Here is a 72,089-nt window from a genome sequence, read left to right on the forward strand (position 1 = left end):
TTCCGAGGGAGAAAGGTCAAGAAGATCAGGGGTTTTATAATGAGAGAACAAGACTAGTAAGAAGAATCATTAGCAGTATTAAATACTGCTCCTTCAGTGGTGTCCATGGATGGGCTTGGCAGGATATGGGCAAAATGTTTCCATTTAATAATATGTTATCAATGGGATAAATGGACAAGAAGGTTCTGCAGCATAGTCTTCATATGATTGCAGTGTAACTCATCTGAAAACACAAGTGAATTAATTGTAGAATGACTGCTTAATAATAAGAGCTGTTTTCATTGGATTGCATGGTAAGTCACGTTTGCTAACTCATGAATGATGAGCCCTTGGGAAAGTTATTAATTTGTTGTTGAACACTGTCATTCTAGTCTCTGATGGGCTAAGGCAATAGAATATAGATGTTGAATGGTTAAAAACATGAGGTGGCAGGAATTGTCTGGTTCAGGATGGATCTGACAGAGACAATTACTACTTTCCTTTGCTACCATCCAGTCATTCTACTTCTATTGTGACATCCGTGAGTGCAACATATCCCTCCAGAAAGGATGGCTTGCACACTACCAAGTTAATAATACCAAGTTAATAATATCCTTAAACAAGGATTTAGTTTTTTTAGCACTGAACAAAAAGCAGCACTGCAGTCTTTTGTGAATATCCTAGCTCTGTCTCAGGTCCTTGCTATGTGTTCAGGTCCCTGTATTTTATGTATAAAAATAAATGAACAAATATGCAGCACATTAAGCAACTTGTTGACTTAGTGTTTTATAAACTGAAGCATATATTAAACTAGATATTCTTTTTCCTCACTGTAGCCAATGGCAATATTCATGGTAGTGTAAGCGAGTGCAAGAATAGGTCAGAAAGCTGGTTTTGCTTGAATTAAATAAGGGTACAATAGACTATTCTTTCAAGAAGTTGGATCCTATTTAAAACATTTGTGTAGTGTTTTGGTTTTTTGGGGTTTTTTTTGTTTTGTTTTGTTTTTTTATGAGAGAGCAACATGCAATCATTGTTTGCATGAAAAGTGCACTAAAACTTGACTAAAATGTTTTATTGAGTCACTGAGGGACTGTACTAATGCCTTCATCTGTTAGGTTATATGCAAAACGAAGGACTGTATTATTCAAACTCAGTGCTAGGATCTCTAACAGGGACTGTTCACTGCAATTAGGAAGCAGCAACAGTTGTTTGAAATACAGAGACTCCATGTTAGTCTAGACTAAAGGCTTTCTAGCAAAGATAATGGAAAGCTTCCTTCAGAAACTAGATGGAGTCAGTAGCACTTTGTGGTTTTTCAGTTTCTCAGCAGATGGCCAGAAGGTCTCCAATAGCTAAGTATGAAAGAAGAGCTCTAATTCTGCCATTTCAAAGGACTTCACTTGCCATTTCAAAGTTATGACTCTGACAAGGTTACAGCACAGCCTGAGAGCACCACGGAATCCACTGTGAGAGCTCCACACCCACCAGGTGCTTAAAACTATGCAAACAGAAAAGCGAAAGTTTATTAGACAGTCACAAATTTAAAAATCATAGATCATGTGAAGAACATCTGAAGATCACTTGAAAATCACTTGAGGTCTAGAAGTAACTAATATGGATGTGTTAATTTACTCTCTGATTTCTGAACACTCAGATTTCTTTAGATACCTTCTCAGAAACTAAGTGAAAGCTGAGATTCTCATTCACTGTCTTGGTTCTACCTTGATTTTAAGGAAAAATGTTGAACATGTAACACTGATCATTTTGTCACTAATCATCAGAATGGATTTAAAGGCATGAAGCAGGCATTTGGATGGAATTTAGGTGCCTAAATCCAAAGCTGCAGTTTTGAGGATTTTTGCTCTATTAAGATATTTATGTGAGGTTTGCAAAAGCATTAGCCCTATGAGATACCAAGGTTTTAAGTGACTTGCCAAAATTATATGTGGAGAATCAGTGGCTGAAGAAGACCTGGATATTCAGTTGTATTTTATATGAAGAAGACAATGAACAAAATACAGAAACAGCCTTGGGCCATATCATGGACCAGAACATGTTAACAGGCAGAACCTTGACTGTGATTTTCTTTCTTCTTTCACTTATTCATCCACTCCATTTCACTCCATTTCTTTCTTGCAAACTTCAGAAAAATGGACAGTATCACCATCCTCTCCTCACATAACCTGTTACTACATTATAGTCTAACCTATTACCACATTAGTTAGTGGCTTTGAATTCTTTCGGGAGGTGGGAGGTGGCAGCTGGCAGGTTTGAAACCCCCAGCTAACAAAGGACTTGTAGATCCTACATACATTTTTTATTTCTCTACTATCTACTCCAATTAAAAAAGAGTATGGCCATTGGTTCCGATCAGAAGTTCACATTTTCTTCAAAGCATCTGGCTATAGCTGGCTAATATCTACCATTATTACAAAATCTACTTTATGTCTGGCTGGTTTGACTCATCTTCAATTAGCATCCCATTGTGAAGTGTGCATCATCCTAACTTCAAAGAGGCTGTTTTCATGAAACATTGAAAGTGATCATTTATTACAACACCCTTCATAATTGTCAAATGTTGTATTTATCATTTGATGCCAAATAACTGCATAATGCTGAAAAGAGGCAAATAGCTATGCAATGATATGTTAAAAGACCTGAAGTAGAAGAAATTGTTGTTAATTCAGAAAAATTACAAGCTATGATATGTTTTACTATTTCATTTTAACAGTAACTTAGCTTGAATATTTTCTCATTGATTACTGAAGTCATATTTAATTTACTGTACACTGGCAAACCTTGTTCAAATCTTAAGAGCTAATTTAGGAAATAATATTAAATGACAAAAATTCTCTAATAAAACATTTCATTTTGTTTTATAAGTTTAGAAGTATTTCTACGATTTCTATTATTACTGTGCTTTGACATCGCCAGTAATTTGGATGATCACACTTGTAAAAAATTTTGAAGTTTATATTTTCTTAAATAATGTTTATTATGTTTTGTAAATATTCCTTTTTCAAATGTTTTTTGAAATTTAATAATGGCATATTTACAATTGGGAACACATAATGGTGGGTCATTAAAAATCTATGCCCCTTTTTCTCTGAATTAGTTTCAGGAGTAATTTAGATTAATAAAGCAAAAATAATATTTATTTGATTATTATAGAATAAACTGTCACTCAGCTACTGTAGCCCTTGCCATATACACAGCTTGATATATTTCACAGGTGAAAATATTTATCCCTCATTTACAGAGAGGGAAATTGAGGCATGGGCTGATGACTCAGACTTGTGGAAACCAACACCATAAATGAAGGAATAAAAGCCTGTGTTCTTGTTCCATTACTGGCACCCTGTCCAATTCATCATCCTGACAGAAGCAAAATCATCTAATGGGATTCCAGCTGATGCTGTGGACAGCAGCTTATACCTGTGAGGCAGCACTGGGTCTGACCTCAGTATAAATACCTAAGAACTTTCATGGACAGGCTTGGATCTGGAGCTAAACATAGAGACTTACATCTAACTTCCAGTTTCAGTGATAAGAAATACTAGAAACAGGCTCACAGCTGTGCCTCTTGGAAATGATCTCTCATTGATCTTCATTTCCATTGTTATATTTAAGGCTTAGAGCTTCACACACATTTGTATGAATTTGTATGAATATTCACGTTTGTATGAATGAGCCATGCAAAATTCATCCTATAAAGGTGTTATTCTGGGGGACCTTTTCTGATGCAGTAGGCAGGAACAAGGGCAACATTACTTCTTGCTGAGAAGATAAAGAAAAATGGCTGATCCTTTGAAATACATTTTGCAAGAGAAGACATGATTAGTGGGACAGATTTTGAATAAATTCTATGTGTCTGTAGGAGAAATACTCTTCTAATGGATAATACACATACCCAGGGAAAACCTTCTAAGTATATGTAGCCAAAGGAGTTACAGGGAGGCAGAGGAAGGAGGAAATAAATTGTAAAAGGAGGAATAAAGTAAGATTATTTTGGAGATGAGAAATAGACCTACACAGTACTTTTCTTAGTATTTTCCAGGATATGTCCTGTGTTTTTCATTTTATTGGCTTAAAGGGAAATGAATTTAGCTTTTATTTCCAGGATGGAAATCATGGCACAGAAGAGGAATGCCCAGAGTACGTAGTGCAAAAGAAAATGTCAGGGACCTAAGGCATAATACTCATATCAGATTGCATTCATTTTTCCAAAGTGATGCTGGAATTCATTTATCCAGTTCAGCAAAACCCAAATCTTTGTCTTTCAGAGATGTAGTACAAGGCTTTTTTCAGAGACATGGTGAATGATATGAGGATGCGTGATGGAAGAAGGTCACCTTCATTGGCTTGATTTGTTCAGTATCCTCTGCATAATCAGTGGAGATGTCCATCGCTCTTGACACCAAGAAGTTGAAAATGGATTTATGACTGATGTAATTAAAAAAGATAACATTAAAGAGAATTTGTTTATAGGATTACCTAGCAGATAAAGGTTGTGATTAATAGTTAAAGGTAGACCAAAGGAAACACTGCAAAGCCCTGAGGTCTCTGTATGGCTGGTGCTTACTGGAAATGGGGCATTACTCTGTGTCTCTGCTGTTGTTGTGCCTAGAGCATTCTGCCAGAATGCTAGTCCCCTTCAGTGATGCCACATATATATATGTTCTGGGAGCACTCAGATGCTTCAGATTTGAAAGATCAAAAATGTTACTGCTATTATTACTTTTATCGTTAATAGCCAATCCTAGAAGGATTCAACACAGTTTGGAAAAAAATGAGTGTAGAGTAAATCTGGTGATGTTCTGAGTGCCCAGCTTTGGACTCTTCACAGTGGGTTCCTATTCAGTGATCTCTGACCGCGGGTACAGGAAATCCTGAAGTAAATGGAACTGTAACAAGCTGAAACATTCTATTTGTAGATCTAGAGGAAAAATAAGAGAAAAAGAAAATTAAACACCCATGCACTGTACAAGTGATGGATGTACTTTTTTAAAAGAAAAAACAACCCAAACCCCAGCTTTTGAGTGAGTATCTCAGAGTGACTCAGATTAAAAGGACTAGGCATCTCACATCCGTGGTTCATGAGTATTAATGGCCACTGATGGTGCCGGCTGATATGCAGACATTCTTGTCCCCTGAAAAATGATCCAGAGTTAGGTGGTTCTTGGCCATACCATAAAAGTTAAAATTACAGTCTAATTCCTTTCTCCATGTGCATGTAAGTAGCCAGTGTCTCTTCCTATCTGTGTTACCCAAACCTCACTCTCACTTACTTTCCAGATGTTTGGTGCATTGCTTCTTCAGCTAGTGCTCTGAAAAGAAGTCAGGCTTTTTTAGAATGCCTAGCGTGGCAGGCCTCTCAGGATTACCAGAACATAAGCACTGAATAATAATAATGATCATGTGAAGTCTGAAATAGTCCTGAAGCTTTTTGATCTCTTACTAAATGAGGATACAGCTGTATATGAAATTGTCAGTTCTTTTTAGCATGGGCCAGGCTATACATAGCAAGTGAATTTTAGTTAACTGCCGTTTTTAGAAGTAAACCTATGACTGATTTCTGTTCACATTTTTGTTGTTGAGAGGTGTGTTTTTCAAGTACCTATGCAGATCACTGGAGAACATTTGATGTAAGCAGTAAAAAAGTTCAGAATAACATTTCTTCGAAGATAGATATGTAGTTCCTGGTTTCTGCTGAAGTAGCTTTGTGATAATAAAGCAGTTGTGCTAGCTGACAGACAACAGAAATTTAGTGACTTCAACAATGCTATCCTTTATAATTCTTTTTCTCCCTTAGCTGTACAGCACGGGTTAGGTAGCTGAATACCCAGACCAGCTGACTGACTGACTTCCCAGACTCTCTTTCTGTGCTGTTGAAAAATAAACAAAGTAGCTAGATTTATGCTAAGTGAATTAATAAAATGTCCTCATAGTTGAAATTTTTTGAGTTTTCTTGCCACAATGTAATTGCAGCAAAATTGGAGTCAGTAGAATGACACTAAGAGAAGTTGGATAACAGTTCCCATTCTAGATGCCTTCCTTTGGCCATCAGTAAAGGGATGAAGAATTCTTTACATTGGAGAAAAAGAAGTCTTTGTCTCAGAGATGATCTGTATTTAAGACATTGCAGCATAAGGGAAAAAGTTGAAAAAAAGGTCTCATACAGCCTTCCCAGCAGCCTAAAGGCACTGAGAGTGGTGTGAAGGCTGTAAAGGCCCATCAGAGATGAATAAATGCCTCCCCCACCTACTGTAGTCTGGCGATTCTTTCCAAAAGTTCCCCAGAAGGGAACACTGAGTTCTCTGCTGACTCCCTGCAGAGCATCCCTGGCATTATGCTGGTTTTGAGCTGTCACATTTGGCATAGAAATTGTGTCAGTTGGTGGAAGGAGATCAAGAAGAGACCAAGCATATTTTTTAGGCTCTTCAAATATATACCAGTCCCTTGAGTTTGTCTGACACACAGCCTTGGGCAGCACAAAGATAATGTGTGTTTCTGCTACCATTCTACTGTTCTGTTCCTTTGGTAAACATATCAGAATGAAGAATTTGGCTCAAAAGTTTTATGAGCATCAGATGTGTGTGGCCAGTTGCAGGGGAAAAAAAATGACATCAGTAAAGGTAGAAACTGGGAATTCTGGGCAAAATTCTGTAATACAAGAGCCAGACTCAGGTTGTGATGGCAGATGCAGCTGGGATTTGTGTGGTACCCTACACAACTCAGCATTGCACACAGGTTTGAGTTGAATTGGCCTTTATCCCACCTACCTGCGGTGTATAAACAATACTTGATTTTACCCCTCTATTAGCAACTTGGCAATTGTATATCCTTTCATTGAGAAAAGAGATAAAAGTCTTTGCTTGCAGCCCTGATCTCCATAGAAGAAGTATGCTTTTCTTAAGTCATTCAATAAATGTGGTAATTTTTCACTTGGAAACAGGTTTTTTGTAGCTTCAGGAATTTGGGAATCTGTGAAATTCCATTTATGAGCAGGATTAGATGGTAATGATTTAACTGATGGCTGAGCATGCGGGCAAACTATGCATACAAGATCTTTTCAATAATTATATCTTTGCAATAATTATATCTTTTCATGGAGCAACAGGATTTTGTAATTTAGGTCTCAGACAGTAATTACAAATGAGATGCTACTTTAGGCACAGTCTGCAGCACACCCATGGTACTTATTTCAGAATTCAAAACAAACAAAAAACCACCATTGGTGCGCTTAAGGCAGAAAGAGGAATTAAAGTCACTTAAGGTAATGTGGCATCATGCATAGGTACATGAATTGCTGTAAGAATAACATATATATTATTATAATAATCTCTGTGTGGGTTCACTGTCATGGAGCAAAACAGTGCTTTTGGTGGAATTTTTTTTTAAGTTCTGTGTTGAACCTTCTGGGTCAAAAAGCTCATGTTTCATTTGCAGACTGTGTTGCATAAAAATCACTGTATGTCAGTGTTTGGGGGCTTGGAAGAGTCAGAGTGAATTGTTTCCTGATAAAAATTGAGGCTTGTTAACATACTGTGAAAGCCCTTCCTATAATAGTATGTTAGGAGAGTCTGGATAAGAGATATAATGCAGCTTAGGAACAAGTTAATGTCATATTCTACCTCTGCTACCCATGCTCCTGCCATATTCAAAGCAGATTGCATTCTCTGGAGTAACGAAGGATGTCTGGTAATCAGTTGTCTATTAGACTGCTGCCTTGTTTGTTGAGGCAGCAGGAAGGCTATGGTATATCAGGCTGGGAATTCTCCAAAGAGAAAGGAGGGTCTCTTGGCTGAAGGCAGTAACTTGGGTGCTATGTGCTTGCTTTTCCCAAAGAGTTCCTATACAATGCTAAGCAAGTTGCAGATTTCATCATTCATCGCACTCCGTATTCTGTCTGTGTCCAGAGTACCTTCCTTAGAGGGAGGATACTGAACTCTTAGCATAGTACCTGTGCTTGTGCAGAACTATTTTGAGGAAATAACCTGCTCCAAGGTTGCAAACCTGTTGCAAACCGACACCCTTAGTTTTTGAATTGGCACGTGAATGAATATGTTAATATTATTTTCTCTATGCTCCTGCGCTCTCTGTATAAAATGGAGATGATATACTAAGGTACTTTCATCTTTCCCTTACAGCAGCTCATTTTATACCTATTGCTTTGAGTACAGGACAAGTAAAGTGAAATCTGTGTTCTGAAGAACCATGTAGGAGAATGCTCTCAGAATGCGCTATAGAAATTTGTTATGAACTTAAAAGGCAGGTTATTTCTGTGCTGTTGGGGCTGATCATAGAGTCAGCTCATGTGGGATTGTCTTTAAATTTCCTTCCTTCTATTGGCTTACTCTACATGGGAAAGAATTGAGGGGAAGCTAATCCAACATACCAGCTGCTAAGGAGATAGGAAGATTTTCTTCCACTCCTATATCTTGCTTGATTGTCTGCTGCTCTGAATGATGTAGAAAGAAACTACTAAGATGCATTTTTCTTTATAGTAATATGTTTCTATCTGTAAAACAAAGGACCAAATGACAGAAGATGTGAGCAGAAGTCTAATACTATATTTATGTTCCTACAGGAAACCTATTTAGGAGAGAAGGGCAGTGGTGGCTGAAAGCTGGTTTGATGTTTCACATATTATACAGGAGCTATAGTTTTGTCCAGAGCAAAATAGACTCAGCCTTCCTGACTTGAGATTTCCCTAGTTCTGTTTTCCACAGCTTACTATGTACCCAAATATTTCTCTGATGTACCTATGGGGTGTACTCTTTGTATGGCATATGAGCATGCGTATTGTACATATTTTGTTTCCATGTATGTTTTCAAGAAGTTATTCAGAAGGATATACCTAAAAGGATGTGTAATGGGATCTTGACAGCAGAAGAGAAAATCAGCTAATTCTTTTACTTCTGTAAGTAGCTAGCAATCATTAGCACTAAATGCACGATATTTTGCATTCCTCCCACATTGGAGAACTGCTGACTTGTCTTACCCCCTGATATGTGCTTTTTACTCAAGCATCCCAAACAAATAATGATTTAGAGATTTCAGTTTTCTTGCTTTGCCTCATGTTATTAACCTTTTTGAAACAGATCTTAGAAGGTGCAGGATGTGGCCAAGGGGAAAGGAAATTTAAATATAGAGTAGTAAATCCAAATCTCCTTTCTTTAGAGGTCCTTTCTTTTAAAGACAGTAAACTAGAGGTTTGCTGTGCCTTTGGTTTAAATAAGACTTCCAGAAGGTATTTCTCAATTAATTATTGTTATTTGGGCAGTTGGATAGCATAAGTATTACGGCAGTTCATCTGAATCCTGTGGTAACACCTTTTCTAAACACAGCTCTCTTGCCTGTCCATTTGCTCTCTGAGAGCAAACGTTACTGTGTTCCTGAACATTACTTTTGTCAGAATGCTCTGACATTTCAGGCTATGTTATGGCCTGAAACATTTTATTAATAATGTACTTTTTCAAACTTCACATGTATTGACAAATGTTTGATGTCTTTAGGAACAGACATGAGTAGCTATTGATTTTGTGATTTGCTGTCACCTTGGATTTTGCAACATTCATCAAAAGTGGTTCAGGCCTGGCTATTACTATTGACTCATTAAACTTCAATCTGGCAAATTATTCTGCCATGTTCTGACATTCTGTAGCAGCCCTTATGTCCCTACACTTTTGGTTTGTTACCTGAAGACAAAATACACACCTTTGTAATGAAAATGTTATTGCTGTGAAGTAATAGCAGACGAAACGTGAGTAAAGGTTGAAAGAGCTCATTGCCAGCCTTGTCTGTTGGACCTGGTCTCACTGGGAAAACTGCAGGAGAAATCAACACGTTTGGGAAAGTTTTCTTATATGTGAAGAATGAGGATGATTGAAGCCATCTGTCTAGTAAAAATTACTGAGGGAAAGATGATGAGAGCAAACTTTTGAGGAAAGAATAGGAGGAGAAGAAAAGGCAGATACCGGAAGTGGAAAAAAGTAAAAACAGTAGACAATTAAAATGAAAATCTATTGGGCATGTATCTAGATGCAACTTAGACGTTATTTCTACTTGCAATGGAATTTCCAAGGCAAAGCATCTTAGATCTTGTCTGAAAAGCTCCAGACATTTTGAAGGTTTTGCTGAAATGTGCTGTTCTGCCTTAGCAGGGCGATAGCAGAAAGGGGAGTGGGAGAGAACGGCACTCTCGTGCTCAGACAGATTGGAGGAAATGTAAAAGCAATTCAGCAGAGCCCCACGTCCAAATCTAAAGATGCTCCTGATGAAAGGAAGGAATTTCTTTTTTGAGTGAGGTCAACCTATTATTTGGCAGTGTTTGGAACAATGAATTTTAATTTAAAGTGGATTTAAATTAAGAGTAGGAGGAAATAGCTTTCTGTCCTTTCTCACAGAGAGGAGATTCAGCTCCAGTGTTATACTGAGAATTCCTACTTCCATTTCAATCCACTTTAACTTTTCAAGTAGTTCAAGAAGTATAGAAAGGGAAGAAGCCTTGGGACATTTACAAACCACTGGATAAAGATGCAAGAAATGAATTAATTTGGGAAAATATGACAGAAAACCTTAGCTCCTGCTACCAATAGCAAGAAAACCATTCATAGTAGTAAAATGTTTGTTCCCAATTACCGTTGCTGGAACTGTGTGCTACTGAACAGAGTATAATCATCATCCCAGGAATCCCGTAGGTTTCTGCTACCTTTGATGCATAGAACCAATTTAGGGAGTCTTCTGGCATTTATGATGGCCTAAACTTATTTTATTTATTAACAAAAAATGTACCTATGTTTCTAATTGGTGCAGCCATAAGACTTACACAATGTTTGCAGTTCCTGTAGCTCCCAAATTCCTTTTTCATTAGATTTAAAAGATATATTTATTTGTAATATATTAGTAATGAAGTTTAAAATTAAGCAGAATATCTTTTAAAAGTTATTTGAACTTCACAATTATGTATGTTGTTGCATGGCCTGCCTATAGAAGCTGGTGAGATTCCTCAAGGGTAACTGAGGAGAGTGGACCAGGACCAGACTTAGCAAAGCCTTTTTGAATTCTTGATGTCCTTTTCCTGAAACATGTGGTATATAATAAACCGGAAAGTTTTGAATGGAAAGTAAAATCCCATCACGTTTGGAGAACTGAGGTTTTAAAGTGAGGAAATACCAGTAGTATGATCAAAAGGTTGTTTTCTGGAAGAAGGAAGAGGTATTTCTACTAGAACAGAAAATATTTGGAATTGAGTTTCAGTAAGATATAAGAACTGATTGATGAGTTTGGAATTGTTTTTTAAGCTAAGTTACATGATTATTTATCAAATGTTATTTAGTGATTTATTTTTGGATTTTATGTAGTGAACTATCACCTTTTTAAAAAAAAAAAGGTGAAAGTCATTCAAAAGGTGCAAAAATTACATTTTTAAAAGATGTTTTTTAAAAATATATTTCTTTTTTTGGAGTCCTAGTGTAGCTATACTCTATTAATAATCTATTGTTTTAAGAATGTTTTTGTGTCAGTTACCAGGATATAAATGATATGGTTATAGTAACATTCCAGAAACAGAATTCTGCCTGCTAAACTGAAAATTACGAAACTTTATAAAGCATCGGTATAGAATTTTGTTGTTATTATTAAGAATGGTTTCCCCAACAAAGATATTTTTATTGACAGTTTTTCCTTTGGGTAAGGATCTAACACTAGCTGGCTTATTGACATTTCTCACACTTCTAAATGATTCTTTAATATTAAAGCTGCTTCAGTTAGGCTCTTTGGACCAGACTGTCTGTTCAGGCACATCTTACGGTATGGAACATTTACAGATTTTCCTACTTGTGCATGTATTGGAACATAAATTCACTGAATGTTATTTGCAAGTTATTAAGTGGTTTAAGGCCATGTCCTTTTGGATAGTGTGGTGGACCAGACTGAAGTGTGTGGTTAATTAATTTGGAAAGGATAAATGCGTAAGTATAGCCAGCAAATTATTTGATGCTGTTTAAATGGCAACATTAGAATACCCATCAGGGTGATAAAAACAGTGGCTTGAAATAGACTGTTCTTGTCGTTACTAAGGGACAATTTCACTCTCAATTCTGAGTGTTGAAACTTCCTATTTGCACAAGCCATGCAGGGGAAGGATTCAGCCTCGATCATTCTACTGATTTCTGTTTCAAGGCAGAGAGGTGTTTTTTTATTTTGCTTAGAATTTACACCACAAGTCTTACAAAAATTTACATGTTGCTTATATTAGAAATCTCTGTTAGGGCCCCCCATGACAAATTTCAATGACAATATTTTGTCAGACATGAATGGAATTAGTTTGCGGTACAAAACACTACATGATTTCCTTCCCTGGAAAGGTTACTTTTGTTTTGGAGTCACAAAGTTTGCCAACTTGATCACGTCTTTAGATGCAGAGGTTCGGCCCTGTTCTGCATCTCTGCTACTTTCTGAGTTACTGATTTCTTACTGTAACAGCCCGTGTCTTCGGCTCTTCAGGGATATCACTCTGCACTCGCATTCCTGTTCCGTCACTTCAGGTGCGTTTTAGAATTTGTTGCATGTTCTCACTAGGCATCGCCCCTGTGGAAAGTCATAGTCAGCTACTAGTAAAGCTTGTTATTAGCAAGGTATCTTCCTTAATTTTCATCTCACTGGGTATTAGCTGTGCAGGATCACTAGGCTTCTCAGGTTTAATGTTATGTGGGATGTCTTATTTGCTATTGATTAGGCTTTTTCAGTGAGGATTCTCAACCTTTGGCTTCTCACTTTCAGTGTGTTAACAGGCTGTTACAATCCGTCTTTCAGCTGTCCCAGTCTTAATGGAGTTTTGTTTCAAGTCTGTAGGCTACATATAAAGGCTGGAAAAGTGTCTTGAAAGGAGAGATGTGTGGGCCTGTTTTGATAGAGGAAAAGGCTTTTGCTTGCTTTTTAACAAAGAAATAGCAACACGCAAAACAGTATTTTTGAAAGACATTAAAAACAATTTTGAAGTTCATACACCTCCTCTGCTGTAGTGTAGTTTAGTTTATAGTGGCTTATGGGACAGAGAGGGATAATTAGCACTACATTCATTGCCAGGGACAAAATGCCTATACATGTGTCCTTTGTTAATTTTCCATCTCTCTTGTTATCCTAGCACACCAGTTGTCTGGAGCACCATTTCCTTTGCAGGTTCCTGTATGTAATGCAGAAAAACAGGAGTCTACGTAGGGCCTAAAGGTGTTACTATTATTAAGGATAATACCGAATCCAAAACTACAGGTGTGTTCTCATTTCTTTTCCGTGTGTCTGTGATATCAAATAGTCCCAAGAAGGGGACAGAACTGTATTAAATTCTTTCTGAGTTGCATGAAATTATTGTTTTGTGCCACACTTTGTATGTCAGCAGCACGGTATGTGCAAGTAGGCTAGATCTTCCAAATGACAAGAGACTGAGCTTATTCCTAAAGAGACAGAGAAACTCTTACTTAATTAGATGTCATGCACATCTAGAACCCTTGCTGACGGATATGTAATTTCAGCTGATTTGAAAAAAGACAAGAAAAAAAGACAAGAATATTGCCTTTTTAGCTACAGTTTGTATGATCATACCAGATACATCTGTGTTCTCTTTTCCATTCGTTTCTGGGCTCTGCCAGGGGACCGCTGGAAATTTCCCTGAGCTACATGTCAGGTGTTGACAGGAGGATTGCTAATTTTGCTAGCCTGCCATGCTAAATACTAATTTTAGTAATTTAACAAACTGTCATTTGGTAGAAGCTTCTTGATTGAAGCAAGTAGCTTCTTGATTTTCTTCTTAATATTAAGTATATATGAGGTTCATGTTTGATATCTCTAAAAATCTTTCTGTAATGATGATTGTGGCCATGGGATGAAACAATAGGAGTTGCAGTACCCAAACCCCCAAATTATGTTTGAGTGCTGTAGGTTAACTGTCCTGTTAACAGCTTTGTCTCTCTGATTTCATTTATTTTATGAAAACACAACATCTATGGAGAAGAATTGAGTTAAAACATTTCCGATGTGTTTGCTGTCTTTCTGAATAATGAATTGAACTTTAATATATTAAATACAAAATAGTAATAAATTACAATTGCACAATTTCTTACAGAGTTTTTATTAAGATCAAAACTTATTTGTTCAGACTAGATTTATATAAATAAATCACAGTACATTTTTACCTGTGTTTAGAAGATTGTAATATATATTATAAAATTAAGAAATTCTTTGTCCCTCAAACCATCACTGCGAAATGAATCATGCATTATTTCTACTAAACAAACAAAATGCCCACCTAATTGAGAGAGCCTTGTACAGGTGTGGCTCCACTCTCCAAAATTAGACATGAAACATAGAGATACAAGGACTATTTATTGAACAAGAAATAATAAAGCATATTACAAAGTTCATGTGTTATTAAAAACAAAAGTATACCAAAACAACACACCTCTCTTCACGCACCTTTGCAATGGGTATTAAAAATGACAGCTGGCCAGCATGCAACTGAGTAAAACATTCCAGTTTTACAATGTCTACATTTGAGCAAAAGAAGGAGGAACTAAAAAAGCCAGACAAAACAAACAAACAAACGAACAGCCCAGATGCTTACAAGTCCTCATGTCATCTTCCCCTCTGTGCCATGTGTGCTGTGTTCGGTCAGCAGCTGAGGTATGTCCTGATGATACCTTTCCTGAATAGGGTCCACCACGGCCATCTGGATTAGTGCACTTTACGGACCTTCAAGGAGATGGAGGTCCTTTCAGAGAACTGCAGGACCCTGGAGAACTTCCAGCTGTAGTTCCTTGCCCAACCCACTATATTAGAAATTAACTGTAAACGCAGCTCTTGAAACTACTCAGCCCTGAATGTGCAGTGCCTTTGCAAGATAATTCACACCCTGCACAGCTTGGTTCACATGTTGTAAGGCTGTCACTTCAGGACAGAATTATGGTTGCAAGCAAGGCCTTGCACTAATTACAGCAAGACTCAAGGTGACACCGTTACGAAGTCTGTCCTGCTGCCATTTTTCCCAGCACAGAGGGCTTCTATTAAATTCTACAGTATTGTGGGTTACTTTCTCTACATGCTTTTTTCCTTGCAGATAAGAAAGCCATTGTTTTCTCACTTGATACTGAGATGTAACCATTTGACAATGCACTGTTTTAAAGGGAAAAAAGCATTTAATTGATGACATTTTAGATTGTGTCACCTAGTCTATATTTTTTTACTTCTTTCTGTTCAAACAAAATGCATTAACAGTAATTTCAGATAGATTTCTAACTGGGTCAAGCAGATTTTCCAACTGAATTTCCAGTCCTCTTTCTCCCTTCCCGTTTATTGTTTGCTACTTTTAAACTAAAAGAGTTTGCAGGTTTTGGGTTTTTTTTAATGGCAAATAGGTCTCCTCAGTGCTCTAATGTTGCCAAGTGATAAACATGTAAATATATCTCTTGTACCTCTGACGTTGGGTGCTCATGTTAATATAGCTATATATCATGTTTGGTGTTTAAAAACACACAAATAAAACCAAATGAAACAAAAAAACCAAAGAACAAAAACAACCAACACCCCCCCCCCCCCAACTATTCCCTCAAGCCAAGAAGGGTGGACTAAAATAACCTCTTATTTTTCATTCTTTTGTGTTGCTCTTTGCTGTTGTCTCACTTTGGATGGAACCAGCAGTTCCCCTACTGGTAGTTAAATTGGACCTCTATATAACAAGTTTCTCATATGTACCATTTTGCTGTTTTATGGATCCGCTGGCATAGAAAGCTGAAGTGTGCATTGACTGGTAGGAACAGTTTGAGCACTAGGTCTTTTACACTACATGTTTGCTTTCTGTTCTGATAGTCCCTGCTTCCCCAGATTGAGATGCATGTGTGTTTGTCCACTGCCAGGATTATTTACAGGGAAAAATGAAACAAAAGAGAACAGAAATGTTTTCAATGTCTTGTGATTTCAGTGAAAACAGATAAAGAAATATTTAAGCACTCAGCTGCAGAAGGGTTGTGCTGTGAGTATTTTGGTATGGGAATATCACACAGCTGCCCATTATACTCTGCCTCAGTGTCAGTAGCTTGGAAGGCTTTCCCATTGACACTCACTGCTTTTTCATAAAACAACATCTGAAATGGAAAACTAAAAGTAACAGTTTGATAGCACATTGTTAATGAGTGAAGTGGGATTAAAATCTTGCTAAGATGCATTTCTACGGGATTTCCTTTTCTATTTTAGAATTATGATACTTGTCATACAGCATAATTATGCATTCACAAGAAATAAGAAAACAAATGAGAGTTGCAGATTGAAATTATTCTCGTGAGCTTTCTACTAATTTACCTCTGAGAAGCATAGTTCAAAAAATAAAGACTGAACAGTATTGGGATCATAGTTTTCTCTGGCTTTCCAGGTGATTTTGTAGCAGTAGATACTCTGTTCCTTCCAATGTGCTGTGGTATTATTGTACTACAGTCCAAAGACAGCAGCAGTGTACTGGCCCGCCAGAACAACAACATGAAAATATTTCAGGTCTAGGGAATAGCGTTGGTTAAGTGGAGTATAAAGGTGAAGAGTGAAGTATCCAATTATAGAAAATACTATCATTCCATATATGCACTGCTATGATAAGGCAGATATTTGTAAAGAGCACATAGTAATGCCACAGCCTGACAGTTTGCAAGTCAGGAAGAATTAGGAGAATTTAATAAAAAAGTTGGTTTTCTTCCTCATCCATCCCTAAGCCTTTGAGGTGTGCTGGATTCCACTTTAAATGTTCACTGAACAGAGATTTCTTTTTTTTTTTTTTTAATAGAACTGTGTTCAAAATCATTCTCTTGATGCCAGACCCTTGAGCGTTAAATAAACTGAGTATGGTAATAAAATAAAAACCACTGGCAATTATAATGATGCTACTTTTTGGTTGATGCTCCTTTGAGTTGTTAGAGACAAATCTTAGAAAGACTTCTGCCCTCTTCCATGGACCTAAAATGAGCCTGCTGCATAGGTGTTTTCCTGTTTACAGAAGATACTGTTGCTAACGTTGCAGTGGGAAAGCATGCAGCTGCCTGCTCTGCATTCCAGGCAGGATGCATGTATAATGATTTGTCCAGGAAATCAAAGGAACAGGTCCTCCTTCTTTGCTCGTGTACATCTCCCCATGTTGGCTTCTGGGAGATGGGCCTGAGTAAAGAGTGCAGGATTTTGCCTGAAGTGAGGATCATGCATGAACAGATATGAACATTGTATTGCATCACTGGCCTGCTGATATAAAGCTTCAGTTGAAAGTGTAGTGAAATAGTTTTGCCAGGGCAAATTCATGCCTGTATTTTTCATTCTTCTGGAAATGCCCAGTTACCCATCTGAAATTTTGCTTGGGCAGGTTTTGAAGAGTTGTTTAGATTGCCAGGGGTATCCTTGTATGTGGTAGCTGCTATTCTCCATAGCATGGCATGAGATTTTTGAAAACCACTGTACGTACAGGACTTCTGCTTTATAGCTGCAGCACACATTTACAACAGATCCAAGATTTCCTGCAAGTGCCAAGCTGTGCTTTTCCCATTAGCAATTCTGATTTTCTGGAAGATCCTCAACTGATAAGTTATAAACTAATTTTTCAGATTTTGGATCAAAATTTCAAATATTTTCTTCAATCTGTGCATGCATATTTCTGTCAGCAAAATTGCAAACCCAAAATGCTTGGTGACCATTCAACACATACAAGATATGAAGCAATGTGTGTGCACATAAACTTATCTGAACTATATATAAACTCAAGGGCTCCCTATTTGTAAGTATATAGCAGGCAACTAGATTGTATAAAATACCCATACTTTGCATTTGCATTTTTAAAATAAAAATCCCCATGTAAAAACTTGAATCAAATTCTCTCTAGAAAAGTTTGAAGGAAGAGAGAACTCCATGCATGGCTAAATAGGTGGCAAAAATTTATCCCAGGGGCCTTTGTTCCACCAGGGCATAGATTTCATCATGTGAAAGAGTTTAGTGCTTTGGTTTTTATTTTTTTAATGGTCAAAATTTGTCAGCATTTACAATATACCATCATGTAAGATAGCCCTGTTAATGCTACTACAAATAATAAAGCCTTCATAGGCACTATGTATTTGGAACAGCATTTTTAAATGACATTGCGGGGGGATGTGCACATGCACGCACATGTGTGTGCTTGTGTGTATGATAAACCATAGCCACCTGTGATATGCTTCCAACTATTTGCAGTGTCATGGACACAACTAAGAAACATTGACCAGAAAATAATCTACAAAGGCTGAGGGCTAACAGCCTCCATGTTATACAGATGGTTATCTTCTTTCTAAAAGAACATACTGTCATTACAAATACCATATGTATCTTGTTCTCACCCAACAGAACTTTTTTTCAGTTTTTCAGATTTGAAGGATTTCTGCAAAGAACCATATTAATTTCTTTTCGTGTAAGGTGAAAGGAGGCACCAACTGAGACGGAGGATGCAAATTGTCATCAAAAAATAAATGTCTGATGACAATCATTATTGAAAAAAAAGATTTAGAAAGCTATCCATTCACAATACTGCACCTTCTTCGCAAATACAAGAACCATATTTGTGGCTGCTTCCCGTATTTGTTGGTTTTCATTGCTATCATGTTGCTTGTAAAACCTGGGTTATTCTAATGAACAGAAATTATGACTTGAATTTGGGTAATGCTTATGACCACACAAATAATCTATTAGTAGCAATAGTGTCAGCTGGAGAATTAATGCTACAAGTGGATAACATTACGCTACTTGAAACCAGTAGCTCTTCACACAGTAGAAGACTGAGAGTCCTATTCAGCAAATATTCAGGGTCCTATGGCTGTGGCCACTGAGGTTCCAGAAGCTCTCGCTGAGTCTAATCCTGATTCAGGAACCAAAATGATATGCTGTGTATATATTTCTCTGCACAGCCTGGATGTGCTGGACACCCTCCCCCACTTGATTCCTGGGAAGGAAAAAAATATGTCTCTGTTTAGCTCAGTGACGTGAAAAGCAATCCACAGTAATGAAATCTAAAGAAGTTAGCCAGGCATGTATGAAAAGAACAGGATGCCTGTAAAAAGGGAAGAGCTGTCAAAACCTAATTGTGGGCTCTGACTGCAATAAAATTTATGAAAGAGGGAAGACAGATTGGACATAAGGATGTAGACAACTTTGGCTAAGAGACACTTCTCGTATTCTGGGAAAGAGTAACCATTACACTACTCCTCACGTGCTTTGTCAAGCCATTCCTATCAATGCTTGGCTACAGCTGAGAGCTTGGTGATGTGTTTTCTGAACCCAGCTCCCAAATGCCCAGGTAGGTATTTCAAGTGTGGCACTTCGGCCAGTACCTAGCTTGTCATTGAGGGCACAAAGATATAGGCAGAGCTCCCCCACTTTGCTCAATCTTCTTTCACAGTAGACTTGCATGTTGGCAGCACCCATGCTCTGAAAAGGCGTGGTGCATTCCCACTGCCTGAGAGCACTCAAAGGTCTCCCTGCTGTAACTGTGCTGCTGTGGTCCCCAGGCACCAGTAAATGTAATTGCTTATGGAGACAGGGCAAGACTGTGGTATTTTTGCCATTTTGTAGCATCTTCCTATTGCCTGACAATTATTTATGGAACTGCCTAGGGTTAGTGCTTACAACCAAGTAGGTAAAGTCCTCAGTTGCATTCTAGTAACAAGGCTGCATAAAGTATATGCAGAGAAGCTGCAAACTGCCTGCCTCTGTACATTAGGTGCTTTCGGCATTGCTCGTGGCTTGATATGAATAGGATGGTTTTTCCTGTCTTTCAGCATTGGGGGTAACATTGTGGCTGTTCATAAACATAGTAGTTTCTTTTGACTGGGGTTACTGCCTGACTTTAGCCAGTGATAACAACAATAAAAATAAGTCATGGTAACTCTTAGGAAGCAATTAGATGAATTTTTGTGTCTCATGAATCAGGATTAGCATTCCCTGTATCAGGGAGAGGATTAGACAGAGGGATTAAAAGGACATCTTTACCCCACTGGACTCTGTGGAATAGCCCCTGAGGATATGGCTAAGAAAGAGTTCAACAGGAATGCCAGATTTCTGCTGAATAGGTTAAAAGGGTGAGGAAGCCTCTTCGGCAGCCATCCAAGCGCAGAAGACCTGCATAACATTTCTGCTGAATAGGGCCCTAAAGACAAAAAACAAAACAAAACAAAACAAAAAAACCATAGGAACCTTGAAAAGCTTTTCTGATTGTGTGGCTTCTTATCAACGCCTCAGATCTCCAGAGACACTTAAGCATTTTTTTTTCAGTGCAGTTAGGCATCCCTTGAGATGTGCTAGTGGCATGGATGATATATTCTTACAAGAGAAGTCAGATTAGGTTGTTATATATAAAAAAAATAGGTCTTGGTTGCTCTGTAAACAAGGTCCATTTCTTTATATCAATTATCAGTGAAAGTTACCCAAGATCTTATTTAAAAAACAAACCCAAACCCTTAATCCAGTGTATAATGTTTGGTGTTTTCAGGTCTATGTTAAAGACATTAATTACTTTCTGTCCCCCTAAAATTGAAAGGAGCAGACTTAACTTAAGTGCTGTGTTTGACTTAACATCGGTGTTTCCAAGCCCTTTTCTAGGATTCAGTGCATGCATGTGGATCTTGGTTTTGTTCATAAAATTTTATCCAACTTCTAATGCCATATGGAAGAATTTTCACAATTATAGTAATGGGTAAGCAAGAAAGAAAAGTCTTACCTCTGCAAGAGGATGCCAATGAGCAATGGGTTTCCGAGGGTATGAGAGCATTTCGTTCCAGTGGTCGCGACCTAGACTTTCTGCATCGTTGCCTACTTGACATACTCCAATGATCTCATTGTGACCTACACTGTGAAAATGTTCCATAATATTTTTTTCTTAAAATTTTACCTTTAGAACCATACCATTTACATATTTCATTAGAAACATTAATCACAGATTTTTAGAATTAATTCTTGCCTGAAAAATGTAATGAACTATAAAATACATAGGTCTGCTCTTTGCATTTCCCACTAATCAGAATAATTTCATGTTTTCCCCGTTATAGCATACACTATGTGTCTGTGTGCATTTGTTTCTTATTTTTGCATGAAGAATGCAAAAAGTTCTTTGCTTGTGTTCTGTAATTAGTTGCAAATACAAGTAAACTCTAGCCCACAATTTTAGAAATGGAGGCGTGTGTTTAAGGGGTTAGCGTAACTGTGCACAAACAGAACATCAGTGTGTGGACTGTCTGATTATATGTTCAGTTATTTCAGTTCTGGTAAGCACGTATGCAGCTTAGGTATGTCAGTTATGGATGCAAATCTGTATTTTAAAATTTAGAAAGGAAATTCTGCCTGGCAATAAAAGAAATTTTAGTCTTCTACAAAAGTCAACATGACATTAATTTCCCATTTATTGGGAAAAAATGATAACTTTGTTTCTGGATGCAAATCTACTGTGCAAGACTTTGTAAGCCAATAGATTATGTTATTTTACAGCTACAGGTATCTCACCGGTCATAATCCATAACAGCTATTGACAAGTTAATTTGGTCAATGTTTTCTGGAGGGACATCAAAGACTATGGCTTCATTGTAAACAGGATTAAGGGTATTCCTCTTGATGGAAGTTTTTCTTTTCTTTAGTCGCCTTCCTTCACACATTAAAGAAACCTTCACGTAGGGATCTGTGTGAATCATAAGAATAATGTTAGTGTTCTTTTGCTGTTTTTAAGCAAACATAAATGGAAAGTGAAGGGGGCAGCCTTCTTGTATGCCCATACCTGCTTGCAGAACTAGTCACCTCAACCTGACTGGAATTTGTGCTTCTTTATTACCATGGAATGCCTGGGAGGCAGTGGAGCTTTGAAAGGTTTACCTGGTTGACTGCTTATAATGAACAATTTAGGATCAAGAAGCTTCTTGTTGTGTATCGACTTCTCAAAGGGTATGAAAATATCCACTGAACTGTGTTATACATGACTGTTTTATACAACAGCCTGTGTATCAGCCTATTTATAACAGTCCAATTACTTGTAGGATTTGTAGGACAGATAGAAGACGACAATATTTTACACAGTGGGATTTACTGATGTATGGTTAAATATAATTCAAAGTGTAACAATTAATGGCTTATATTTCTCAAGAGAATTATAATTATTTTTAAACTCCTGAATGTAGTAAAAAAAGCTATTTCTTTCTAGCTCCTTTCTGGGAGCTCTACAACTCCCTGCTAGTATTTAGAAGTCATCTATGAACTCTTATTTACATTAGTTTCTTGTTTTCATCATCAAATTTTGAAAGGGTTGCTGAAAGGAGTCTGGGATGGTGACTGTTTTGTCCATATGCCAACAACAGCAGAGTTGGCTCAGTGGCTCTTGGAGACTGTCTGAGAGGGTCAGTCTGCCTCTGTGCCATAGCCATAACTAATAGTCTGCTGTGCAATCGAATTCCCAGTGTTACGAACGCATTTTGGCCAACTTGTGCTATTCTGAATCACAGTGGCTTTAGAAACAATAATCTTGCTGTCTTTTTAAGAGCAGATTATTTTAAACCGTTGGTTGCAGCAGAACAAACTAAAATATGTTATTTACTTCTCAGAAACTCCTGTACTCAAGTAACTCAAGAGCTTGCAGTATAAGAACCCTCTTCTGAAAAATCATTCTGGGAATTGACAGTGCTGAGTTCTGTGGCTTGGGAGGAAAATGGGACAGAAATCCACGTTGAGCATTAAATCATTCCTACCTGATGCTCCTGTGATATCCATTGCCTTTAGATTTCTTGCCTTTATTATTGTAATAGTTAGTCTACCAGCTGTTGGAAGGTAGCAAAGTGAAAACATCAGGTCACCAAGATCCACATTATCCTGTTCCAAGGAAAGAGAGACAATGTGAAGCAGAACAATTTTCCCTAGCCATAACAGGAGCTAAAGGTAAAATATACCTTTGGGGATTTGAAGCTATGCAAGCAAAAGCTGAATTCTCATTGTGAAACATACCTGAAAAAATAGACGCATATCCGCATACAATGTTGAAGTCGCTATGTTTGTTGCTAGACCACCAAAGTTCTCAAGTGTAAATGTGGTTATAGTTTCTAGCACTCAGTCCTTGGAGATGAAACACATTTAAGTGATGAGGCAGTAGAATATCTTTGTTCTATTTTATGTTTTGTAATGATTTGTGTGTATCGTTGACAAGTTGCAACAGATTTCTAGGCCTTTCCTTCTGGTCTGCAGAAGGATACCCACAGAGAGGTTCACAGAAAGAACATTGGTTGGGCCGGGCAAAGTTTTATGCAACTCTCAAGGTGTAGTAGGGGTGAAGTCACTATGGTAATGGAGCAGTCTCCACCAGAAGTAGAGTAAGGACATTACTTCCTGCGCCTTGCGTAGACAAGTGAGCTCCTTCAAGTAAGCTTATCCACCTGCTTCATTGATAGAATGATTTGCAACCCTTTCCTATGTCAATGGCATCAGGGTTTCAGAAAGGTAGTAGAAAATGAGCAAACCCTCTTTGCAGTTACAAAGCATGTGGTTTTTTTTAAAAGGAAATCCAGATCTTATATAAAAAATATAGTGAATAAAGGATTCTATTAAATGATTTCCGGGATTTGATTAGTATTTTTTTGACTGAGCAGTGAAATGGTACTTTTATAGACCTATCTCCTGTAACTTAATATTTCACTCTTGACTGAAAAAAGTTATCCTGTTCAGCAAATTCAGAGCTACATTCTAGGTTTTATAGGGAAGGGAAATACAGCTGTTGTGGAATATGTGTAGTTTGCCCACCTAGCTTTGTGCAATAGCTTCTCTCCTTTCTCAGGTTGGCTCCTTCTGTGTCAGTCACCAAAATATGAAGGGTGGTGGATGACATAGAAGGTGAGTGAAAATACCTTGAACCAGCTCCTTACAGTTTAGTGTTTGTCTCTGAGCTAGCTGCTGTATAGGCCAATGCCCAGAGCCTATGCAGTCACTTTATGCAGCTTCATGAGTTAGCAGGGGACACATGCAGGACAGAACAAACTGCTGTTGCAGAGTTGTAGAAAAATGTTATGTTGGAAGGGATTTCTAGAGGTCACTTGATCCAACCCCTTGCTCAAGAAAGGCATCTTCACTTTACTTCTTCTCAGCTCATGCAAAGGAAAAAGAAATCATGTATATTAATTCAGAAATAGGTCCTTTCCTTGTGCTGTTATTGGAGAGAGCTGCTGTCAAAGAAGGAAAAAGCTGGTATTATGGGCCCTTTGTCATTAATAACTCGCTTTTAATCCTGACTTGACTTCTTCAACTATCATCTTTTCCATTCTAAAGATCAGTGTTTCATGGTAGCTGTAAAGCTAATAAAAGTTGTGACATGGTCAAGATAGCTGATATGACTCACCCTGTTTAGTGCCTCTTGATGGATCATACCTGGAAGCAGACCTGCTGCAACAAACTGTCTCACTGACTCACTTTGACTGTGGGAGGATCAAAGTGCTGTTTGAGAAGGTGATGCTGTAAGAAGTCCTACAGGCTAAAGTGATGTCAGCACATCCAGGAGAAATTTCTCTTGGTTAACACCTGCACTTAACATTACAGGAGGAATAATTGATCTCTGAAATTTTCCCAGTGGTCAGCTGGAGCTTGATACCTATAACCCGGGGAACAGGAAGCAAAGATTTCACTTATACTTCCCATTGTGAGGAAGAAAATCTTCCAGAATTTAAGTGTTTGACTTCCTCAGCTCCGAGGTGCTGAGATTTGTAACTGTGGAATTCTCTCTCGTGCTGCTAACCCTGCAACTCTGGGGGGAGCAGAATTTCATAAGCCATTTAAAGAAATTATTGAGTGAAGCCAGATTTTGGCAATCTGGGGAATTTTCACTCTGGCAAACTTTGATTGAGAGGTTATTTTTCATTAATTGGTCACAAACTTTTAGAAGATAGCATCATTGAATCACTCAGTTTTTCTCTGACCATAAAGAAGCCCATCAGGCATCTGTTGTTTTAACTGTGTATCTCAGTATTCTTAGATATTGTCAACTATGTCAAAGTCATTCTGTGTTCAACTCCAGTGCTCCGCTTGATGATTAGGTAATTCATTATGTGAATACTGTAAATGCTTTACTGTTACTGCCAAATACAAGAGTTTCTATTCCAGATTTGATCATCCTGAATGAACATTTTAAAACCTTTTATCAGTTCTTATCAAGAAGTTACTAGGTAAATGAATTACTATACAATTCTTTTAGATACAAATTCCAAGAAATATGTTATCCCTCTGCATAAATGAATTCATTAGGAAAGAAGAGATCACATGTATTGAATACAGTATTAGGGATTATGCCATAATATACTTATCCATAAACTTTTCCTTACATTTGAAAAGTAATCTTCACCTACACTGTGATGTATTTTTTATCAAATGTTACAATGACAAAAATACTTTGTTAATGCTTTTCCAAAAATTGCACTGGGCATTATACAGAAAAACCTTGTTAAACTGGAAACCGAGCCTGCAATTTCTTCAGTCTTTTACAGTTCTAGAAGTTGTAAGTGTTGCAGAAATGGATCACAGATGATTGTGAGATTCAGTCTGTTCATAAGCCAATGCTAGTAGTAATCTAACCACGGCAGTCTGAGAATGTAATTGAAGGAAAGCTTGCAGGCAGAAGCAGGAGAGAGACATACTTTTTTGGCAGGCAAATCCTTCTCTGAGTCTGAAAAAGAAGCCCTGTCTTCTCACACTTTAGTTTTGATTTGTAGTGAATTAACTACTATTCCATAATACTGGTTACTTGTAAATGTTTTCTTAATTTTGGAAAGACAGATTTTCTAACAGAGTGAGCCTTTCCCAGTGCCCTGGCTATTCCACCCTGCTTACCCCTATTTTCTGTAATTGAAGGGCATTTTTAACTGTTCCAAACATTGTAAATTTTGCTGTTGGTGCTTCAAGGTTCAACTTAATGAGGGAATGTTCTTCAAAGAGTACCACAAACTGTGACTGCACCACAGAATCTGCATGTGTGTGTTCATCTGTCTGGGTAACTGGAGGTCAGTGGTGTCACAGGCATGACCGTTACATCCAGCAAACACAGGTCCTTACTATAAATTCGGTTTCTTAATAGAACCAAGGTCTATATAACAGAGCACAGAGAGGATTATTGCACATCTTCACTAATTTAAAATCACTGAGCCACATGGCTTAAGCCATGGATTGTCACTAAACGTGTACTGTATTATTAAGAAATAGCTTTAAGGAACAGAATTAACAAGCATAGAGGGCAGGATCTTCTGCAAGGATCTCAATAAGCATTGAGTACTTATGTGTTACTATGTATGCTTGAGAACATGTGGTGATATAAATATTACACTGCCAGAGACATTTTTAAATTCCTGCTTAGGAAAAGATTTCATAATATTGTAGGTTGTCAAGTCATGTATTTTGTACATTCCAAATTTGTGTCTAACTTTATTTAGTGTGGTAGTAATACATATTGTGCAAGTTACAGTGCAACCAGTACAGCCCTAATATAACCAGACCAAAAGGCTGGTTAATAGTATTAATAACTTAAAAGAAAATATTTGAAAGAGAATGAAATTACAATAATAATTTATTTATAGGAATATGGCCTATATTATTTTTATTTTGGCCTGTTCAGCAGGAAGGATATTGTAAGAACTAAACAAATATGCTGTGATAAACATACCTAAGGTCCAAGCTCCTCTCCCATTGTCCTCAAAAATTGTCCACGATCAAAGCAAGAAAGCACTACCTCCATTTTTAATCTATAACCTGCTCACTCCTGTATTCTGAAAAAGGTAGAACAAGATTGGTGCCCAGGCTTCAGCTTTAGGCTTGGGGTGATGGCTGAGTGCCTTGATGTTGTTGGCTGTGCCTTACCTGTGAGCCGCACAACCTGTCTGATGTCTCTTTCTGATAATTCTGCCTTTGTCTCTGAGCCCATGTTCTGTTAATGTAGTCTTTTATTCAACAGGGCAAGAGCATGAAGTATCTTCCTTGAAAAATTGCCCTGGGAGAGTTAGATGTATTCAATACTGGGTAGCAGTCAGCTGGAGAGTTCAAACCAGAGGTGTAAATCACAAGGTTTGCCTGAAAACTGTATCTTCACAAAGGGAATGAATCCCTTACTGGAACCTCAAGATAAATAAGACCCTTTCATTGCTGTTAGGAGAGTGGAGACACGACCTCCCTCACATTATGCTTCCTCCTTGTTCCATTTCTGGTGGAAATATTTGATATATCATAAAAATCATGGCTTCTACTGAAAGGTTTATTGTTCCTGGTTTTCCCAGAAAATGTTTCTGGTTTCCCCCCTGCAAAACTAACAAAGTGATAATATATCTTTTAAAATGCTGAATTCCAATAGTAATGTTAATAGCTTGTTAGTCTATAGTCACACAGTATTTATAGATTTTAAAATTATTAATTTCGTTAAAGATTAGCCTGCAGGATAAATCACTCCCTAGTACTGTGTCTACAGCTCCATGCTGGTGCTTAGGTGAGTATAACTCAGCATATTAAACAGGGAGACATGTAATCTTAAAAATGACTGAAATGATGGGCCCTTAAATGGCTTCACGTTTAATTCCTTGGAGGCTGCATTAAGAAGCGCAGGGTGGATCAAACCTTCTCAGTGAAACCTGTACGTTACCTGGTAGTTAGGGAGTTTCTGACAAATGGGGATGACATTTGGGATCAGATTTCTCCTCTCCTTTCTCATAAATACATTTGGGTGCAGAGAATGGGTGTGTAAAACCACGCAAAACAGGCAGCAAGGGATGGAAGGAAACAAGACAAATTATAGGTTACGCCTTCTGCTTTTGCCTTTGGTCTAGAATAAGATATGCTGTCCTTGAGTTAGGCAATCATAAGTTTTGAGCCCATTTCTCCAGAAACTTGCATTTTGTATTTCTGGAGCAGACAAGCTGTGATAGGTTGCTATCACGTAGTGCCTGTGCCACCCTAATTAAAGCATATATCTCAATTATATCAGGTTCCTCAGTTCCCCATCTATAAAAAGACAGACACTACATTTTTACTTTTCTGGTATGTTGCAAAAATAATGCTAATTATGGATTGTGAGGTGCTTAGATGTATTTTTATGAATCTCATCAATTTACCATTAATGGGAGCACTTACAGGCAGTGGTGCCCTTGCTTATTTCTTCTAAAGTTGCTAAGTGTTGAATGAGGTTTTCAAGGCACTAGTGATTTTAGAGATTTTATAAATTCTTATTGCTGTGTCAGAGCTGTACAGCTCAGGCAATGGTAACTTTGCATACTACCTCCTTTAGCAGTTATACATGTCTCTGCAAAGGTCACTGGAAAAGAGAAAAATAGCAGAGGTTTCATGAAATGAGATGATATCATATGAGCTTCTGAAGCACAGAAAAGATTGATTACTAATATTTAATTAAATTCTCTCTTTTTTTTTTTCTCCTAGCTGAGGAGCATTAGTTGTATATTAAAAAAAAAATCTTCCTAGTTATTTCATAATCTTTATTGGAATTAATGGAATTATACTTCTGTAATGCAAGACAAATTTTACTGTACATCATTAATATTTGATAATGTGGGGTTTTGAATTTTGCAGGGATTTATTTTAGAGAAGGTTCACTCTGCTAAGATGAGGATAATTTAAGTATACTAGGTATACATGTGAAGTCTAAATGAATTAAAAATACTTTAAGCAGTGCTATCTGCTCTTTGGGATATACATTTATTAAACTGTTCATCTGTGTTGAGAAGTCTGGATTCAAATTTGAGTGAGCTAAGATATTAATTCAATTCAGGTACATGTCCAGGACACAAATATTATGCAAATACCACACTAAACAAATTTGAGACTCTAATCTCTTTGGAAATGATTGTAAATCTAAAGTATCTAACATGACAAACTCATGAAGTTAGCTCTACAGTTTTTATTATTTCATCATAGAATTATTTTGAGTTGTATGTATGAGAAATGTATATTGAGAAAAATGCTTTAGAAATGTTTGATTTTAATTGAATTTGCACGTGACTAGAAGAGTGCCAGCTGCCTTCTCATTACACATTTTAAGATGAATAGAGAAGATATGACTGGAAAATTCTATTTTCATGACATCTTAAATCAAATAAATGAACTCTAGTAAAGTAGGCATTTATTAATGCCTCAATCAAACTATATCTACAGAGACATGATTAAGTAAAGTTTGTGGAAAATGGGAATGGCCTATCTTTTACCATTATTCTTTCAATACATCAATGTCATGCTATTTTTCATGTTGTACGTTAATTTGCAAATTGTATTATTTTCTCAGTGTGATTCCATTTTTTGCATTTCATTGTCTTCATTTCTTTTATTCATGGTTTTCTTTAAAAATGAAAGCAAATAAGTAAAGAAGCTTTTAGAGCTAGGTATGTGAAAATGAGTCTGATATCACTAGAAAAGAACATTAAAAACAATTCTGAAACTCGGTTTCTCTACAGTGAAGGAATATAAGAAAGCTGAAATGTTTGATTGTAATTCAGTCTGGATTTTATATTGCTTTGCGTACACAGTATAATGCCTATACAAGTGTATGAAGTGTATATGTAGAAGCTAGTCTGATGGGATGCACAAAAAGGCAGGATAGAAAGGGCACCTTTGACTCCCTAGTAGTCTCTCCATGGGTTTACTACCATTTGTTACTTAGCACACTGATAAAAATGCTGGCCCTGAGAGATTCTTGCATGACTAATGCAGTGAAAGGTATCATCAGCTAAAGAATCTAAGCAAAAAAAGACTTACAAGGGGGAAAGAAAGCACTTAGGCCAGCCAGCCAACAGAAGGTGTTTCATGTTCCAATTTAAAAAAAAATCCTCTGACAGCTAAGTTCAACTTCAACTTTACTGCTTAACTAAGCATGTAGCTTGATTTTTCTCTGTTAGGATTTATATTAGTAATGCCAAGATGATAGTACAACAGAGTTTCTACTACCTTTGCTCTGAGGTATTCTGGACCATCTTACAGTCAGATAGATGTCTTGCCCGACAGACCAATTCTGAATACCACAACTTTGTGCTGTACTTTGTAGGGACTGAAAGAAGCAAGAATCCTTCCTGCAGACCAGGTCGTAAGTCTCTATGATTATCAGCTCAGGGAGTGTATGTTCTTATTTTAACTTACTCATAGTTTTGCCTAGCATCTTGGCAACTTCTATATAAAGACTGTATCAACAGTAAAGCATCCAGCAGATAGCATATCCTCCATCTCTGCTTCAGAGCCTGGAGATCTTTTGATGTAGATTTTTGTTGTTTTTTTTTTTTCTCCTGTTTCTATCCTCCTTGTGTCATGACTACTTTTCTTTAAGGCAGATCACTGCAGTCCACATAAGGAAGATCCTCCAGACATGACTTTGTGTTGTGCCAGTCAGTCAAGATATCTTAGAATGTGGGTAGCTGGAGTCAAACGATAAGCCTTTTGCCTTCATATATGTTTTAGAACAATCCAGTTAATGTCTTTGAGAAGAACATACATGTATCTTGCTCTTGCCACAATGTCCTTAATAAGTCAAGGACAGAGGCCTTTTCCTGTAGGCAGTCAATGTATTTATCTCTCCAAAGACCCAACATCTCCACTGTCATAATTTATATCCTATAAATAGGATGGCAGTGATTAACTGAAACTGCCTTTCCAATCGGTTAGCTGCATATTGTTCTCAGTTATCTGAATGCATTTGCAGAATATATTTGTTCTTACTGAGACATTTAAGACTTTATTGATAAATTATTCTGTAATAAGATCCTTACTTTAAAAAAGCCTCCATTCAGTAAAGATAAACTTCATACACATATTTTTAAACATATGCTTAAATCCTATAGATTTTACTTTGAATCCTTTACATAGATTTTCAATTCCCAACAACTAAAGTGCTTTCCTGAATCTGGACTTAAGAGTGAATCTAATGAATCATCCTGTAGCTATTCAGATAGAGATAATGTCTTAATTTGTTCCAAACTAAATTGATGAACTGGGGAGATAGTCTGAACTGAGCTAATGAAAATTAGTAGAGACATGATTGGAAAAGCTGGAGTACTTGTCCTGTTTATGTGTGGTGGCTGTGTCAGAAATTGATTTCACAAGAAAAACAGAAATGAGGAATTCTGAAAATGAAACTTTTGTAGAAATTTAATATAGGTAATTTTTAACTTCCTCATCAGTTATTAAGAGGAGGAAAGAGTGTGTGCACAGAGTTGTTTCTGAAGGCTTGCTAGATGGCATTGTTGGTCAGAGAAAGAAGTTGTTAAAGTCGAAGTTTCTCCTTGCAAGTTAACTATTCTGCTGAAAAGTATTTTGTTTTCTTGAATTGTTGTTACTGTATGCAACTCTTCTATGACTTGTCACTTTTTACAAAATACAAAGTTCACATTGATTTAATAATGCAAAAAACTCTGCCGTCTGCCCTGACTCTTCTTTTCCAGGCATTGCAGACTGCCTTCTATCATTTTGGTTGTTACTGGGAGGCAGGGGGTGCGTGTGTGTGTGTGGGAGGGGAGGATAGGGAACGCTAGAGAGCAAGAGAAGATCCTTGTATCTTCCTGATCTAATATTTTAAAATGAAAATGTCATAACCTGTAAGATGTGAGTTTACAGGTTAGGTGCTGTGGACAGATTTGCTCCTCCTTTTCTTCCAGTATATCCCACTTCAGTGTATCCCACCTTGTCAGGGTTTACATGTTGCTACCTTTGGTATTGTGCTTCAAAAGTCTTTTGAAAGGAAAGCCTCTTGAGGGTGGGTTTGATTTCACAATGCTAAAGCTTTAAATGATAGTACTTTAGCACACAGTTGACTCAAACCTTTCTCTCTGCAGAGAAGGCAGTGGTGCTTTAGAAATATTGACAAGCTTGGGAACAGCAATGTTCTATATAGGAATAGATGTTTGGAGGGCAACTGTTCTCTCAAAAGGAAATGTAAGGAAGACCTTCAGCTGGGAAACATAAGAGTTTTGAGTTAGGTGAAGATGGTAAAAATGGAAGGTCAAGTAGGTCAGGCAGACAGGGGATGCTTCACAGAGGGAAGTTTCACAAAACAATCTAACAGTGTAATCTGGAAAAATGGGCAGTAGTTTCCCAAAGTGAGGACCAAAGCTTTTAATGAATGTCCATCAGTATCTGTCATGTCAAACCCGATAATATTTCAACAAGCTGTAATTGATTTGGATTATACCTCAATTTTTTGTGGAATACTGAGATTGAAAAAACAAAGAAAACCAGAAGCTAATGGCATTGTAGTGCACAGTATCTTACAACACAAACTAATCTGGGTTGGTGGTGTGGTTTAACCCGGCAGGCAGCCAAACACGACACAGCTGCTTGCTCACTCACCCCCTGAAATGGGATGGTGGGGAGAATCCAAAAAAAAAAAAAGTAAAATTTGTGGATTGAGATAAAGACAGTTTAATAGAACAGAAAAGGAAGGGAAAATAATAATAATAATAATAATGATGCTAGAATATACGAAATGAGTGAAGCACAATGCAATTGCTCACCACTTGCGAAAAATGCCCAAAACAGCGATCGGTACTTCCTGGACCACGCCTCTTATTTATATACTGAGCATGACGTCAGATGGTATGGAATATCCCGTTGGCCAGCTGGGCCAGCTGTCCCAGCTATGCTCTCTCCCAGCCGCTTGAGCACTTGGCAGAGCATGGGAAGCTGAAAAGTCCTTGACTAGCAGGGTACTTAGCAAGCACTAAAAACATCAGTGTGTTATCAACATTCTTTTCATACTAAATCCAAAACACAGCACTAGGAAGAAATTTAACTCTATCCCAGCCAAAACCAGGACAGTTGGCCAAACTTGCTGACTTAAAAGAAAACTCTTGATGAACATCACACAGATGGAAAGAGGTAAGAAAATAAGGCTTCATGATTTCAAGGCTAAATGCTGGCTCGTTGTAAGAAGGGGAGGCTAAATTATGTGTTAAGTGTTCACTATCTCTAGGCAAATGTGAGTTTGAAAAAAATGAAGCAGCAAATCCATTCTAATGCATAAAATTACTTCTACCGTGAATTATTTGCCAGTTACCTCTTGCTTCCATTCTGACTTAACTTGAAAGTAATGTTTAATTATCTCAATATCCCACTAATAATGAAAATCTCAAATACATCCAAGAAAAACTGCAAGGGAGGAAACTGGTTTTAAAAATAAGTTAACTAATCAAAATATTTTAATCCAAAATGTCTTGCCTGTTAATATTTTTTCCTAGTGTGTTAAAATGAAAATGTCAATTTAAACTAAATATGTATGAAAATTAATGGGTTGGCCTTTTATTCTACCTTGAATTACAACAGCTGCATGTGAACTCACAGCTCACTAAAATATCGAAAGATGCTCTACCTTCTAACCCCACTCAATTACCTGTTCGTGCACGGGGACTGGAAGCAGTCAGTATGTCAGGGCCCCGAGGGCACTAACAGGCCTTACTTGGAGGCCCTGACCGCCCCCCTGCCCATGGCCCAGGTCCCCATTTCAGCCCAGCCCGGGGCTGGTGCTCCCTGACCCACTGACACCGCAGGGTGCTGGTCTCCAGCTCCCCACGGACCTGCCCTGCCCGGCCATGGGCCCCGCTGAGCCAGGCCCACCCACGGGCCCATGTCCCGGCCTGGCTTGGCCCATCCCCAGGGAGCTGGCTGATGCCAGGGGCTGCCCCCCCATTCCCCGGCCTGCCCCGCTCCCCGGCTGGGGCGGTGGGACGGGACCTGGCTGGCGAGGTCCTGCCCAGCAGCACCCGGGTCCCCCACAGCTCCTGGCATCCCAGCCCCAGGGAGCAGCCTTGCGCCCTGACACAGTCTTAATTAAGGATAAAGTTTCATGGAGTGGCCATTCTGTATATAAAAAAGCTAATATGGACATGCTGCTGAAATTAGATGAAATTAAAGCTTTGGGCCCTACTAACATTTCCTCACCTTTCCTTAGCACTGAATGTCATTCTCAGTGCTTGCATTTTGTGTTGTGTAAAGCAGCCGTCTTTTATATCGTGAATTCTGAGCACATCATTCTGAAAAGGAGAGAAACTAAGTATCTGGGTAGTGCTGAAAAAAGATGGAGAGAGTCACAGTATCAGCAAAAAAAAAAAAGTTCTTTTCAGTCTGCATAAGCGCTTACAGTGTTTTGTGGACGTATTCATTATGCTTACATTAGGTGTTCTTTACTGACTTCCTTTCTATTCAGGCTTAGCACAGGTTGTACGCAAAATGGGTAATAAAGAAAGGCCATTTTTATAAATCTGAATCTACTTTTAGTCTAAATAAAAGTTTGCTCTACAATTTTGTTTTTGAAGAAGTTGATATGAAAAAAAGAATGGTCCAAATAATATAGTGTGTTTGAAAACTAGAAAGCTAATGTCAAACTTTGTGTTGTAGTAGCATGTCTTTCTTGCCATTCCAGAGCTTTTCTCTGAGATACGTTTAATTTTTTTTTTCAATTTTTTAAAAAAATCAAGTATCTCTTGTTGGGTTTTAGCCACCTGCTGCCTAATTCCATCCCAGGTCTAATTTCAGTAAAGATATGGTGGTCTGTTGCTATAGACGTATCTGTGTACGTGCCCTGGGAAGGCCAGGAGGGGATCATTCTGCTCAGGGCTCTGTAATGAACGCAGAAGCTGGAGAAGCACATGTGCGTTGTTCATTGCAAACAGGCAGAGAAGAAGCACTTTGCCCTAGATTTTGACCACTTGAATATAATGGGCTCCTTTCACAGACCACTAAAATAACTATTAGTGAACAGTGTATTGTCATTAATCCAAACTCTGTCTAATAATTTTAAAATTCTTGTGATACCTGGAAATCAAATCCAAGTTCAATGAAAACCCTGGTATGCCCTTTCTCTCTCTCTTTCTGATCCTTTTTGGCTTCTCATCCCATTAAAAAATAATAAGGTATACCTAAGGCAGACTTTTCAAAAGTAATATTTTCTATGTGCATCTCCCTTTAAGTTTGGTGACCATTTAGCAGGTGGGGAAAGAAGCATGGGTTTATGAATCTATTTCTCCCATTTTTTTTTCTAAGAGATTTTCTTTATCATGATTTAGAGTAAAGTTATTTTTTCTTTCAAATAGGTACCTTTCCTGGGTTTCCTCGTCATTTTAAAGACAAGGATTAAGTATCTTTCCATTGAAGTTTCTCCATGTGTTTTGTTTCTCTAGAGACAATTGTGTCATGCATCCTTTCATGCATGAATACTGAGAATACTTCATGTTTTTTCTGGTAAAAAGTAGCTTTTTTTCTAGAGCTCCCTGATGTTGAAATCCTATTACCTTTGGAATTGACTTTGTTACTATTAAGTGGTGTAACTAAATACAAAAAGTTGGCTTATGATCTGTCACCTGTATAAGCAATAACACTGGTGCCCTACCAGACTCAAATGCACCATCCACAGAAAGTACCAATATAAGAGAAATGATGAAAAGGGATCATTATGGCTTAAAAAATGTATCTGAGAGCATTCCATGTAACCTTCCATTAGACTGAAAGAGCAACTAAATTTCACAACATGCATTTTACTGGTAACACTTCTCTGTAAAATTACCCACTTTTAACAATAGTAAAGCAATTTCCATAGAAGTTTCATTTACTTCTTAGTAATTTATTTAAATGGGTCATATAGAAAAGAAAATCACTGCAAATTTCAAAGCAAAGCAGCCAAGGTAAAGAGACTACTTCACTGCTAGCAATATTCTGTAAATGGATTGGGTGAAAAAGTGTGCAGTTGTACTGCTTTGATTGTCCTTGCAGAGCAATTCCATTTTAATTGCAAGTTAAATGGAAGAAGAATATAATCATGGATGCTAAGGTTAATCCTACAAAATACGTTTATTAAATATGTCAAAATATACAAACCCCCTAAATCTTCAATACTGCAAAATTGTCTCATTTTATACCTTAGAATCTCTCTGGTTTTCAAATACAAAAGGAATTAAAATAATAGAGGGAGGAAGGAAGAATGAGAATGACAATAAAATAAATGATAACAAGACAGCGTCATTCCAGAAGTGTGAAAAGGAGGACTGCTTTCATCCTTTATTTCTCAAACCATGCTACAAAGAAAACTTCACATTTGAATCAGGAAAGAAGTTCGGGGTTTGGTGGTTCTTTTTTAGGGGTGAATCACAGAAGAGAACGGAGGCTCTTCTGTTTCCTCCCAGAGATGCTACTGACAATTTCTTAATAGACTGCTGTGTAAAATTTGCCGGCCATGTAACATGCCGATATGCTGTTGGTATATAATCCTCTGAGGGCAAACCTCCCTGACTCACCTCCTGAATCGATGCCATGGAATCTGTGGTGATCTAACAACAAGGGGTTACTTATACCACCTCTCTTAGGCAATGCCGGGAACATGTCAGTGTTTCTCAGTATCTTAGCTGCTGATGCTGCCGAAAAGCTCATGCAAATCCAGCTACCTACTTTTCTTCAGAGACAGTTCTGGACCATCGCCATTAAGACACTTAGGCTACGCGGATGTGGTGAAGGAGAATTTATGCTGTTGCTGTGTATCATTCACCTACCTTGCAAACAAATAGAATATTTTAATCTTGAAGCTGTTAAGCAGTTTACCAATCCAGTACTACATCTACTTTGAAACTGTACAGAAAACCATGTTTAAAATAAAACTAAAGGCTGTGAGGAAGCTGAAGAAAGGGGAAGGAAGAAGACAGAAATCCATTTTAGAAAACGCAGACTCTGAAATCAAGTATATCATCCAGGTGTCTACAGTGTGAGCAGGGGAAGATGTGATTGTGTAGAGTGTGATAACAGTTCTTTTCCTGTAATACTTGTTCTCTATCAGATATGCTCGTGCCTCCCTATTATATTTAGACGTGTACTGCAGGCAATTTTAGGACCACTTTAGTGAGCATGTTTCCTCTCTTAAAGAATGCACAGAGGGTAGTATAAGATGTGAGATAAAGAGAGCACTAAATATAGAAGTGCTTGAGTGCTTTAAGTCCATAAAAGTGAGTCAACAGAACTTCCTTCTCTTAGAAGACTTTTCTTCTAACTTGTTTTACTTTACACATGCTACATGTGAAATGTACCTAGAGAAGAAAATTATTTTTTTCTGTGGCTTGTTTTAGCCTCTTCCTGACGGCATCATGTGCATTTGTGTGAGGTGAGTCCTGTGAGCTGCCCAGACTTTTACCTGGTTATGTTTATATTCAGAATAACTACTGTTATTAAGTACATACTAGCCTATAGGTAGGAAAAAAAGTTGCATTTTTAGAAAGTCTATGAGTAATTTAGTAAATGGTTATCTCACAGTCACTTAGATGCCTTCTTAAATTTTTGGTTTAGTTGCTTATAATTTAAATAATTTGATAGTTTTGAAATGAAATTAAAGTGTGAGTTGACTTGTCATAAACGGTGAGTTCACTTTAGAACTCATTGCTACTTTGAGAATGATCAATGATTTTGGGTACTCAGTTTGACACCTTAAAAGGGCCTGACTTTAATTTTTGGAAGGAAGTATGATTTTGAAAGAATTTAGTGTGGTCACAGATTTATCAGAGATAAATCAGTTATCTCTGACCATCCTGACTCATAACTTTTGGAGCAAGACTGTCTGAAAAGAAGGATAGTATCTTTTTTTTTGTGTTGCTTTAGCACTGAAAGGTTTCCTGAAATAAATCAGTTTTGAGAAGAACAAGAGAGTGGCTGGATGGGGGTGAAGAGAGTGAGCATCTACTGCTATATCTACTGGTTTGTTTTTAAAAAATATCTGTATTTTGATCAAAAAAGTATTACGGTTATAGATAGCATGAAAAGCTTTTTGTATGTTGTTTCATTATAAAAGCTTTGTGTTGTATGAAGTGTTTCTCATGGCTTTCCCAAGAATGCTGACACTCTATATACTGAGTAAAATGAAGAATTTGGAAAAGGAGCTGGCAAATGAGAAACACTGCTGAGCTACTGAAAGGAATGGGTCCGGGGTGCTCACTGCAGAAACCTTGAGGGGAAAAAATCTATTCTGTTTTCATTCTATTAGGACTGCTGCAGCCAGTCAAAAGTTGAAGATGTGGATGTAGAACTCAGGTCATTTCTGATGGAGAGATTTCTATCGGCTTTCTCCAAGACCAAATTTGATAGCTCACTCATATTTTAGCCATCAAATTTGGGGGGAGAGGGAGGAGGAGAAGATTTAAATCTTTGTTGAGCAGGTCATTGTCATGTGTTTGTTTTGCAGAGAGGAATAAAAGGATGGTAATTTGCTTGTTCTGCTGTTGAAGAGAATTTTCTGATGTATATCACAGGTGATTTGTTTACATTATTTCATGTGGCTTTTTGTACTGTTTACAAGATACTATTTCCAAACTATAGCAAGAGGGTATGCATGAAATCTCAGCTTCAGTGGGAATTCTTTCCCTGACTTTACAGTAGAATCAAGAGCTCATCCTGAGTACTACCTGCATAAAATGTTGCGGTCCCAACGGAGTGAAGTTTATTGTTAGATTAGCATTTACTGTAAGATTCTGTGCTCAGTGGAGTACAGACATTGAAAGGCTTTCATTATTTTAAAGCGATGCCTTTCTTCCTGATGATCATAAATAACTCTCCAGGGGGCTCGAAACCAAAGTCTGCTTATTCCTATCTTTTTTGTACACACTTTTGTATACATATTTATTTCATTGTTGGGTTTGTTCAGAAGAGTTATCGTAATGTAGATCAGATGGTTGATTAAACCACAGCTGGCTTTTAAAAATATTTATAAAACTCCAGCATGCTTTTAAAAAGAAAACATGTATAAAGAGTTCTATGAATTCTGAAAACAAATATACAAAATACAGTATGGGAATTGTTCTTTTGCTCTTCTTTGTTAACTTTCATGGTGTTTGGGCAGCAGTTTCTACATGAATAGAAAATATTAGATATTGCATGATATTGCTAATCTCCTATTCATTGCTCCTTTTAAAATAATTTTACTGCAGGAAATGGAAGAGGAAATGCTAGGTAGGAGGAGCAGTGGATTTCAGCCACTTGTACTGTGCTGTTAGTAACCAGTTGCCTGACAAGCAAGGTTATGTTTTCTGATGTTGTGATAAACTGCTATTTTTAAGATGCCAGATTTGGCGCAAGAATCTGAGTGGGGAATTTTACCCCAATAGTTCATATAATCAACTGTGAAAACCTCCAGCTGTCAGTTGTTTTCTGTTTCCCTGCCCATCACAAGCAAGATGCCATCACTAGTCGGAAATCTTCTTCCAGATGGTGTATGTAGCTTTAATTTTGAGTTTGTCTGATGAAAGGAGTGAATGATTAAGCGGTCACTAAGGTAAGCTGTAGCTTGTGACTACTGTTTTCTTGAGTAAATAGTGCATGGTGTTTAATCAAGCAACAAAGTGCCAGAAACATGTAGCTATACAAATCTCAAATGTCATGATACCACAGATGTTGCTAATGCAGTCTCATCATTTGAGCCTGTCACTTCACCAAAGTACATGGTTTGAAATACTCATTCTAATTCTCTGCTAGGGAGCCATAGGAAGGCTCAGACACTGCAAATGACTGTATGCTTCATTTACCCATGTGAATACTTCCAGTGACTTCAGTGGGACTAACTACAGAAGTTATTATAGCTGTAATTCTAGAATTTGAGTGTGCATTGCAAATTGCCTTTCAGTGTTTGTGAGGACTGGTGCAGAATTTGGAGGTTTGCATGTGTTTGTCATTTAATCCTACCCAGGCAAGCACAAAGTGATGTTGCAATGGCCTGTTGTTTTTTTCAGGAAACACTATACTTTATACATTGTTCCTGATACATATATATCTTTCTGAATGTTTAGAGAAATGTGCATGCATGAAGAGAAATTAAATAAAATAGTGAGTTAAAATGAAGATCTCTGCTGTAAAAAGGTAGTAAACTTAGGACTAATAATTCTTGATAAAAAAGCTTTTGGTCAGGTTATAGGTCCCTCAATTTTGCCACTGTTTCTTTAGCTCCGCTCTCAGAAAAATAGCTCAATTGCCATGAAAGGGTAATGCCTGTCCCTCTTCCCTCAGATAGTTTAGCTGCCAAGTAATCTATTTTTTACAAAGTGAAAGAATGGAAGAGCGTAGCTATGTATCTTTTTGCAATAATCTGCGCAAGGTTCTCTACAGAGCCTCGAAAGTGGCCCTCATGCTCTGAAGGGCCAGGGATTGAAGAGAGAAAAGCTGTCATGTACATCTCTGAGGCCTCCCAGGGACAATTAGGGCCTGTATAATATCTGGTATGATACTTGTTGACCATATAACCAAATCTTAGCAAATTGTATTGAGTGTCTTTTAAAGTCTCTACTCTCATTTATGTCAGTTCAGTTGTTTCAACTTTTATTTCTTTCAAACTACATGATCAGCTGCTAAAAGTCTCCTAGATTTTTAGGAGAAAAGCTAGAAAAGCTATAGATATATAAATAGGACATATTGTTCCCTCAGTATGTCCTTTTCCCCCAGTTAGCTCAAACTTCAGCTGCAACTTCTAATGTTTTCTCCCCACAAAGGCAGTGGGGTGGTCTGAAGAAAGCCCTCGTGTGATTATTTAGCAAATGGTATAGCCTTATCTTAATTTTGGCAAGCTCTATAATTTAGCCTGTAAGCACAAAAACCATGCCTCCGAAGCACTACAGTTATGGTCCAGTAATTCCTTCCTTCTGTACAGACGATGGTGTTTCGTCCTGAGTAACAGGACTCTGGAAAGATCCTGGAATTCTGAATGGTTGAAGTGTGAGACACGTTACGTCCTCTGATGAGAGTTTGAAAGGGGACAGACAAATCTTTTGGTGAGAAGAAGAGCCTGTGTATAGTGGCACTTTCTTTTCTACCTATTTACCTGGGACACAGGTGTACTAGAAAAGATGAAGTCAAGACTGTACCCCAGCAAGCGCACATTTTAGGTTGTGGTAGGATGCCAGCCTGTCAGGTATGGTGTGCAGGAGCTGCTTCCCAAGTAGCTAGGCTATCCCCTGCACGAATATCCAGTATGTCTTGGTAAGAGTTCAGAGCACAGTTACAATTAATCTCTAAGTAAATAATATACAATAACAAAAAAGTCCACTTACTGCTTAAATATAAGACCATGGGAAAATAACATGAGAACCGGGTAAACAGACTGTACACAGAGAAAACTGTAAAACTTTGAAATACCCTGTTTGGTGGAGAAAGATGCCTGATAGCTGTGATATCTTGTGGGGATTAAAGGCTAAAAATGGCTTGAGGCTTTTCACATAAGCATAGTATGTTCAGAGGAAAAAATACTTTAAAGTTTGGCTCCAAATATTGAAACTAATTTAAAGAATAGGATTTTTCAGGAATTTTGATGAATCTAAACGCTATTGAAATGCTTTCTGTGACCTCTGCTAGAAAAAAAGACACAGGAAGCATTCCCAAAACAGTTCAATGATTGAATGCGTGTTTGAAGTGATTTTTTTTCCCTGCCTGGCTAAATACATGTTTAACTTTAAAGTTATATAACCTTGTAGAAAAAAAGGCTATGGCACAGTCTAATCTTGAATTATGTGCAGAATGGTTAGATCACCTTAATACAGCTATTTTAGCCTTAACACTGTATGAGTGCTCTTTGCTCATCTTGAAGAATTGCTGCCTATGCCTTGAAAATACCAGAGCCATTTTTTTTGTGTTTGCGGCTCCCACTAACAATTTTGGATGGTGTAATTGAAGGACAGGCTTGGCTGACCGGGATCACATTTTGGCTTTGCTTTATGTGCAGTGCTTATGTTATTGTGAGCTGTTTCACTGAAGGCTATCTCTGAGAGTCTTGTTTAGAGAGAGATTTCTGGAAAAAAAGAATTGGCAGAGGAAGGTGAGAAGAAAGGGGAAGGGGGATGGGTAGTAAGTAGAGGGATAGTTACAGACTCTTCCAGTAATATAGAAAAACAGGAATGTAGGATTGGGCCTAACCTTTTTTAGCATGTGGCTAATGTGTGGAGGAAAGCGTTCTTCATACGCTATTGTTGTCCGGGGCTGGTGCTCCGGGGAAACATCCATAATACAAAGACAGAATTGGGTGCTCAAGCATATGCAGCATTGATGGGTAGGGGGAGAACCAGTGTGGAAACCAGGATTTTAATTTCATAAGGAATTTTGTGTTATTTCCATTTTGAAGCAGAATTTCCCTCACTTGACTTGAAACATTTTGCTTTGATAAAAAACAGGGTGTTTTGTTCCTATTTCAACTTTCAAAATATTTGAAAAAATTGCAATAGAAGGGCATTCCAAATGAGAAATTAAAACATCTTATTCAGAAATTTCAGTCTTCTCAATATACTGATGTTAAAATTTTTTTTCTTTTAAATTCTTTAACTGAAATCGTCCCATATCTGCTACATGTTTTTTTTCGCCTGCTTTAGTTTTGGCTTTGTTTCTTTTGTTTGTTTGTTTGTATGTATGTTTTTTGTAGAGAAATATCCAAACTGAAAAACCTCATTTGGAAACTCTGATGGCCATACTCCTGGGTTCTGTAAACTTCAAGTGATACATACCTATATACACAATTCTCTGAATTATCATTTTCTTGAACTAGTCCCAAAACCCCAATAAATGGTAGCAGAGGCTTCAGTGATATTACAAGATTCATTCTGTTTCTGACCATGCCGGTGGAGCTACAAGGCTGTTAGGTAATCACTTGCACTGCATAGTCACCATTATTTTCAGAGCCAAGCTTGCAGTGCTTGTACCACTGACTCGGGACCAGCCTAACTGCATCTCAAATTTCAATGCTCTTCAAGGCATTGGACTTTTTACTTCAGACCATTCACAAGTTTTATTGAATATTATTCTCACAGTTACCCAGTTGCTACAAACAGAATTAGGCATCTGCTGTCTTTAAGTTTTCTGAAAACAGTCAGTATTTTATCTCTACCCCATATAATTTTATATAACTGTATCTGTCCTTTGTTTAGCCATGCTGAGTGCTGTCTCCTAATCATTTAAACATATTTTCTGACAAATCTTCTCCTACAAAGTAATTAGCAAAATCATTAGATTAAAAAAGAAACATAAAAAGACAAAAGGAAAAGCCCAGTTTTTTAAAATGAGCCCATTTAAATATGTGGTTATTAAAAAATGTAAAAACGGTAGCAAAAACATTGGCTGCAGCCATTCTCCGATGTACGATGACTACTATACCTGTTGTGCTGATGCTGAAGGCTAATTAATTTCTTTTTCATCCTTACTGTGGTGATCCTTAGAAATCTGAAGGATTAAAGATCTATGCCTTTTCAGCATCTTTTGGCTATGAAATGATTCATTACAAAATGATTCATTACACATGGACTTTTATTTTTTCTGTACATTTGATTAAGTAAGAACAGTCAGAAAAAATAATGAAACAAAAAGTGACCTTTGTGACTTAGAAGAAGATGAATATCTACTGATCTGCTTTTTTTTAAAATAAATTTAAAATTTAAGTGAGGTGGATCTTACCTCTTGTGTTTACTGCCTTAATTCGTCTAGTCATGAAATAACTGTTGTTGCTTCTTAAACTTATGGCATGTTTAACGTGGGCAAGATACATGGGTTTGCAAATCTATCTCTTCGAGGGAGACTTGCATTTGCAAATCAATTAATAGGTACATGTCCACATCAACAACTGATTGCCTCCCTGATGCCAAAGCCTACCCATTTTAAACAAATGGAACGTCAGGTTAATAACGGATATGTTTTCTGTATTACAAAAAAAATCAACTAGTGTTTCCTGTTTACTGCTACAGTCCTAAAAAGTAGATATGGCACTTAACATTGATGGTTTGGATTTGAATTCATACGTAGAGCCAGAGATTTGGTTTGTTTCTGTTCCTTCTCAAATTGTTGACTCAAAAATTTTTGTTAACCATTGTAAACATTTTAAATGCTTTTCTGAGATCTTGCTCAATGCCACCACTTTTCTAAACCCAGCAACTTGCCAAACCAGGAATTTTAGAAATACTGGCTAAAACATCTTGACAAACTAAACATTTTTTAAAAGTGGAGTGGGTGGACTTAGTTGACTTACTGCCAGCTACAGTATCTGTACACTGTCGAAGAAGATAAGCATTGCTACACAGAGCGGATTAAGGCTGGTGCCAGGAATTTGCAGATTCTGGACCTGATCTCATTTCTGCTATTAAGTAGTGTCATGTCTTAAGCAAGTCACATCCTTTTTGTCTGAGTCTGTTGCAGTGTCCATGAATTAGGGACAGTATTTACCTACTTCTTTCAAAGAAGGTAGTTAATTCTCCTCAAGTTTTGAGTTGTAAACCCTAAGGATTATGACCTGCACCTATGCATGTGCATTTGGCCCACATTAAATTGCTCACAGCCTCTTAGCAGGAGTGGTCCTGAGCAATGCAACCTTTGAGGAAGTTTTTTTCAGTTTGAGGACAGAATAGTTTTGATCTGCAGAAAATCTGGTACATTTGGTCAGGTTTCAAAATTTTAGACTTTTATTATGCTTTCCATAAACAACTGACTGAAATAATTTAGTCCCTTTTTGTCTCTCTTCCACACATACTGTGGTTGGCATTAACATCTCTGAAACAGGGCACCTGAAACTTCCTTCTGGTGATGTTATGATTCCAGTTGCATCTCAGTTATACAACATAAATGCCTAAAAATACAAATTCTCAAATCTTTCTTTCTTGGGCAAACTTGAAAACAACATCAGTGAACAATTAGCATTTCTAGAATGCAGAATTTCAAATACTTATAACCATCCTACTTTTTAACATTCTCTGTCAAAACACCAGCATGTATATCAACATGCAACTTAAATTCATTATTTTTTTTAAAATACAGTTTTGTATACTGCTTCTGTGCAAAAGGAATTCAGCATTATCTGACACCCTGTTGTATTCTTGACCGCTACATATACCCTAAAAGAGCTTGAAGATTCTTAAAAACAGATGCAAACAATTTCTTGGCTTTGCAACTTCTAGCATATGCTGGCTCTTTCTGGGTGTCAGAGTAAGCAACTTGATGTGCAGCTTGTGTTTCTTTATAGCTTTGCACTCTCCATAACTATCTTCTGGGTTTTCAGTGAACCATACATATTCTCTAAAGTCTGTGACATGTTACTTCTGAAATTCTATAAGTATTACCCAGGCTTTTCTTTCTGTAATCTTTTCTCTCTTTCTTTCAGAAATATTTTTCTTCTGTATTTTCACTCTCCTTTTGTACCGTGATATGTTGTTTTTTAACTTTGGGGGCTGGATGCCACATTCTTAGCTAGAAACGAAAGTGGAAGTACTTCAAAATAGCCATATTCAAAACAGAGTAACCTTTTGAATCCTTTGTAGTACTCCGATTGTTTACAGATGAAGAATAAACCATGGTTTGAATCTGACCAACTGCTTTCACCCTTATCAGAATTTCAATTTACTTCACACCTTCACAGAAGGCGGATACAGCAAAGAGCCTCAAAGGAACCATAAGATAAGAATAAAAGGTAGCAGCCAATATGGTAGCCACAATTTATAGAATATTAAGTGCGTAATCACTGCAAATCTTGTTGTAAATATCCTTTGAGAATAGAAAGTTATAGAAAGATTCATGAAAACAGGTTAGTCTGGGATGTTCAATCTCAGGGGGAGATGAGAGAAAGATGCCAATGGGGTGTTATGAATAAGATTTTTTTCTTTTTTTTTAAAGTGCATATGTAAGCTTAGACATTCAGAAAAAGAACAGTTTTCATTGTACCATGCCTAGATCTCAAGTATAACTATATTTGACAACTGAAAAGATAGCATCAGTGTCGTCAAAATCTATATATACTATAAGACCAAAGTCAGAAGTTTGCCTCCTAAAATGAGTAGTCATTTTGGAAAATGCTGGCCCAGCTAGGAATGGAAATTTACATTGTTCTGTCTTACTCCAGTTATCCCCCTGCTCTAAGTGGAGGCCACTTTTAAATACTACTCTTCTCTAGAAAGATCACCTGCTTAGCAAGTGACAAAGGCCAAGCATTTTGAGAATCCAAACAGCCAGTTTGATTTGTTTGAATCCAAACAACCAGAGCTAGATTTCCAGCTCACAGAAATCCCTCTCTGTGCCTATAGCTGCCTGGTGATGTTTAACAAGCAATTCATGAGAAAACACTTTCCTTTCTGGGTGCACAGCAAGTTATGCAAGTGGATACTTATCATCTTCTGAAAGAGAAGGTTCTCTTTATCTGAAATGGACTATCTGACAGCTTCCTGTCCTTCATAGTTGTTTATTTTATTTTGTGACAAAGCCATGTATTTTTGCCTGATCACATTTTAGTTTGAAGATGGCAACCAAGGAAATATTAACAACTCTCTTATCTTCAAAACATGCTAACAGTCTATGAACATTACAAAAACAAACAAAAAAAAAACCCACCCCAAACCCTGAATATGTTTTAGAGGCTACTAAACAAAACATACCAAATACTGAAACCCAGCCTAAAAATAAAGAGTATCTTTTTTTCTTGATGAGCCAGAAACCAGTGTGATCTGTCTGGTAGATATACAAAAAGCTTATCTAGTTCATTTCATGTTCCTCTAAAGTTGATCCACTTAATTATTTCTATTAAATAGCGCACTGCTGCTTTTTTCTGGTTGGAAAAAGTGTCAGTGTTACAGGAGAGAGATTTTATGCTCAGAGGACCTGGGATTAGAATAACAATCATTCTGATATTGGGGATTTGTGTTTGGAGGCAGATTGCTTTTCAACGTGTAGAAAATTTTTATGCTGACATGCGTCTATGTTATGAAATAATTTCAAACTCTGGGATGGTAGCAGATGTTATAGTCCAAAGAATCAAAACTGTTGGTTTTGGATAAAAAAAGCTTCCAGTGTTATTAGAAAACAGAAGAAAGCACATGGCGTAATAGGTCAATTTAATGGCATTGTTTGCAGTAAAGCTGACGTTTCAGGCATAATCTGCAGTGCTCACTTGAAGTAGGCCATTTTACTGGGCAGAGAAGGATTTGATACATTCTTTTATATTACTGTCAAATTGGATTAGAACATAATAAAATGGAGAATGTAAAATAAAGGCCTTTGGGATCACTGGTTATGCAGTGTAATAAGATGCACAAGGAATTAAAATAAATGTACTCTTCAGAAGTATGACAAACTTGTCACGGGTAGTTGTGTGGACCTTCCCGTTTTCTAGTACGTTTCCTTGGTTTAACCCTGCTGTGCTGCATTCTTTGTTGATCTACATCGAGTGAATTTCCTTCAGTAAGTTTGCCCAGCATTTCTCTGTTTTGCAATTACTATTATTTGAAACAACAAGACATTAAAAGATAAAATGATTGAAAATCTGCTACAGTTGATACAGTTTCTGTTTGCAACCATAAAGTGACCAACGATGCTCAAAACTTTGCTGAAACTTATTTCAGAGATTCACTAATACTGCCTGCTGGCCTGGTTTGGAGTGCAGCCGCAGGATATTCACTTCAGCAGCTTCACTGAGTAGCCCATGTCAGTCTGTGAGATATCTAAGCTACACAGACAAGAAAATGTGCTGAAACTTGGTTTCTTAAATGATGTTTGGAGGGTTTCTCATAACTTTATGGAGTAAGTTCTAACCTTTGAAATTTTGGAATTTTAATTACTAAGCTGAGTACTCCACACTTTCATTTATCTGATACTCTTATCTCAGAACTCACATTAGCCAAAATTGGATTGTGTCTCCTACGTACTATGAGTCATTTGCTTTGAAAAGGTCTCTGTTAGCTGAAAACCCAGTGACAAGTCTAGATGGGAGGTCATGTGTTCTGTTTGGATAAACAGGGTTACACTTCACACAGGAATTAATATTAGTAGGAATTAATAAATTACTCATGTTTTAGTCCTGAATTTAATTTCAGAGATTACAGAAAATCTGAATACAAACTATATGCCAAATCGCTTTTGAAATTTGGAAGGGCAAGTGCTTAAAAGGAAAATACCAGAGCCAATCTTTTGCCTAAGTTAAAACATGGAAAAAGGACTAGTACATATCAAAGTAACTCCAGCGTGCACATGCATTCAACTTTCAGTTGATTGTAAAACTGAAAAGTTGGTCTTGGGACACTTAATGCTGTACGAAGGCAGGCTTTCACTTGGAATGACTGTCATCTGCTCTGACAGATTCTTACTTTTCCCTTGCGGTTGAAGAGCAGTGACTTTTCATAGAAAAGCCAGGTTCATCTTTCTCTGACACTGAGTGTCCATGCCCCTGCCTGTACCTTAAGTGAGGGAACTGCTAGTGCTGCTGCTGCAGTTCCATCCTAGTGTGGAAGAGGACTGTGCAGCGGGTGCACAGGACATTCCACACATGGACACGTAACACTGACTAAGAATACTGAGAAATCACCTTAAACAAGGACAATATCAATTTTCAAAAAGAAATTCCAAACAAAAAAAATGGATTTAATCTATTTGGTCTGTAATATGGACATGCTACCAGACCACAAAGGTATAAGGTAAGAGTCTGAATTCAGGAAAGTATTTGTCTCAGAACATCCTTTACTTTTCAAGCGTTTCTTACACTTAGCTAAGCATATGCTTAAATGCTTTTCTGAACTGAGGTCTAACAAACTTACACTTTGATCTTACTGTTAATGATGTTTGGTTTATTTGACTAAAGTGTGCACTCCATTTGGGTATGGTTTGACATAGCAAATGAAATATTTGCTGACTCTTGGCACTAGTAACTTCACCTTTGTAGATTTCTGTAATGTATCATTCTCATTGGAGGGCTGTTCTCCATAGGATGCGCTTGATTAATTTCTAATAGCATTACAAGGAGATTGGCTCATGCTTTGAGAAGAGAAGAAAGCTCTTTTCTTTTCCAAAATTAATTTTTGTGGTTTTGTACCTAATCACTAATGGGATTCCTGTGTAGAATTCGATACCAGGGACTTTGGGACAACAGAAATATAGACTTATTTTATAAGTTTCCCGTTTCCCTATGTAACAAACTGATGCCAAACAGAGACTTAAATCAATTCAGTGTGTTTCACTGCTTTCATGGAACATGGGCTGAGGTGGTTGTTAGGTTTTTAAGTTTGTATAGGCTTTACAGTTAATAGACTTTATATTTTTTATAGCTTTAATTTTTATAGGCTGACCGATGACACTTGTGTATTGGACAGCATTGTCTGCCCTCTGTTTGTCCAGATTATAGATGTGGTGTTATCTCACTTTATGAGAATATAGTCTCTAGAAGGACTGAAGATCACTACATAAGAAATCTTGAATCTGCAGTTCTGGCTGATTTGTATGCTGTAATTTATGTGGCAAATAATGCAAAACACAGAAAGACAGGCAAAATAAGAAGAGTAGTATTTCCTTAAGTAAGTTTTAGATTAAGTAAGATTAAGAGAAAAACGTTCTCCAGCTTTTCTACCCTATCAGCAGGGCAATGACTAAACCCACTGTCTCCATCATAAGACATTCTTTAATAGATCCAAGGAACAAGAAATGAGGACTGAAAATGTATGTCAAGTTCCTTGGATTAAGGTCAAAGCTTGAGAAAGAGAGAGAATAGAGTATTTTCCTTCATAAATTTATCACACAATTTAAGTTATAATCAGATTAAGGAAAGAAAATCAGAAACAAAAAAATCTCAAAAAGAAAAATTATGATACTTACATTGGTGACATATTCAATATCCTTCCAAATATTACATTCCCTGGGAAAATCTGCCAAATCTAAAAAATTATCCACTATCACTTGGCCAATCAAGTCATGCCTGGAGAATCTGTCAAAGTCATACACAGAGAAATGGAGTTTCCTTGCGTTCAGATCATTGTATGGGACAGTAAATAAAAAAACTTCATCAAATACTGGATTTAGGGTCTTTCTGTGCACTTTAGTCTGGTGTTTTGTTTTCCTATCAGGAAGCAGATATATCTTCACATATGGATCTGAAGTTCCAGAGAAGTCCTTTGCTGGCAAGTTGATGGCCTTGTGTATCTTCACTATCAGCTGCTCTAAATCACAATCATATTTCAGAATAAAGTTCAGTTTTCCGCATGCCTTGCTATTACTCCTCCTGCCATCATCTGTGTCCGCTGATCTTTGTTTATATAGCTCTGGCTTAATGCGGCCAATCCCCGTCAGTTGCTCCTGTTTCTGAACCTGCTGGATGTTGAAGTCAGGGTTGGAGAGGTTGAGCTGTCGTCGGATTGAATTATGCCTTAAGTGAAAATGAAAGAATTGAAATAGATTGTGTTGAAGATTACAGGAATCTGTGAACACACACACACTCTCAAGATCCTGTTCTCATTTGACATGTTTTTGTAATGTACGCCAGGGTCAGGTTTTTACTGGCATAAAGTGATAAAGCATGATACTAATAGTTGTGAGAGCTCACCTTCAGCATTAGACTGCTCATATCACATAATGGTCTGTTCCTATGTCTCAAGCTAGTGATCTGCACCCTCCAAACCTGGCTGAAGAAAGTAACAAATGCAAATTCATGGCCATTGCAAATCCAAAGGATCTGCCTTATTGGCAAGTATAATGTGATACAATAAGAACTGTAGCTGTTCTTATCAGTCACTATTTTCAGCTGAATCCTAAGGATTAATGCCTATGAAATGAGTTACATTATGTAAATGGCGGCAGGATCTGGCCTATTATGCCAGCTGAGCTTGCTGATTTCTGGTTCTAAGATAAAGCTGGACAAAGGAGGATACTTTCCTCCTTTGCAGACATCTCTGCATTTTAATTACTTGTTGATCTCTACAACTACTTCATTTACAAGTGAGCTGTTCTGGACTGAAATGGTTTGTGACCACCCCAACAATTGTTTTGTTTTTTCTTTCATACCTGATGTAATAAGCTCTGTGGTACTTTGGCTGAAAAGCTCCTTTAGTTTCATTACTCTGAGGAGAGAAAGTTGCTTTTAGCTTTGGTCCAGTGAAATTTATTACCTGGAGTCACTCAGTTATTGTGATTGAAATTTCCACTTCATGAGACGATAACAGAAATCAAATTTGCAAACCCTGTCAGGGTAGTGGGATGTAAAAGTTGGATTAGGTAAAATCCTAATCTTATATGAGTCCATTTCCACTCTTTTGTCCTATTCATGCGCAGCAATCATTAGTGTATTAGAGTACCATGAGCTGTGGTTGAACATAGAAAGAGCACATGGAAAATGCTAGCACAGGATTAGTCAAAGCTGTTTATGTTGAATGTAATCAGCAACAGTTCCTCTGCTATCATTGTTCATTCATTCCTTGTAACTGTGTGTTTACATATGCTTAAAACAGAAACAGCCTCTTATATACGACCCTAGTTTTTTTCTCTTGTTGCATAATAAATACATAATTTTATAGCTATACATTAGTCATTTCCACGATAAAATATTATCATGACACAAAAAAAGGTTTATATTGCTCAACCCTTAAGCTCCTCATCACAATGGGACGTGCAGAATATCCTGGGGAGGAATAAAAAGGAGGGCACTGGAGAGCCAGCTCAACAAGGATTGTAGCAGGGGCAGGTGCCTGGTCTCTGTGGCCCCGCAGGAAGCCACAGCTGGCTGCTCAGTTGTGCCAGAAAGCAGCAGAGACAAAGGTGAACAAGCAAAGGATGCAGTACAAGGAAGATGGGCCCCTCCTGCTCAGTGAAAGAGTCTTTTGGAGAAGACCTCAGCAAAAGTGAGGGGCAATGAAGGAGAGGAGTAAAGAGCAAAGCCTGTATCAGCAAACGGTATAGGGCAGGGGTGGGACCTGGACAAGTCGTTCCCTGGTGGACAGAGAGCCACTGTAAGACCTGCTGGAGAGAGCCGGACTGGGAACAGTTGCCAGGAGAAAGCTGTCCAGAGATTCACAGGAGTGAAGACGCTGTCCATGCACTCAGGATGCTGAGGCAAGTTCTTTTACGGATTGGGATTGCTGCTGCTTCTTGTGAGATGACTATGCTGTGGTGATACTGTGCATTTGTCATTTGGTTAAGTATCAGAATTTCTGCCCTGTTGTAGCAGAGAAAGCCTGTATCTGACTCAATACTTTCACAATACCAAAGACACACATGAGAACTCTTGGTGTTAGATGTTGGATATGAATCTTCTGTTGTTAATGAATCTCATGACATGCTTATTTCCCAGCAGTTTGAAAACACAGCAGCACCAGCCCTGTACGGTACTTCTGGGCTATTAGTCCTTAGTTGGAATTCAACCTTGTGTGTGGTAGGGTGCAAGGTTCGGTATCCATAATTATGGCTTTGACCTCCCCATAGAATCCTACAATATAAGCCCAAGCTATTCTTATGCTAATCTAAGGAGGAAGGGCACCTGGAGCTTTTGCTGCAGAGCATTAATAATGATATGGGGACTTCTCAAATTCTTTCTGAGGCATGTTTTGGACAACTGGCAATTACTGAACTGGCTGCTAGCTGCTGTCATCCTACCCATGTTCAGGTGTGCCTGCAGGCAAGAGTCTTGGCTAAACTTGCTCTCCCAGATGGCCAGAAAGGAAGCTAGCAAAGAGCAATTGGGCTAGTGCTATACCTTCTCCAGCTGAAGTGTACCTGCTTTGACTCAGAAATTTACTGGCTCTTCACATGCTGATCCCTTTTCTTACTGCGTGAAACATAATCCTTTTATCACCTGCCCCTGCAAATACTCTTATGCTCCCTCTTTCCTCTCCCCTCCTGTACTGTTCTCCAGTTCCCCTGGAGACCTCACTGACTCTTCTTGTACAGTCACTTTTCCCCCCACCGTCATGATTGTGGCTAAAATCTATGATTTTTAATCCTATTTCTAACTCTTGCAAGTGCTTCATTAGCTTGCCCTACTTTTCTTCTTCGGCTGTTTTAAAAATCTTTGAGGAGATATTACTGAGTGTTCAGCATCAGTGCTAAGTGCAAATGAATACGCTTTACAAGCTAAATCTAGGCTGTTCTGGTGCTTTAAGGGACACACAGTGCTCTGTGTTGTCCAGCTTCTGAGGGAGAGGCACAAACGAGACAGTAGTTGATAGAAGAGTGGAATAGAATTGTGATCCTGTCCTTTTAACCTAAGAGGTTTGTGCACCTCAAAGAATAACTTTTGTGTAATTTTTTTTTTAAAAGAATGCGGAAAGTAAATTATGCATTTTTAATAGATCAGTGTACTGGATTATCAAGCTGTGCTCTTCTGACTGTATCTGTATTCATTAATAGCAGAGAGAAATTGGAGTTACTGACCGAGCAGAAGAGGTTGGTTCAGTGATCTGACGATGCATTCGCACATTGTGTACACAGTTCTCCTTCGTTCCCACCTGAGCATCTAATGGAATATCAGGGGAGGTGTGGCTGATCTTCATGGAGGACTCTGGATAGGCCGTAGGCTGACCCAGATAACCCTCGCTGTAGTCATGGTCATTGGTCTCTGTATCTGTGTAGTTCAGTGATTCTTGTTTGTTGTCTTTGTTCCCAAATGGCAGACCACGCTCTCGCCAAGGGATCCAACAAAGCTTCCAGGACACGAACAGAGAGACACCAAACAGAGCAAGACCACAGGCTGTGACAACTAGGGAGAGCAAGCTTATTGAGATATCTGCAAACAAGAAAAACACATGCATGTCACATCTTTGTGCTTTTTGGAGCTCTGCATCTCCAAGGCATACAATATGGGAAGTAAACACCTCTGGATTGCAGATCTACAAAAATTAAATTCTGGTCCCTGCAACAGACATATAATAGAAACATATTAAATGTTCTATTCTTTTTTTTTTCCCCAATAAAAACAAAATTTAACCTTGTTTGGAATTCAGTATAAAGCTCATCTTTATAGAACTTTGTTTATATTTGCTGTCCAAAAGCTGGGTGGGATGAAGGGTCATCCTAAATATAGAAAGGGCTGTTCACTTGTTCACTCAACTTTCTACTAATGGAAGAGTAGTGCCTGCAGTACGTTTTTTCTTTATTTTCCTTGTATGTAGTGCAGTTTCCTCCACCTCCTTTACCAGATCTTACTATCTTCTCTTCCAGAGATTATATTATACTTACACAACAACCATGAACATATGCACACATGCACATACGTGGCATGAATTTTTTTTTTAGATATTTAACTGAAGTATCTTGTTTCATCACTTTATTTCCATTCCTTCTAATCTTAGACTCATTGTTATCTTTGCAAATGATTTTTGACTATCAATACATGTCTTGCTGTTCTTCATTTAGTTTAGGTACCAATATCTCTTCAAAACTGAGGTTTTTCTTGGTTTTAACTCCAAAGGCTTTTTTTCTGTTTCCAAACTTCTACTATAAAAGGAATGTGGAGATGAGTTTTCTGTTATTTTTCCCCATATTCCTAGCATTATCCTACTCCATAATCATATCAACACAAATACGTTACAACTGGGAGAGGGTTTTTCTCTGTTTTGCTTTGTTTTAAGTTGCACGTTGGGAAAATGACTCAGTGGAACAGCTGTTTTTATGGTTACAGTGTTTTTGAAATGAGTTGCTCTGTGGGTTACACAGTACATCATGCCTTAAACACAATTAGTAAGAATTCTATTTTACAGCCTCAAATTCTAAACACAACCTTATCAAAGCAATTTTTCACACTGCGTGTAAGTTCAGAATGTCAGGCTGCATCTTTCTACCTAACAGCTAACCCAAATTTTCAAAGGATGGCATGAGGTTGAAATGTAGTGCTCCTACTAGGACAATTATTTAAGAACGACAATTCAGATGAAACAGCCTCAGTCAATTTGAAAAAACAAAATAAATAATATTTTTCAAAAAAGTGGAAAAATCAATACCTTCTGCCCCTGCTATGAGTCCCATTCTCACTAGCCAGACAGATTAAATTTCTGGAGAGGGGGGAGTGAGACTACAATCAGTTTCATGCAGGAGCTGTCCAGTTTATTTTGCATGCTGAAAACCAATTTTAAACAATTTTAGCCAGCATGGCCCTTTCTGTCCTTCTCCCAGTCGTATGAAGACAAAGCTCATTACCAGTGGGGACAGCACAGCAGCTGTCTGGAATTATAGCAAAGAGTTTCAGAGCCGAAATTTAATTAAAGAAATTCCTCCCATGCATAAAAGCCAATTTGGGAGAAAGTAGAATGGTGGTTCTTGATATTTTTGGAATATTTACTGGTAAACAAGTCTGGCAGTGGAGGCAGAGCACAATCTCTCGGTTTGATTAAAAAGCAGAGGAACTGGGATGCAGTAGTGAAAGAAGACCTTCAGAATAAAGCAATTTGTCTTGGATTCCCTGGAGGACAAGGAAGAAATACATCAGAGGTCTGCAAAAAGGTCACTTTTTCAAAGAACTGATTCAAGTAAATGATCCAGCATTGAAAGAAATGAGAAACTGGGAGTTGTCAGAAGATTACAAGGTGAGAACTGGAGAGTGCCCAATGCCAAGGATGTGTGAAGGTGAGGAACAATTTGACAAGTAGACCAACAGCCCCCTACCTTGAGGATTACTTTAGCAGAGGACACAGTCATCTAGAGAACTGACATCGTGAGAAAAAATACATGGGAGCAATATGAACTACTTTTCATTTGGAGAATTTGAAGGGCTTTAATAACATACCTCTGCATTTAATAACATAAGACTGAGAACCCTTATATCACAGCGTACTTTCAGAGCAGCTGGGTAATAAACAGTTCGGGTAGCTCGCCAAGTCACGGAATAAGAAGGGATTATTTTTCATCATGTTGGTTTTACTTCTTTCTGACTCGTTAGGAATCTTTTTTGTGTGAAATTTTTGTTTCTGTGGATGGAAGAGAGAGTCATGTATCTGTCTTACTTCTATGAAAGACAGTGGGGCTAAAAGGCAGCGCTCCAAACTGTTGCCTTTCATTGGACAGTAATGTTCAGATACTGCACACCTCGCTGGCAATTTTCAGCAACTGGGCAGATCCAGTGTGAATAGCTGGGGTGAATGCAGTCCCAAGTGAAGAGATTTTTGGCTGCATCCTGGAGCTGCTTTTACATTAGCCTTTTGTACTGTTACACACTGTATTTTCTGGATAATTTTTACTCCATCTTTCCAGATGTCTCAGTTTTTCTAAGCCTGTTTATCTGTATTCCCATGTGGTAGCAGTACTTATCTAATGCCAGTGATTTCCTCTGCTTTGTAATGAGAGCAGGAAAAGTCTTTTCTTGTTTGTCCTGTGCTGGTTTTGGCTGGGATAGAGTTAATTTTCTTCATAGTAGCTAGTATGGGGCTATGTTTTGGATTTGTGCTGGAAACAGTGTTGATAACACAGGGATGTTTTAGTTACTGCTGAGCAGTGCTTACACAGAGTCAAGGCCTTTTCTGCTCCTCATCCCACCCCACCAGCGAGCAGGCTGGGGGTGCACAAGAAGCTGGGAGGGGACATGGCTGGGATAGCTGACCCCAACTGACCAAAGGAATATTGCATACCATACGACGTCATGCTCAGCATATAAAGCTGGGGGAAGAAGGAGGAAGAGGGGGATGTTCAGAGAGGTGGCATTTGTCTTCCCAAGTAACCGTTACGCGTGATGGAGCCCTGCTGTCCTGGAGATGGCTGAACACCTGCCTGCCGATGGGAAGGAGTGAGTGAATTCCTTGTTTTGCTTTGATTTGCATGCGTGGCTTTTGCTTTACCTATTAAACTGTCTTTATCTCAACCCATGGGTTTTCTCACTTTTACTCTTCTGATTCTCTCCCCCATCCCACCGGGGGGGAGTGAGTGAGCGGTTGTGTGGGGCTCAGTTGCCAGCTGGTGTTCAATCACAACAGTCCTTACAAAAATCAGAGATCTGCAGCATGGAAAGTGTTCCTCAAAAATCCAGCTGCTTCTCAATTCACTCTGCTTCCACCAGAATTAGTGCAATGTGTTTTCCAGAGAAGTATTTGATGTAAGTTTAAACTGCAACTGTGAATCAAAGTGCAGGCAAGCACTATAGGCAAGGCTGAACAGTTTACAGGCAGGCATGGACTTCGGGAGCAGTGAGGAATGGTGCTGATTATTTCAGAAGGAATTTTTTTCAGTAGCATTGCAACATATAAACTTAGTGCGCACATTTTGCCATGTTTTTGATGATCATCTGTGCTCACTTTTAGCATTTGGGCAGTTCCATTAGTGGCTAACTAATACATCTACTCTCTCTACCTACTCTGCATTGATAGGAGATCTTCATGCTCTGCAACGGAAAATCTGTGACATAGGTACTTGCATTGATCTCCTTCCTGGAGCAACCATGATGCCAGCCAAGTGTCCTGAGGTGTTGATATGAATCCAAGTCAAAATTTCATAACTATAGCTTCTTGATCATGGCTGCAGCGTGACCTGAGCTCCCAAATTCCAGCATATCAGAATACCTGGACAGTATTGTAACGTGTTAATAATGGGTAATGTGTTCCATAAAAAGTAAGCCCAAATTTTTTGTTAAAAACATGTACTTTTAAAATGGATTAAAGGAACCTATCAATGCAATTGTATATACACACAGTTAATTTTTATAAGCACATCCTCTGCAATATGCTTTCATACACCAGTAAAGTAGGCCTTTTAACAGACAAAAAATAAGAGAGAGGGAGTCCAGAGGAGGGCCATGAAGATGATCAGAGGGCTGGAGCACCTCTCCTAGGAACACAGGCTGAGAGAATTGGGGTTATTCATCCTGGAGAAGAGAAGGCTCCAGGGAGACCTTATAGCAGCCTTCCAGTACCTGAAGGGGGCTTACAGGAAAGATGGAGAGGGACTTTTTACAAGGGCATGTAGTGATAGGACAAGGGGTAACAGCTTTAAACTGAAAGAGGGTAGAGTTAGGTTAGCTATAAGGAAGAACTTCTTCCCTATGAGGGTGGTGAGGCACTGCAACATGTTGCCCAGGCAAGTTGTGGATGCCCCATCCCTGGAAGTGTTCAAGGCCAGGTTGGATGGGGCTTTGAGTAACCTGGTTTAGTGGAAGGTGTCCCTGCCCATGGCAAGGGGGTTGGAACTAGGTGATCTTTAAGGTCCCTTCCAACCCAAACCATTCTATGATTTTATGATCTTCAGGGTGGCCCCAGATTAGACATTCTCAGGACTAGGGAGCTTCATCTGATTTTTTGTCTATTAAGACTGTAACTTCATTGTTAGAGGACTTGAAAGACACTGCTGTTATCTACATGCAGTTGCAACAACTCAGGTACCCCAGCTGTGGTTTGCAGTAAGGCCATGGGCACATAGGCTCTCTGAATATCTTGCTCATGGCATGTCTTACACATATTTTGATGTACTCATCAATTTTTGACCAGGCTATCATGTTTGAATCCCTTCTACTCCACTGACTTTCAATTTCTTATTAATCTCCTATGCTTATCAGCATAATTAGTGCACTTGTTCATTTTTTGGTAGCAATCACAAGGTTAAAAACAATGCAGAAATACCAAGTGAAATAACAGAGTTTTCTACCAACAGATCACATCATCAGTTATTATAACAGACTGGAGAGATGAGCATGGCCTTTCTATGACATATTTTATTACAATCAGTTCTATGACAGCATATCAAAAAGCTCAGTTTGGTTATGGAGTCATTGCTGGATCTTTTTTTAATTTTTTACTTAAAGTAGGTATGTTATACAAAAAGTAAAAATCCCACTCTCTATGTCAGGAGACTATATGATGGGAATATAAATTCTCACCTTCAGATTACCCTATTAAACAGAATCACAGAATCGTTGGGGAAGGGACCCTCCAGATCATCTAGTTCAACACCCTGCTCAAGCAAGGTCACCTAGACTAGGTTGCTCAGGACCGTGCACAGACAAAATTTCTCCAAGAATGGAGACTCCACAGCTTCTATGGGCAACCTATTCCAATGCTTGATCATCCTCAAATAGGCTAATAACATAATTTTATTTTGGTAGGGTTAAAATACTAAGTGGGTAATATTTTTTATATCACAATACAAAAATATCAATAAAGCTGTAAGATATAACTGCACTTTGTAGATTATCTAGTAAAAAAAAGAAACAAAATTATGCCTCTGTTTGTATTGCACAGGTTTCTAATATAGATCTACTGAACATAAGCTTTTATATTGACTTTGAATGCTATCATAGATGGTTCCAAAAGAATCTGAGTTACTGTTGAATGTATATATACATACATATTGCATGTTTCTTGTTCAGTATTGAAGGTTATAAGACCAAAGGTAAATGTATAATGATTCCATTCAAATTCAGTACAAAACTGCAGGCCTGTGACTTGTTTTTTGCTGGCATAAATCATTGGGCCTTACCCTCTGAAACTCTGATGTTGAAAAAACTTACCAAAAAATTAAGACATGTGAAATACAGAAATAATAGTGGTGGTTTTGTCTGTTCATATGTGAAACAAGTAATGAAGTATTTTTTCCTTCTTATGTTTATTAAGTTACCATTTGGATTCCTAAATATTATACAAAATCAAATAGCTAAATTAGCCAACAATGGAAGACATCAATAGCTAATGCAGATCAATGCATGTGTCCAGATACGCAACTGGAGTTACAAAAGGCAAAATCTAAACTATTTGGATTCATCTGACTCAAAAAGATGCAAATAAGAACAAACACATGAAGGAAAAAAACCAACCCAGAATTTCTTATCAACCAGGCATAGACAGGACATTTGATCAAAGGAACTGCTGATCAATAATAAAATTGTTTGGGTAGTCAAGTTTTTTGCCTGCATGTGAACGGTGTTCTATCAAACTAACTTCTTTTTCCTACAAACTGGCTGTAATCTGGTTTAACTTGAAGCTGAAAGAGTTTTACCAGAAATCCTAGCTGGTAGAGTTCTTTTAACAAGTTCAACTAACTAGAATTAACAAGAGCAACCTTTTTTTTTTAAAATCTAGAAGTCTAAGACCCTAACTTTTCCAGAGGGAAGTTGTTGTTTGGATGAAATATCTGAAGTACTTACTGAAGCAGTTTTAACCTAATACTGCAGTGTAGTTTAATTTGTGCTTCACAAGTTTTTCTTAATTAACATAGCTGGCACTTGTTCAGGATGAAAGGTGTCTCTTTGCAAAGACTCCCGAGACAAAGGAATAATTCTCAGCTAATATATTCTTCTCTGAAATATTCCTGAACAGAGTTAATTATCCTTAATACTGTGTTTAGAAACTTTCTGGGAAATTTTTTAAGTAAGGTAGCTGAAAACCAAGGGAGTGAATCTCAGATTATATTAATCTTATTACACTTACATACTCCAACTCTTATCTGTCTGACCCTGAAATTTATGAATGTGGACCAACAAAACAGTGAGATCAGTGTCAGGGTTTCATACAGTAATAACATTTTCCATGATCTAAAAACGTATTTGTAACTGGGCTTTACCGGTATTTGAGGCTGTTATTAGCTTTTAGTGACCATTTATTTTTTCCAAGTTATGTGTTCTACATCTCATAGCTAGGCCTTAGGGTATGTAAAGCTCTTGTGTTGGTTAAGACACTGTTCTAATCTTCTGAGTGACTTGAATATGTTTTTATTCCTAAATAGTGTTACAAATTCCAAAAGTTTATCAGTGTGTGCTTTCTCTTCATCTGCTTTGCTTGGGTTACAAATTTGTGTAATGTTTTTTCCAGGTATTGCTTAAAATAAACCAAGTTTCATAAATGAACTAGATTAATTAAATACAATCCTAGGACTTCACCAAGGTAATTATCAATTGGTTTAAATGTACATAAATTCCATAGCACAATTTCAATATGAAATCAGAATTACTAAATGGCCATGCAAAATACTCTCAACAAAAAGTGCATGAGCAATAGAAATTTGTTTGTTCAGGATATTTTTCCAGCAGCAATTCTGTGATATAAGTCAAAACTTGTCACAAGATTGACATACTAGTTTATTGGTAAAATCACAAAATTAGAGCTTTAAGCAAAAAAAACCTAAACCAAATTGGACATTCATAAATGGGAAAAAAGGACTCAAAACATAGCAAAATATTCTTTTTTATTTTGTAGCGGGAGAAAGATTTTAGTTTTGCTTATTAAGAAGAAAAGTTATGTAAGCAGAGTGTTTTGTTTGTAATTCGGGTAAGGTGACCATACTGAGATAGTTTATTAATTGCAATCAAAATTGTATGGGAATACAACAATCAAAAGTATACTTGCTGAAGAAAACTGATCAGTCTCTACGATAAAGCTTAACATCTGTAATCCAATAAGTTAAACTTGTTCTAAGAAGAATTTCTTCTTGTTTACACATCTATTTCCTCTTAAAATATTTAGCCTGCATTAATGCAAATTTCCTTGACTACTTAGCTGACATATAATACTTTGCTAGAGTTTGTAAGTGACAAAAAATGTCTTTACTAATCGGACAGCTGGCTGAATGAGCAGTGATTCTTAAAGACACAGTTGAGAGGAGTCATATGTTCAAGGGCTTGCATTTTTCTTTCTGACATCTTGCAGTAGTATCTACTGACAAAGAATTATGGTGCTCCTCTTGTGAAAGCTAAAGCTTCTGTTTCACAAGAAACATAGATAGAAAGCATAGTAGAAAATAAAATTCGTCATGACTGCATATACACAACTGTACTAAGTTTTATTCAGGTTCCCACGCCTCAGACTTGGTTCTTTTTGGTTATTACTGTATTCTCTTTGAATACATACTTTGCACAACTGATAAAATATGCAAAATTCTGTATACATTTGGCCTTGTAATGTTCAGTGAAAAGTATTATATATTGTAATCTGGAAAAAATGTGTAAATAGTAACATAACAGAAGAGAGGACACCAGTTTTAAAGATACCATGCCAGATTGTCAAGTGATCTATTTGTAACATGACATACAGATGGTTTAAACAGCTCTATTGCACCCTATTAGGCAGAATCAGTTAGGGTGCTACATTTGCAGGACAGGAAATGCAGCTGGAGTGAACGAATATGAAATTTTCTAAAAGCCATTTGGCATTTGAGACACGCTTGTAGCTTGTTAGCTAAGAGGAGACGCTGGTGATACGCTGAGTGGGAAAGAAATTTTTGTGGTACACGTTTATACTGCAAATTCACATGACCATCAGGCCTGTAAGGTCCTTCATATGCAAAAACTGAGTAGCTGTGCTTTGTAAGAGTTACAGTTCCCATGACTGTAGTCAAGAGCTGTAATTCATATTTCCACCCACCCACTTGCTCTGCTACTTCTTGGGATATGTTAAATAGAATCAGATTAATTATTTGCTTGGAATAAATAATATGATACCCTTAGACCTTTCTTTTTCTTGTAGGATCATTCACAAAGTGAACCGAGTTGCTAATTAATAATTTGCAAATGTTTATCCTGTTTTTTTTTAGGGGATGGAAAATAGTAGTTCATAGGGTTATTGAAGAATTTGACTTCTCATCTAGTATAGAAAGTGACTAGTAACTTCTGGCAAATACTGTGTATGTTGCCTTATTGGCAGAATGAAGGGTTTTAATAGAGAAATGAATGATGATGAATGAATAAAGAATAACCATCCTTTCTAGCAGAAATTTTTGGACAAATTGTATGTGTTAAAAAGTATGAAACTTTCGAGATTTGTGAACATTTTCATGAATAAGCCATCAGAGCAAACATTAATCTTGAATGTTATGACCCTATGAATAATAATGAAGAGAAATTGTGATTTATTTCTGCAATATATAGCCAGTAGCAGGAAGTTCCCAGGTTATGGAAGAAGAGCAAACAGCTTATTTGAACCATGCCAATATGCTTTAAATTCCATTATAGTCCTTGAAAGCCCAGTAAGTTGCAATAAATACTAAAGAAGCATTTGAGAGCACTAAAAGAAAGACAGAGAAGCATTTCATTTCCCACTTGTATAAAACTGTACAGTAATATTGTACCAAAGTGCTCCAAAGAGTAGTTACAGAGGTATGTTATAAAAAATACTGAAGTAGCAACATTTTCTGCAAATTTTTAACAAATTCCTTTTAATTTTGATCTCCTTTGGGACACAATCTTTCCAGGGGAAAAACAACAACAAAAAAGTACACAAATGTTTCACTAAATTACTTTCTTTTGGTGGGAAAATTTGTGGAATTAAATTACTTTAAAGAACCATGAGAGAGATGTGGACAGACCACTAAAGGGACCTTTAGCAAAGTTTAAGTTTCACATTCATATCTAAAGACATGTATATGTAAAAATATATATACACACACATCTATAATATAATGAATATGATGTAATATGATGAAAAAATATTTTCACAGAACCAGCCATAATGATTAATAGGACTTGCGTCGCTCATATAGTTATAGAACAAATCTATATTACATATTTTTCTTTCAAATTTCCATTTTCTTTTCTATTGGAAGCATTGAATTTCATCTACCAGTTGGCTACTTGTCCCTTCAATTTTCTTATGCCCAGCGGAAACCATGAGCCTTTCTAATTTTGAATAACCTAAAAAAATTATCTGTCTATTTTTGAATCTTACTTTCTTCATTTAGTTTTTTTGGGAAATAAATATGTAAGAAAGACAGTATTACTCTTCTGGGCAATTTATGTAGAATAAAAGTGCAAGCTTCTCTTTAAAGTCAGATTGCTTGGAATGGAAATGAGGTCAATTATTTAATCAGCTTCCTTTTCAGAATCAACTACTCTAAGCCTATATTATGGGAGTTTGGCACATCACGGTGGTTCAATATTTACAATCCTTACTTTACATTTAAGGAAGGGCCAAAATTCATTTGCTTTTCGTACACTGGTAGGTCATAAAAAGATTGCCACAAGTGTTGAAACCTCACAAGGGATTTCAGGAAAGTTGCCTGCATAGACTGATATGGATAAAGAGGAAATTTATTACTTATCTTGACCTTCATGAACCTAATGAGATGTTTATATCTGTTTTTCAGTTTGGATGGTCTTTATTTTTTTTTTACCTGAATGACTGCACTCTCATCCCTATATAATATCTAGACTAGAAAGATAATTTACAATACTCTCAAACTGCTCAGGTTAGGACTTCTTCATATTAACTGATTGTCCTGGACTTGTTAGACATTATTCTTCCTGAAAAGTAACCTATCACAAACCACTAGCATCTTAAACTGATTAATTAGGCTGATTATTCTTTTAGGAAGGAGCTGTTGGCATAAAGGGACATAAAGACAGCTTTGAAAGCATTTATCCTTCTCAGATGAAGAGCCAGATGCACTGTAATGCTCACATTGACCTTTTTTAAAAAAAGTATTTCAGAAAATGGTGAATGTATTATGTACCTGCTGTTCTTTGTGAACTTAGCGTTCCCATTTTATAAAATGAAGCTTTTTGCCCTGATCCATATGTATTAGGGTATGATGGAAGTCTTACTGACGGGGATATTTAATACTAGGAAAGATAATGAATTAGTCATTTACAATCAGATTACTTTTACTATGAATTTACTGTTAGAAAAAATATACGGAATATACTTCTTTCCCATCCACACTCCTCTTCATCTCCAGAGAGCAAAAGAAACAAGTTCAAGGCTTCTACAGACTGTTACTAGTGGGTAGTTCTGGAAATCCCGTCTGTCTAAAATACTGTCTAAGAGAAAATTGTAGAACAGATATGAAAACAGAGAAACTAAGAACAGAAAATCAAGAGAAATCTGAGGTGAAACAGCTTAAAAACGTTAACGGCTGAAGAATAGAACTGAGAAACAGATTTGATAAAAAATTATCATTCAGACTGCTCTTCTGCTTTTTCATTCCTAGGAAGTAATTATTTTAAAGCTGAGATGCTCTTGGAAGCCTTCCTAATTTTGGCAAATCCAAATACAAAGGAGAACTTCAACTTGCTTATTTTTACAAAGCATATACTAAATAATGTATGCTTTGCGTAAGAATTGAACGTATCTGAATTTCTGCTTTCCTGGGTGTAATTGTACAGTCATGCAAGACATTTCTTATATTAAAAGAAATCTATAAAAAGAACTAGTAGCAAAACTCTTTGAAGTTTTCTTATGAACAACACAATTTCATGTTGTACTTAGTTGTGAATGTAAAATTGAAACTGGAAAGCTTGAGGGGTTTTTCTTCTTGTATTTAACTAGTTTTATGGAGAGGAAAGCTGATATACTATAATTATGACCAACAAAGCAAATATTAAACACCGTGTAGTAGTGATAGATTCCCACCCATCCTAGATTAATGGACCCACCCTAATCAATATTTGTTACCGAGAAGAAAGCAGTAGAGTCTAATCCTGTTGTTCCAGTGAGTGTACCCAAACTGCGCACTGGGTTACAGAAATGAATGCATTGGAGTTTTTATCTTGAGAAGGATGGTAACGATCTTCATGCCCAGCTTTCTGAGGCTTGTCAGTATTCTTACTCCATATCATGCAGGAGGTGTCCAAATATGTGGCTTTCTCACTGAATAGCAAGCTAGTTGACTGTAGGGGTAAATTCAGGGCTTTACTCTCTACAGCTGCTGATCTAAGCACTTTTATTGAGCTATAATAGATTAAAAAAAGAAAAAATTAAGAAAATAATAAATCAAAACAGCGCATTTTAGCATTCATTTACTATGCAATCAGTGAAGTAACCATGGGATGGCTACTCTCCAAAATCTAGATGTCAGTCTGAGTGGCAGATGTGATGCGAACTGTTGTCAGTGACTGCTGAAGATTAATGGATTAACATGTCCTTAAATTCCTTGAGTAAAATTGGGCAGTTATACCTGGAGAAGCCTGGCCCTACCACATGGTCAAAGGGGCATGCTCCACAAATCAGTTACTGTGAAAGGTCAGGAGTTTCTGAGAATCGGTTGGATTCATAGGGAAAACAAATCTTTAGAAGAAGACGAGGGACAAGGGACAAAGATGAAAGCTTGATACAACCCCATGTGCTGTTAACTTCTACATTTGCCGATCCCTCTTGTACCTTCCTGTCAACAATACCCATAGCTGTGTGCTATAGAAACAGTCAGATAATAATATATAAATGCCAAAGAACAGTATCAATAAGTAGTTCATTAAGGCTAGAAATTCTGGCAACTGTCGAGATTAAGATGTTTCAGTTTTTATGGAAAACTGCTTATTTTTGCCCTTACACCTATATGTAAAAACAGGGACATTTTCTAACAAACACAATCCTTCAGAAAGGCCTGCTGAGTCAGACGTTTATTTGTTTTTCATTCATCTTGACATAAAGGTCAAGATACTAACGCTTCAGCATTTCAGGGTTTTAAGGCTGATAGTAACTTAACTGAATACATTAGCTTTGCATCTGTCTGGAGGTTTCAAAAGCTGCAAGGGGCCTCATGGTGCATTTTGCACCTAAGAAAAGCAGGAAGTGTTTTTATTTTAGATATTTAAGAAACACTGTGAGCCTTTTTGCACAATTAAGGAAACATCCACTTGTGAGCACCAGAGACTCTAAGGTCAGTAAAAGGATCAGAACCTCTTACATTTCATACAAGAAGTTAGTTACAGCAATGACTGCCTGTTGAACCCTATTTACTAGTAACAACCACTGTGAAGAAGCATGTTACTTCAATACATCTAAAAATGTTCAGCAAGTAAAAAATTAAGTTAATTTTTTAAAAGAGTTAATATTTTAAAAGTGTCCCGAAGATTTTTGATCTACTTCCCTCAATGACAATGAACAGGAGCAGTTCATACACTCCATTTTTCAAACACTGCAGACTCAGGCAGATGGCTCCATACCGATTTACGTTGTTTTGTGTGTTCAGAGGTTTCTCCTTTGCTTTCTGTTCTTCTCCCTCACTCCATCCCTCCCCTCTGATACACACACTCACACATGTACATCCCACTCTAAGATACATCAGTGTGGGTGGAAAGCTAAGATTCTGAAGTATATATTAAATTCATAGAAAGTGACCACTGATATAAGCTTAATAAATTATGTTGCCTCTAGGGCTTTGGCGTGTTAAAAAATTACTAACTTCTGATGAGTAAAATAGATATTGAGGGGGACAACAACCCTCAAATCTGTAAGGCTGGAGCCACAGTTTACTGTAGGGACCTCACGCTGTTTTGACTGAGTTGAGACGAGTTGTGTGAGAAAGCCTTGCCAAATGCAAGCTTCCCTCCTTGATCATACAGGTACAGAGTCACCATCCCTGGAGGTATTTAAAAGACGTGTAGATGTGGTGCTTAGGGACATGGTTTAGTGGTGGACTTGGCAGTGTTAGGTTAACAGTTGGACTCAATGATCTTAAGGGTCTTTTCCGAGGTAAATGATTCTACTCTATGATTCTAAGAAAAAGTCATCAGTTGACGACCTATCACAGTCACCTCAGAATTACAAAAAGAAATCCTCTGTGCACCTCAGATACCCTGATTTTTACTAGCAGCTAGATGCAGGCTTAGTGTATGCCCAGGAGTGTAACTATTCAGGAGTGATTAATCTAAGGTGTTGTCTGACGCCCTTCTTGTCAACGTCATACCGCTCTGATGCATGAGGTATTCATCCTTACTGTCCATCAACTAACAGTATGCCTCCCACCCTCTTGGATGATGACAAGAAGGTCCATTAAAAATAAATATTTTCCTCCAGTAATTTCAAATATCATACGAATGGGAAAAGAAATGCAAATCTGGATTTTTAAGAGAAAGATGTAATTTAAAAGATTTTTAAGAGAAATTTGCAAGATATCTTTTTTCAGATTTTGTCTTTATTTAACAGCTTAGTGACCTCTGCTATATATCTATGAGACATAAATGACAGCCTTCTGTCCTTATTTAACTAATTAGTAATGTTACCATTGCTGATAGGATGAGTAAATTATTTAAAAAAAAAAAAAAAGGATTATTCATTAAAATTTTGCATGTATTCTCTCCGACTGTCTGAACATACACAGTTAAAACCATTGGGAGTAAATCTGAATCTGACAAATGTTAATGGAATGTAAACAGTGCAACAAATGTGTTTAGAAACCCTAATGGATATTTGAAGACTTGTTTGTAATGTTTTTCTATCCACGTTACCAAGCAGCTTGTAGAACAAAGCTGTTAAATTATCACTAAGTAGCTTTTTCCTTCCTTCTATAAATGTCAAAGTTATTTAAATATCTTTTTACTAATGGGCAACAGAAACCAGTTGCTCAAGGTGAAATGAGGTAAATCAGTTGAAAAGTTAAAAATGGAACCTGGATCTTCTCACTCCTAACTTTGAGTCGAGCAACTTTCCAGTTGCTTCTAGTGAAACAGCGTGTAACTAAATAGAAAGGGATGCAGAGAGTTTAATAATCATTGCTTAGCACACAAGCAGGATTTTGACCACTAAACAGATGGTATGGCTTTTTCAAATAATCTTGTTATAAATGAGTTAATTAAATAACTGAGTTCTGAGAAAGCTGTCATCTCTCCAAATGCACCTGCTTTCTATAAGACAACAGGCATATTGCCAGCACACGTAAAGTACCAACTGACACAATGAAGAGACTTTTACAGAAAGTGGTATAGACAACTGAAAAGCCGTGTCACCAGACTCTGCAGCATAAAGGGACTGCTGAGCATCAATTCTTAGGCTGTAGAACAAAAGATTTTTTTTTTTCAGAGTAGATCCCAGGAAGCCTGAAATACCACAAAAAGCAATTACGATCAACATCTGTAATAAAAAAATGAAACATACGTTTTGATAAACGTAACAATGCTGCAAGATCTAAGGAGAAAATCCAAGCAATGGTATTTATGTACAATCCTAAACGATTCCTACAGTAAAGATTTGTACTAGTCTTCCATACCCCATGTAATATATCCCATCTTCTTGTGGTATATACATGTATGTGTAATTGTTATCAAAGTTAATTGCCTCTTTTAACTTGGAATTCTGCAGATTTCAATCTTGCTATGCTTTATTCTAAAGAAAACTCTGCAGTATTTCTTTTATAATCTTTTATTATCAAAACACCATTTTACATATTATATAAGGACTTTAATCTGATAATTAATTGAATGGAGAATAGCAAAATAATTAACTGGATTAAAAGTAAGCTCTAAAATAGTTTGAATGTGCTGGAAATCAGTCCATGATATTTAGGCTTGTCTTTCCACTTGCAGTAGGTAAAACAAATTCAAACCAAAGAGTCTGTGTTTTCATACTGCATTCCGAAAGAATGTCTAATATTTTAGATGTACAGTTATTGTCATTATTTGTCATATCCAGACTCTTGGAGAGATTTTGTGCTTGCGGCAAGTAGAATCTACACTCTCATTCTACTGGATTTGCATTTTCTTTAATTAAGTTAATTTAGCTAGATCTGTATCTTCTGAAATTATTTTCTCCAGAAAAACTGAACAGCTAGTTTCTTAATACGAGAAACTGAAGAGTATCCTCTGCTTTAAAAAGGACAGCAAGGAAACTTATGACTAGCTGTTCCTTGAACTGAAAAGCGCAGGCGCTGTCAGTCTAAACTTGAAAAACAAACCTGCGCTCCAACATCCAAACCCTGGGTGGTATCAGGAGACCAGGTAGCTCTCCATTCCCATGAAGGAAAATTTTGCAGATTCCTGTCCTTTATCGGTAGGAAGGGCTTCACTTTTTTGCTGTCCTAGACTGCTTCTTGGCAAAGCTCTTTCTTTTATTGAGGTTTCTAGACAGTCCATGTTAATTCTGGAGCTTTGGCTGTTTAGATAGAAAATATTGCCAGGCTAAACTGGCAGATGAATTGATGTGAGCAACTCAATGCTTCTTCCACTTTGAAACCTAGAGTATGTGGAGGAAATATATTCCTTTTCAGAATTACAGTACAGTTCCACATGCAGAAAACAATCACCCTGTCTTACAGATGGCATAACCATTTGTTTCAGCATCTTTAGCTGGAGTCTTCCTAAGTAACATAGGATGTGTCCACATTAGTGATTTAGTATTGGAGGAGGGAAGGGGAAGGATTCTTTTTGCTGCAGCTTTGCCTTGTATCTATACTTGGAGCCTAGCGATACTCATTTGAGTGAGATGCACCACTGGTGGGTGTCTTTGAAGTAGTTTTCCTCCTGGTGGAATCAAGGTTGAAGTTAGACTCCAGAGTTTGGCAATGTGGACGCAGGGTCCTTCTGCAGTTAGTGCTCTCGGCTGGTCTGATGCGTGCCTTGAACTGGCAACTGGCAACAAGTTTCGCTGCTGGTAGCAGCACAAGAGGGACATTCAGTCCTAAAAGCAGAATGGTGTGCTGCAAATCAAACTCCTCTCGTTGTGCCACACAAGTTGGTAATGTAGATTTACCTGTCGTGTCTTTATACAGTTACTCTCCCTGAAGTTAGTAAGATTTCAAGTACAGGAGGACTATGAGTTTGGAACATGAACTACGTTAAAATCTTCGTATTTTTCAACGCTGAAAAAAAACCCCTCACCACAAAGATCCCCTTATTTTGAATTGTATTTTTTTAAGCAATTAACTCCCCAATTTTGAGATCCAAACAACAAAAGAGTAATGTATTGTGCACTTTAGAATAAATACAGTATAGCAATCACAGTTAATTGCATATGAGATTCTCAGTGAGACCTAGGATGCAACAAAGGTGACAAGCAATTTAACAGACTGCACTTTCAGTGCCAAAATCAATTAGGATGTTCCAAATCCTGTAAACATTAATAGTAATTAGTAAGCTATGTGTCACTGTGCATCTTTGACTGATGTCCAGCATGTACTGTCTTCTTGTGTTTAGCTACAGGGAAGACTTACTAACAAATCTTTTAAGAGACAGTCTACAGCACACATTTATAGAGAGAGAACAAAATATCCACATATATACATACTGCTGCTGCTGCCAGCGGGTTGAGCGTGTTTAGGCCAGCCTCTGGATGTCATTGATAGCATAAATACAGAATAATAATTAATTACTAGGCAATGCTAACTAAAACAGAATGAGGCTGAATATGAAGCTGTGTTCATAGCACTGAGCTTATTATTCAATTTGGCTCACTATTAGATGATGTTAGTACCAGGGGATTACAGAACCCTTCAGGGGTAATTCTGCAGTGAAATACCACCAGCTGCACAGTATCTTACTACTTCTAAAACATAATTTCAAATGTATTAAGTTCACTCAAGCAATAAATAAGAAAAAGAGGATAAACAACCTTACCAGAGAGAGAAATTATAATTACGGTACACAGCATAGTTTTTTAAGACTAGTTCAATTATAATCACTGATATACCCTCCATGTCATACGATAGTCCCTCCAGGTGGGTGCACATGAACAAGTGGCATGTACAGAAAGGACCATCAACTTGACAACGTTCTTCTCGAGACTCACAGCTGCTCTTCCTCAGGCCTGTTCCACGGGGAGAACAACTGCTCTCCTTACCTCCCACTCAGAATTACAGAGTATAAAGAGGAGAATGTTGGCAGCAGCCTCTTGTTCCCAGAAACCCTAATGCCAGAGCAGTGGGATACTTAAGAAAACAGTGTGGGAACACTGACCCACAGCTTTCATGTCTTCTCTCCTCCCCCAAGAATTGCTCAGCTGGATTGCTCTCAGATCTGGGGAATTCCTTGGGCTTTGAAGAACTCCAAGAATTCTGCTACTTCTAAGGGAAAACCAAACATACTAACAGAGTAAACTGATGGTAAATTTCTAGCCACTGTTTTGCCATCCTCTGGCCTCTACATTTTTTATCCTTGCCCAGAAAAAAAATACAACTAAAAATAGTAATGTAGGTTTCTTCTCAGCTCCCCAGAGACAGCCACAACCCACTTTCCTTGCTAACTGGAATGCGCTGATGGGATTTACTAATTTTTCAGCTACTTCAGCTGAATGATTTAGGATAATTTTTTGAACACTTGGTACTTTTTTCTTTGTCATCCAACATTCTTAGGTAGATAAGGCACCCACCAATTTCCACTACTTACCCTGGCCTCACATGGCCCCCAAAAATAAATAAAGAAAATGGATCAAAAAACCACCACACTTCTGGTAGTTTGACTATATTATGAAAAAAAATACATAAAACTATATTACATGAACATTATTTTAAATCTTCCTTTAGAATCAGGTGCTTGTATACATACTTCTCTCAGGAAATGTCTGTGATCTTATTTCCTTTAAATTAACACTATTCCCACCCTTGGGTTGACATTTAACAACCTATACTTGCTTCACTAAGTTAGTGAAGATTACCTTTCACAACATAAATTTCTAACTTTTGCTGACAGTGCATAGCATTAAGGAGAAAAATTGATCACATTCTTATATTTTTAAGGAAGAATTTGTTAATTTCTTGTTATA

The 72,089-nt window shown here is 37.5% G+C and overlaps 1 protein-coding gene across 1 annotated transcript; it reads right to left on the reverse strand.

Moving 5' to 3' along the window:
* Nucleotides 1-20,007: 20,007 nt before the first annotated feature.
* SYT9 (synaptotagmin 9) lies at nt 20,008-53,560 on the reverse strand. The gene is made up of 6 exons (XM_075163224.1): nt 53,155-53,560; nt 49,612-50,158; nt 22,755-22,875; nt 21,526-21,697; nt 20,747-20,876; nt 20,008-20,176 (listed from the first exon to the last, which is right to left on the reverse strand). The coding sequence occupies exons 1-6, from the start codon at nt 53,529-53,531 to the stop codon at nt 20,069-20,071; spliced, it is 1,455 nt and encodes a 484-aa protein (XP_075019325.1). The 5' UTR covers nt 53,532-53,560; the 3' UTR covers nt 20,008-20,068.
* Nucleotides 53,561-72,089: the final 18,529 nt, after the last annotated feature.

This window comes from Calonectris borealis, chromosome 14 (assembly GCF_964195595.1).
Source record: "Calonectris borealis chromosome 14, bCalBor7.hap1.2, whole genome shotgun sequence".
Lineage (NCBI taxonomy): Eukaryota > Metazoa > Chordata > Aves > Procellariiformes > Procellariidae > Calonectris > Calonectris borealis.

What these genes read in the sequence shown, in the direction of transcription:
- SYT9 (XM_075163224.1), bottom strand. Translation starts at nt 53,531, where the DNA reads ATGCATGTGTTTTTCTTGTTTGCAGATATCTCAATAAGCTTGCTCTCC. An exon ending in GAACCAACCTCTTCTGCTCG is followed by an intron (nt 50,159 to 53,154) that starts GTCAGTAACTCC and finishes TTTTCACTTAAG; the next exon opens with GCATAATTCAATCCGACGAC. An exon ending in GCTGTTATGGATTATGACCG is followed by an intron (nt 20,877 to 21,525) that starts GTGAGATACCTG and finishes ACATTTTCACAG; the next exon opens with TGTAGGTCACAATGAGATCA.